The sequence below is a fragment of the Cetorhinus maximus genome, chromosome 35, assembly GCF_964194155.1.
Source record: "Cetorhinus maximus chromosome 35, sCetMax3.hap1.1, whole genome shotgun sequence".
Lineage (NCBI taxonomy): Eukaryota > Metazoa > Chordata > Chondrichthyes > Lamniformes > Cetorhinidae > Cetorhinus > Cetorhinus maximus.
Genome location: NC_135913.1, coordinates 6,602,505 through 6,674,593, shown reverse-complemented (window position 1 = coordinate 6,674,593; position 72,089 = coordinate 6,602,505). Strand labels below are relative to the sequence as shown.

At 43.4% G+C, this 72,089-nt stretch overlaps 1 protein-coding gene across 1 annotated transcript; it reads left to right on the top strand.

The window, feature by feature from the left end:
• Positions 1 to 17,741: 17,741 nt before the first annotated feature.
• LOC144672042 (leupaxin-like) lies at positions 17,742 to 60,764 on the top strand. The gene is made up of 9 exons (XM_078533985.1): positions 17,742 to 17,971; positions 24,434 to 24,633; positions 35,307 to 35,395; positions 41,977 to 42,076; positions 42,643 to 42,825; positions 45,016 to 45,189; positions 46,337 to 46,418; positions 51,406 to 51,554; positions 59,722 to 60,764. The coding sequence occupies exons 1-9, from the start codon at positions 17,959 to 17,961 to the stop codon at positions 59,992 to 59,994; spliced, it is 1,263 nt and encodes a 420-aa protein (XP_078390111.1). The 5' UTR covers positions 17,742 to 17,958; the 3' UTR covers positions 59,995 to 60,764.
• The last annotated feature ends 11,325 nt before the right edge of the window (positions 60,765 to 72,089 follow it).

The following is a 72,089-nucleotide window of genomic DNA, read 5'->3' as shown; positions in this document are numbered from 1 at the left end:
TCTCCCCCTTTTCTCCCCAACAATTTGTATAGATTTTTTATTTTCCCACCTATTTCCATTATTTTTAAATGTATTTCCATCCATTGTTTTATCTCTACCTTTTAGCCTTTTTTGATTCCTTCACCCCACCCCACCCCCACTAGGGCTATCTGTACTTTGCTTGTCCTGCGTTCTACCCTTAATTAGCACATTCATTAGATAATATCACCACCTTCAACACCTCCTTGTCCTTCTTTCTGTGACATCTTTTGGTTATCTCCACCTATCACTGGCCCTCTATCCAGCTCTACATGTCCCACCCCCCCTTAAACCATCTTATATTTAATCTCTCTTCTATTTTTACTTAGTTCTGTTGAAGGGTCATTCAGACTCGAAACGTTAACTGTGTTCCTCTCTGCAGATGCTGCCAGACCTGCTGAGTTTTTTCAGGTATTTTTGTTTTTGTTTTGGATTTCCAGCATCCGCAGTTTTTTGCTTTTATAAAAACAGATTGTCTGGTTGTTATCATTCTGTTTTTCCCTTTGGGAGTTTGTTGACCGCAAATTAACTGCTGCGTTTCTTGCACTAGAGCAGTGACAACTCTTCAAAAATACTTCATTGACTGTAAAACGCTTTGGGACGTCCTCTGGTCAGAAAAACAAGCTATATAAATGTAAACCTTTCTTATGAGGATAATTTTGCTTATCTGGCGATACGCTGCCTGAGAGAATGGTATTCAATCACAACTTTAAAATGGGATTGTTATATACTTGAAAATAAAATAAAATGCTGTGGGGTATGGGGAAAGAGGAGTGGCGAAGGACTAATTTCAGAGCTCGGTCAAAAATTCATCATGGGCAGGGTGGACTAAATAGCAATATGCTGTGAGGACATTTGATTTTATGACTTTTTTTAAACACAAGATGGTACTGGTCATCATGTGGTAACCGAGATCAATGAATGGAAGCCATATTCCTGATGTGTCCTTTATTATTCTACTTCATTTGGTTGGTAGCACCCTCACTTCAGAGTCGCAAGGTTCTGGGCTTGAGGCATATTTTCGGCTGTTATTCAGCGAGTCCCCGTTCTAGAGGAAGAGTGTAGATTTAGATGAGATGTCCAATCCAGCTGTGTTAGTAATATATCCCTTTAAACATGAAAGATCTAAGGGTTTTTTCAAAGCTGAGGAGGAAGTTATCCTAGGTGCGAACATTTCACCGTCAGCCAAAGCTACAGAACATCTGTTCATTTATTGGGGGAGAACTTCCTAACCTTGGTTTTCCCAGGTTTGACAGGAATTAAACATAATTGATTAGATCTGAAATGCTTTGAAATGTTTCTGAGGACTCTGCTGAGTAGCTGAATGAAATCAGGTCTTTAGTGGTTGAAGAATTGCATTTGATGTTTATTGGATGCAACAGTCTGGACAGCACAAAAATATAATCTTTCTCGTACATAGCTAACAACCCAGAGGCGGTGATTTCAGCTGCACCACAGTAAAGTGAGTGTTAAGTAGATCTGGATTTTTGTTGGGTGTGATCAGAAAAAAAAACCACGGAATTTATTGGAATGTGGCAATGCCGCGGAAAAAAAAAATCTGCGCCTGTCTGCTGCACTGGACTGCAGTTTCACACTGACAAGGGTGTAAATGAACATACGTGGCCTCAAAACAGATGCAATCAATATTGCGCTAATTATATGAATTTCTCCACATTCCGTTCTATTAGATTTAATGGAAATCGGGCGGGGTGTATAACAAGTGAACAATGTGACGCTGCCTGTTTTTGCGACAACGCCCGTCTCCGATTTTTCCCTCCAGTGATGAATGGTCAACCGGTTTGAAGCAAGGGAGAACACTGGTCAATTGCGAAATGTGGCTGAGCGGAATTTCAAAAAGCAAGTCCGTTGCCTTCTAGGGACAACCTGTGAAGAGAGGACAATATTGTGGACATCCCACGGAGGAAATGAAATATCTTAAATTAATAAACATTGTAATAGAACAACGATAGCTTGAGTCACACAGAGTGGTCGGGAAAAAAATGATAGAACGCTAAAGTCACGAATTTAATACAAATGGAGAATTCTTGTAAATAATTCTCAAGCTGGAAGTTAGTTCTAACCAAGATATAAGTAACAAATAATTTAGAATAAGCTACGAAATAGCAGGATGGGTGTCTGGATTGCACATTGCGGAAATTTGTGGACAGCAACACATTCCCGAGCACAGCCAATTGCACTAGATGTCTCCACCTCGAATCTCTCTGGCTTAAAGTCATTAGGCTGAAGTGGTAGTTGGAGATGCTCCGCCGCAGAGCAATACCTGGAAAATTTTCTGCAGATCACCGCCCTGACTTGGAAACACATCACCATTCCTTCACTGTCGCTGGGTCAAAAGCCGGGAACTCGAGAAGGTGGTGATGAATTGCCTTCTTCCATGTGGTATTGGGGGGGGCGGGGGAGGGGGGTGGTAGCGGAGTACCAGGATTTTGACCCAGCGACAGTGAAGGAACGACGATATATTTCCAAGTCAGGATGGTGAGTGACTTGGAGGGGGCTTCCAGGTGGTGGTGTTCCCATCTATCTGCTGGCCTTGTCCTTCTAGGTGATATAGGTCACGGATTTGGAAGGAGCTATCGAAAAAACCTTGATGAGTTTCTGCAGTGCCACTTGTAGACGATACACGCTGCTGCCACTGTTTGCCCGTGGTGGAGGAGCGAATGTTTGTGGACAGGGTGCCAATCAAGCGGGGTGCTTTGTCCTGGACAGTGGCAAGCTTCTTGAGTGTTGTTGGAGCTACATACATCTAGGCAAGGGGGGAGTATTCCATCACACTCCTTACTTGTGCCTTGTAGGTGGTGGACAGGCTTTGGGGAGTCAGAAGGTGAGCTACTCGCCACAGGATTCCTAGCCTCTGACCTGTTCTTGTAGCCACAGTATTTTTATGGCTAGTCCAGTTCAGTTTCTGGTCCATGACAATGCCCAGGGTGTTCTTTCTGGGGAGTTCAGCGATGGTAATGTCTTTAGAGATGGTCATTGCCTGGCACTTGTGTGGTGCAAATGGTAATTGCCACTTATCAACCCAAGCCTGGATATTGCCCAGGTCTTGCTGCATTTGGACATAGACTGCTCCAGTATCTGAGGAGTCGCGAATGGTGCTGAAGATTGTGCAATCATCAGCAAATATACCCACCTCTGACCTTATTACGAAGGGAAGGTCATTGATGAAGTAGCTGAAGATGGTTGGGCCCAGTACACTACCCTGAGGAACTCCTGCAATGATGTCATCTTGACTGACCTCTAACAACCACAACCATCTTCCTTTGTGCTAGGTATGACTCCAACCAGTGGAGAATCTTTCCCCTAATTCTCATTGATTCTAGTTTTGCTAGGGCTCCTTGATGCCACTCTCAGTCAAATGCTGTCTCAATGTCAAGGGCAGTCACTGTCTCCTCACTACTGGGGTTCAGCTCTTTTGTCCATGTTTGGAGGAAGGCTGTAATGTGGTCAGGAGCTGAGTGGCCATGGCACAACGGAAACTGTGCATCAGTGACAGTGTGTGTCTGAGTAAATGTTGCTTGATAGCACTGTCGAAGGCCCCATCACTTTATTGACGATTGAGGGTAGAGAGATGGGGCGGTCATTGGATGGGCTGGATTTGTCCTGTTTTTTGTTTCCAGGATGTACCTGGGCAATTTTTATCATTACTAGGAAGATGCCAGTGTTGTAGCTCGACAATCTTGTCTAGGGACATGGCTAGTTTGGAGCATAGCTTTCAGTACTATTGCCAGCTTTTGGTCAGGGCCCATCGCCTTTGAAATATTCAGTGCCTTCAGCCATTCCTTGATATCACATGGAGTGAATGGAATTGGCTCAAGACTAGCATCTGTGATGATGGGGACCTCAAGAGGAGGCCATGACAGAACCATAGGCAAGTTACGGCACAGAGAAAGCCATTCAGCCTATCGTACCTGCTTTCCTTTATTGGACGAGGTATTGAATACAAAAGCAGGGATGTAATGATGGAACTGAAAAACATGCTGGTTAGGCCACAGCTGGAATTTTGTGCACAGTTCTGGTCGCCACATTGCAGGAAGGATATAAGTGCTCTGGAGTGAGTACAGAGAAGATTTAAAAGAATGCTGCCAGGGCTTGAAAATTGCAGCTATGAAGAGAGATCGGATAGGCTAGGGTTATTTTCCTTGGAACTGAGGAGGCTAAGGGGTGACCTGATTAAGGTGCACAAATTATGAGGGGCCGAGATGGGGGAGACAGGGAAGACTCGTTTCTCCTCGCTGAGGTGTCAATTACCAGGGGACATAGATTTAAAGTGATTGGTAGAAGGATTAGAGGGGACATGAGGAAAAACATTTTCATCCAGAGGATGGCGAATGTTTGGAATTCACTGTCTGGTTTGGTGGTGGAGACAGAAACCCTGAACTCATTTAAAAGGCACCTGGATCTGCACCTAAAGTGCTGTTGTTACCGGCAGGGCTATGGACCGGGTGCTCGAAGGTAGCATTAGAATAGACAGTTAGTTTTTTTAATTTTTTGGCTAGTGCAGACACGATGGGCTGAATGACCTCTTTCTGCCTCGTAACTTTTCTATGGTTCTATGGTTCATTCGTCATTGAAACAATCATTCATGAGTTTGTTACGTCCAGATTTGATGATTCTAATGCACTCCAAACTGGCCTCCCATCTTCCACTATTAGCTTAAGCACACCCAAAGCTCTGCTGCTCATTTCCTAACACCTACAAAGTGCCCTTACCCTGTCACCCCATGTGCTCATTGTCTTCCATCAGTTCCCAGTTAAGCAACACCTCAATTTCAAAATCCTCTTCCCTGTTTCCAAATCCCTCCATGACCTTCTCTAGCCCTACAGCCGTCCGAGATCTATCGATCTTCTGACATTACCCTTTTGAGCATGGTCAATTTTAATTGCTTCACCGTTGGTGACCGTGGCTTCAGTTCCCTAGGCACTATGCTATGGAGTTCAAAACCTCTCCCCACCCAAAGACTCTCCTCTTCTCTACCGCTCTTTCCTGTTTTCAGAAGTTCATTAAAAACTGCCTCTATGACTAAGTTTTTGGCCACCTGCTGAAATGTTTCTGGATGTAGCTCGGTACCAAATTATTCTCCAAGCATTGCTCACCGTCATTACTACAAGAAAAAAGACTCCCATAGGTATAATACAAAGTCTCTCAGAGTTGTTACTCACCGACCATGCTACAGGAACAAAGATTGCCTTGAGGCGATGGTGCAGGAATTCAGAGAATATCTGTAGTTTGGAACAGTTTTTCTGGTCATAAATTGATATTTCGAGCTTAGGGTAATTTTTCATTGGAGGGACGGGAAGTTAATTGTGCAACATCTGCAGATATGTTCCTCTCCTTAGATTTGTCTAATGGCATGTGTAACACCAGTAAAAGCCGGGAATGTTTCAATACTTTTGTGTGCCGAATATGAGTAACGTTAGAATATAATGACTTCATGCAATGGCACAGCATGAAAACAGGCCATTTACCTCTTTAAAGGGGTATTCAACTAGCTGTATGCCCCAGCTCCTTCTCAATAGCGCAGCAATTCTTTGCTCTTCAAGTATTTATCTAAATTACTTATTAAAGGTATTATTCAGTGAACTGGGAACAGATATGTCCAAGGAAAATTTGAAGCTAAGATTGGCAGGAAAAGCTGTAAAAGAACATCCAACGGAGGGCGCTGGTGAAAAGTGACTGAAGCATTCTGGGAGAAGTCAGCGCAGTCACCACGACTCAGGAGGGAATTGAGGAGAAGGACTCTTGCACTCAACATTTGAAAAAGAGCGCGGATCTTGAAGGCAGGTCAGTTGAAAAAGAGCGCGGAGATTGAAAATAAAAGGAGGGGATGCTGAAGAGGAGCGGCCAGCCTGTGAGCGGCCAGTGGGTGAGTGGCCCAGTGAAGGACTGGAGCTTTGAGGCTTTGGCTCGAGAGGCTTAGGCGAGCAGAGGCTGAGTACGAGCTTGCTCCCAGTGGGGTAGGGCGAGGTAAAGTCCTTTAAGTAAATTAGGAGTAGGTAATGGAGGCAGCAGTTGGGGCAGTCGAGTGCTCTGAATGCTGAATGTGGGAAGACATGGACAGCACAATTGTCCCTGATGACTACACCTGCAAAAGGTGCATCCAGCTGCAGCTCCTGAGAAGCCAAGTTAGGGAGCTGGAGCTGGATGAACTTCGGATCATTCGGGAGGCAGAGGCAGTAATAGACAGGAGTTTCAGGGAGACAGTCACCCCTAAAAGTCAGAAGCCAGGCAGCTGGATGTCAGGAGAGGGAAGGGGAATAGACAGAAAGAGCAGAGCACCCCTGTGGCCGTTCCCATCAACAATAGGTATACTGCTTTGGATACTGTTGGTGGGGACGACCTACCAGGAACAAGTTGTAGTGGTCGCGTCTCTGGCACCAAGGCTGGACCCTCAGCTCAGAAAGGAGGGAGGGAAAAGAGGAGAGCAGTAGTGATAGGGGATTCGATAGTTAGGGGGACAGATAAGAGGTTCTGTGGGAGAGTTCAAGAAGCCTGGAAGGTCTGTTGCCTCCCTGGTGCCAGGGTCCGCGATATCTCGGATCGAGTTCTCAGTATTCTCAGGAGGGAGGGTGAGCAGCCAGATGTCGTGGTCCATGTAGGGACCAATGACGTGGATAGGAAGGAGGATGAGGTCCTGCAAAGAGAGTTTAGGGAGTTAGGTGCTAGGTTGAAGGACAGGACCTCCAGTGTTACGATCTCAGGAGTGCTACCCGTGCCACGTGCTAGTGAGGCTAGAAATAGGAGGATAATGCAGCTAAATAAGTGGCTAAGGAGATGGTGCAGGAGGGAGGGTTTCATGTTTCTTGACAATTGGGCTCTGTTCCAGGGAAGGTGGGACCTGTTCCGACGGGATGGTTTGCACCTGAACTGGAGGGGGACTAACATCCTTGCGGGTAGGTTTGCTAGTGCTGCTCCGGGGCGTATAAACTAGATTTGCAGGGGGAGGGGAACCAGAGTGTTAGAGCAGATAGTGAGGTGGAGAAGTATAAATGTCAAGCGAGGAATGCATGTATAGACAGAAATCAAGGGTCTGTATGTGATAGAAATGTTCTCAGGTGCATCTATTTCAATGCAAGGAGTATTGTCGGAAAGGCAGATGAGCTTAGGGCGTGGATGGCACGTGGGATTACGACATTATTGCTATTAGTGAGACTTGGTTGCAGGTGGGGCAGGACTAGCACCTCAATGATCCGGGGTTCCGTTGTTTCAGACATGAAGAGGGGGAAGGATGAAAGGGGGAGGAGTGGCATTACTAGTCAGGGAAAATATCACAGCTGTGCGTAAGCACGACAGCCTGGAGGGCTCGTCTACAGAGGCCACATGGGTGGAGCTGAGGAATGGGAAAGGTGTGACCACACTAATAGGGTTGTATTATAGATCGCCCAATAGTCACAGAGAATTGGATGAGCAAATCTGTAGAGAGATAGCAGTCCAATGTAAGAAACAGAAAGTTGTGATAGTATGAGATTTTAACTTTCCACATATTGACTGGGACTCCCATACTGTAACAGGGCTGGATGGCTTGGAGTTTGTCAAATGTGTTCAGGAAAGTTTTCTAAATCAACATATAGAGGTACCAACGAGGGAGGATGCAATACTTGATCTCCTATTAGGGAACCAGACAGGTCAGGTGACAGAAGTATGTGTAGGCGAACATTTTGGGTCCAGTGACCACAATGTCATTAGTTTTAAGCTAATTATGGATAAGGATAGGTCTGGTCCTCGAGTTGAGATTCTAAATTGGAGAAAGGCCAATTTTGTGGAAATGAGAAAGGATCCAGGAAGAGTGGATTGGCATAAGTTGTTTTTCTGGCAAGGATGTGTTCAGTAAGTGGAAGGCATTCAAAGGCGAAATTTTGAGAGTGCAGAGTTTGCATGTTCCTGTCAGGATTAAAGGCAGAGTTAACAGGCATAGGGAACCTTGGTTTTCAAGGGATATTGGCAATCTGGTTAAGACGAAGAGAGAGGTGTATAGCAGGTATAGGCAACAAGAAGCAAATGAGGTACTTGTAAAGTATAGAAAATGTAAGAAAATACTAAAAAAGGAAATCAGAAAGGCAAAAAGAAGACATGAGGTTTGGCAGATAATGTGAAGGTAAATCCGAAGGGTTTCTACAAGTATATTAAGAGTAAAAGGATAGTAAGGGACACAATTGGTCCCCTTGAAGATCAGAGTGGCCGTCTATGTGTGGAGCCTCACGAGATGGGGGAGATCTTAAACAGTTTTTTTGCATCAGTATTTACTCAGGCATAGTGTATAAGGAAGGAAGGGAAACAAGCAGTAGTTTCATGGAACATATAGAGATTAAAGAGGAGGAGGTGCTTGCTGCCTTACAGCGAATAAAGGTAGATAAATCCCCTGGGCCTGACATGATATTCCCTCGGACCTTGAGGGAGACTAGTGTAGAAATTGTAGGGGCCCTGGCAGAAATATTTAAAATGTCCTTAGTCACGGGTGAGGTGCCGGAGGATTGGAGGCTAGCTCATGTTGTTCCGTTATTTAAAAAAGGCTCCAAAAGTAAACCAGGTAATTACAGGCCAGTGAACCTGACGTCAGTAGTAGGTAAATTATTGAAAGGTGTTCTGAGAGATCGGATATATAATTATTTGGACAGCCAAGGGCTGATTAAGGATAGTCAGCATGGCTTTGTGCGTGGTAGGTCGTGTTTAACGAACCTTGTAGAGTTTTTCGAGGAGGTTACCAAGAAAGTAGATGAAGGAAAGGCTGTGGATGTTGTCTACATGGGCTTTAGTAAGGCCTTTGACAAGGTCCCACATGGGAGGTTAGTTCAGAAGGTTCAGACACTTGGTATCCATGGAGAGGTTGTAAACTGGATTCGAAATTGGCTGTGTGGGAGAAGACAGAGAGTGGTAGTGGATGATTGCTTCTCATACTGGAGGTCTGTGACTAGTGGTGTGCCTCAGGGATCTGTGCTGGGACCATTGTTGTTTGTTGTCTATATTAATGATTTAGATGATAATGTGCTGAATTGGATCAGCAAGTTTGCTGATGACACTAAGATTGGAGACGTTATGGACAGCGAGGAAGGCTTTCAAAGCTTGCAGAGAGATCTGCACCAACTGGAAAAATGGGCCAGAAAATGGCAGATGGAATTTAATGCGGAAAAATATGAGGTGTTACATTTTGGAAGGTCAAACCAAGGTAGGATATACACAGTAAATGGTAGGGCACTGAGGAGTGCGGAGGAACAAAGGGATCTGGGAGTTCAGATACATAATTCCCTGAAAGTGGCGTCACAAGTAGACAAGGTTGTAAAGAAAGCTTTTGGCATACTGGCCTTCATAAATCAAAGTATTGAGTATAGGAGTTGGCATGTTATGGTAAGGTTGCATAAGACATTGGTGAGGCCAACTTTGGAGTATTGTGTGCAGTTCTGGTCGCCTAACTACAGGAGGGATATCAGTAAGATTGAGAGAGTGCAGAGAAGATTTACTAGGATGTTGCCGGGTCTTAAGGAGTTGAGTTACAGGGAAAGATTAAAGAGGTTAGGACTTTATTCCTTGCAGTGTAGAAGAATGAGGTGAGATATGATAGAAGTTTACAAAATTATGAGGGGTATAGACAGAATAAATGCGAGTAGGCTCTTTCCACTTAGATTAGGAGAAATAAACACGAGAGGACATGGCTTTAGGGTGAAAGGGGAAAGGTTTAGGGGGAACATTAGGGGGAACTTCTTCACTCAGAGAGTGGTGAGAGTGTGGAACGAGCTACCATCTGACGTGGTAAATGCGGGCTCACTCTTAAGTTTTAAGAATAAATTAGATAGATACATGGATGGGAGAGGTCTGGAGTGTTATGGACTAGGTGCAGGTCATTGGGACTAGCGGAATAATATTTTGGCACAGACTAGAAGGGCCGAATGGCCTGTTTTCTGTGCTGTAGTGTTCTATGGTTCTATGGTCTTTAAAGAGGAGATGATGTTGGTACAGTCAAGGTACATTCCAAAGAGGCAGAAAAGTAGCACAGCCAAAACAGCAGCTCCCAGGATGAGTAAGATGAAGCAGAAAAAAGGTGTGTATGGTCGACAGCAGGTTGAAAATACAGGTAATAAACAGGCTGAATATATAAAGTTCAGAGAAGGAGTGAAAAAAGTGAAATAGGAGAGGCAAAGAGAGAGAGAGAGAGCATGAGAAGAAACTGGAAGGTAACATTAAAGGAAATCACAATGTCTTCTATGGGTATACAAATAGTACAATGGTAGTAAGAGATGTAAGTGGGATCCATTAGAGGAGCTATGCATTGAGGCAGAGGCTGTGTGCTAAATGAATAATTTGCATCTGATTTTACCAAGGGGAAAGATGCTATCAAAGTTATAATAAAAGAGGATGCAGTTGAAATACTGGATGGGCTAGAAACTGATAAAATGGGGGATAAAATTAGAAAGGATTGGGTTTTAGAAGGGATTGGATATTAGAAAGGATTGGGTATTAGAAAGTTTCAGAGGATTGGAGGCTTCCAAACGCCACATGCTTAGACTGTCAGTCAAGTGGCTGGTCAGCAAAGTTAAAGTCCATGCAATAAAAGGGACAATGGATAGACACGAAGTTGACCAGTTACAGGAAATATAAAGTAGTAATAAATGGTTATTTTTTGGACTGGAGAAATGGTGTTCCTCAGGTTCTGGGACTAAAGCCATTGATTCCCTTGATATATATTAATGGTTTAGATGTGGGTACAACTTCAAAATTTTCAGATGAATACGAAACGTGAAAGTATAGCAAACTTTGAGGAGGGTGGGCTTCAAGAGGACAGAACCAGACTGGTGGAATAGGCGGTTACGTGACAGACAAAATTTAATTCCGAGAAGTGCAAAGTGATCATTTTGGAGGGAAGAACGAAGAGAGGCAATAGAAACTATAAGGGGCAATTCTAATGGGAGTTCAGGGACAAAGGGCCTTGGGGGTATATGTGTACAAATCTCTGAATTTTGCAGGCCAGCTGGAGAGTGGCAAGCGGATACAGACTTGTTAAGAGGATAAAAAAGCAAGCCTGAGAGGGACCAGTGTGATTTCTTTACCTGTTCACCATTGTTCATCTACTGACATGACTTTGAATCTACTTTCCCAATATACCTTCGACAACTTCCACCCCCCCACCCCTCCCACCCTGTATTGCAGTGAGACCTGCACTATGTATCAGCTAGGCAAGGTCACTGGAGAAATTCTGCCAGAAACGCCTTCACTGCATCCTCCAGATTCAATGGGAGGGCGATAAAATAAATGCTAGTGTCCTTCTTGAAGCCAGCTCCACAAGAATTCAAGCAAAATTCTGACAGCATCAATGAGGATGGACTGGAGACTGGATGGATGAAAAGAGCCTCTCCAGCCAGGTCCTGTTTTCTCAACTATCAAATGGCCAGGAAAGGACAAAGAAAATGCTTCAAAGACACTCTAAAGCTCTCCTTGAAGCACGACAAAATAGTGACAACTATATTCTTCATCAACCTCCAACAGCTTTTGTACCAAATGCCTTAATGGTGAGGCCGAGTAGCTGCAGAGTAGGAGGAAAAAAAAACAAATCATGCACTCCTCGTGGGACGTCCTACCAAATATGCCCAAATATCTCTGGGTCGAGAATCAGCCTGTTCAGTCACCTGAAGACTCATGGCAGAAACTCGCAACCCTGGGTAAATATAATCTTCGAATGGAGGGACAGACTATAATGATAATGATATGATGAACTCACTATGCAATCAGATCTCTATAATGTCTATTAAATCAAGCCTATTTATCTCATTTTGTACCATTAGTTCGCCTATCTCGTCGTGAATGCTTTGTGGATTCAGAATAAAACACCTTTACTGTTGACTGTTACTCTATTTCCCCCGATTTCAACTTACTCAATTATATTGTTAAAATTTTTTTGACCCGTCCTGTCACTCTCTGATTGTCTTAGTCCAAATTAGAAATAATAACAAACAAGCAATAGGTAAAATGGCAACAAAAAAGGACATGCAATTTAAGTTCCGATGAAGATGCATATTAGACTCGAAAGAGTAACTTGTTTCCCTCACTACAGATGCTGACAGACCTGCTGAGTTTTTGCAGCATTTTCTGTTTATGTCTACAATTTGCCTTCCAAATTGCATTATGTTCCTGTAGGTTAATTTTATGTGATTCGTGTCAAAGGACACCTATATCTCTCTGAATGCCAACAATTCCCAATCTCTCACCATTTATACATACCTTGGTTTATATTTCCCTACCATGTGAGTAACCGCATATTTTTCCACGATAGATTCCATATTCCTACTCACTTAATCCGCCTTACCCCTTTGCAACCACTTCCGTTCTCTTCTCCTCGTACCTTCCCAGCTAAGGAAGTTATTTCACCTGTTGTGTACATGTCAGCAGATGTGCCAGAGCAAGCCACCTAGCTCCACTCCCACGCCTTTTCTTCGTAGCTTTGTATTTTTTACTCTTCGGTAATTGTATCTTTTGAAGGGCTCGATTGGATCTGGCCCCACCATACTCCAAGGTGCTGCCTTCTAAATCCTGATCACTCGATGCATAAAAAAGCTTTTCTTCATGTGACCATTGCTTCTTTTGCCAATTCTCCAGGTAATGGGAACAGTTTCTCTCTTTCTGCTCTATGCAGAACCATCATGATTTTGAATACCTCTAACAAATCTCCTATTATTCCTTTCTTCTCCAAGCAGAACATCCAGCATCTCCAATCTATCCACTCAACCGAAGTTCCTTGTCCATAGGAGCATTCTGGTGAATCTTCTCCGCACCCTCTACAATGATTTCTCATTCCTTCTGAAGTGCGGTGCTCAGAACTGCACAGAACACCCCAGTCGAGGTCGAGCCAATGTTTTCAACCAGGGCTTATCTTAACTTCCTTGCTTTTCTACAAAATGTCCCGATTGAAAAAGGGAGAAGTCGTGACTCTTTGAGCCACCAATGAGGAGATGAGCTTCCTCTGCCACCCTAGTTTGCAGGTTACGGTTAGGAAAGGCATTGTACCTGTTAAGGTCACCCCTCTGCACCCCCGCCCCCGCCACACAGGTTACAGGCAGGTCAACCACTGCACCTGTCAGATGATACTGCCAAAAAACATTGGTAAGGCAGCAGATGAACCAGCCTCAAAGGCTGATCTTCCATCTTTAAGAGAGAAGATGATTCGGTAAATAACCCGGGTATATGATGAAGGCCCTAAACTTGTACTATCCTATCATGGCAAAGTCATCAAACACAATACCAGATAACAGTGCAAAAGATACTAACTACAATGTAGAAGGTGTTTTGCTTTGTAGGGGGTGGTATGTGCAGCAGAAATCATCAACTGGTTACTGTCTGCAACAAAAAAAACAAACAAATTAAAAATAGCTCCATGGAATGTAACAAGCCTTTTTAAGAAAGGAAAACTTGAAAATGTAAAACAAGAGTTGGAAAGACTGAATATAGACATACTTAATCTCTGTGAAGTAAGATGGTCAGGAACAGGAAGACTAATATCAGAAGAATACACAATTATACTTTCAGGTGGAGAAGAACACAAACATGGAGGAAGGATCATGTCCACTCAACAGACAGAAAAATGCATGGTAGGGTTCAGGGCTATAACATAGAGAGTTGTGGTTGTTAAGATAAAGGGGAAATTTCTTGACTTGGAGATCATTAAATTTATGCACCAATAGCAGACAAAAGTGTACAGGAGGTTGACATTTTCTACAAACAACTAGATAAAGTCAGAAGATATGTAAATCTCAATAAATTTTAATCATAATGGGAGATTTGAATGGTAAGGTGTGAGTAGAAGGTTATAGAAAATAATGAAGAAGAATGAATCTATGGGGCCTGATAAAATATGGATGGAAATGAAATGGGCATTGGAAGAATTTGGATATGCGGCAACAACATTGTTCTGCAACAAAGTGGAAGACTCTGGCTTAATTCCAGGTGATCTTTGGAAGTCAGTATTTATAGCACTACCTGGAGGACCAGGTGCAGCAGAATGTGAACTTTAGAGAACGATTAGCTTCAAGATCGAAATCCTTCCAAGAATCAGCATGATGAGAGCAACGAAGCAGAATTAGACGAGATATCAGAAGGAGTAGCATGTTTCATGGAAGGAAAGAGAACAAGGAATGCAGCTTTTGTGTCAATAACTATAAAGGAAAGAGAGAAATAGAAGTCTGAAACAGGTGTAGACTGAGGTGTTGTCGATTACACAAAAGCATATAGCAGAGTGAGACACGAATAGATGTTTGAGATCTTAGATAACTTGGAAATAAAATGGAAAGATTTAAGATTGTTTCAGAATTTATACTGGGACCAAACAGCAGCACTTAGAATAGAACATTAATATAGTGAAAGTATTGCTACAAAAAGAGGAGTGTGACAAGGTTGTCTTCTGTCTACAGATCGTTTCAATCCGTACAGTGAAATGCTATAAGGCATCTATCAGAGTTACCAGAAATGTCAGTAGGTAGATAGAATGAAAATTTCACAGTAGAATTAATAAAAATATATCAGAAATAATGAGGAGTCAACGGTCTAATGAGAGTGACAGCCTAAAGTAATTATTATTAGTAAATGGAAATTACTGAAGAAATTAATGAAACCAAAAGCAAACAAGAGTCATGGATCTGATGGCCCACATGCTACGGATCTAAAAGTGGCAACTGTAGAGATAACGGATGCACTGGTAATGATCATTCCAATTTTCCTAGAATTTGGAACGGTCCCAGTGCATGGAGCCATAGCAAATGTAACGTCGCGAGTCAAGAATAGAGAGAAGAAATATTTAGCGGGAAACCAGTCGTCGGGAAATCCCGCAACCCATTATTAAACCCGTGGTAGCAAGCACTTAGAAAATCATACGACGATTTCCTGATTACTGTTTTAGTAGTATGTTTGTTATGCTACTGAAATAGTAATCCAGGGAACTGTAGCAATGATCTGCAGGCATAAATGAAGAGAAACCACTTCCAATATCATATGGTTCGGTAGCCAGGTTTATGGTGATTGGCAAAATAACTAGGACTGGTGGCGAAATGAGGATTTTTTCTTTACTTAACGCAGCGAAATTTGGTTATCTAGATTTAAAAAAAATATGGCGGGGTAACTTACATCTTCCTGAGAGGAAGCATGGGCCTGGTTTAACATCTCAGGAAGAAGCCAACACCAGCGTTTGTGCAGTGCTCTCTCAGGTTGAGCACTTGTACCGTCAAAGTTACGGGACCGGATTGAATCGGATCGTAGGAATCAAACTCACGAGCTTCAAACCAAAGACAATAAACCCTCTGAAGCATAGCTTGAAGCATAAAGTGGTGCCACAATAGTAACGTTTAGATCTGCATTCAAGACAGTTTTCTTGAACAATATGTTGTGCACGCGAGGGAGTATCTACTTTAGATTTAATATTGCATAATTCAGCTGCGTTATCTAGTAACCTTACAGTAAAATATCCTTTAGGTAAGAGTGTTGACGATACGGTAGAATTTCTTGTTAAGTTTGGGAGTGATGTGAATGACGTGCGATTTCTGAAGCACGTTCTTCAGTTTTAACAATGTGAATCTCAGAGATATAAGGTAGAATTGGCTTGGTAGATTGGGAAATTAAATATTGAAATGTGATGGTAGGCAAGCAATAGCAAACATTTAAATAAATAATTCTCAAAGAGGATAAAATCTATTGAGGAATAAAAGCTCCCCGAGAAAAATGGTGCAACCATGGATAACTAGGGAAATTAAAGATAGTATTTATAATGTGACGATAAAAGTAGGAAGCCCCAGGATTGAGAGGGTTTAAAAAAACCGGTAAAATACTCTACACTACACTAGAAAATGGTAAAGAGGTAATGGCATTGCAAAAAAGAAAATTATCCAGCAAGAATTATAAACACAGACCCTAAGAGTTTTTACAAATAATGTCTAGATTTAGGGGTCATATGCAGATCAGGTGATGTTGGTATTGGATGGGAAAATGGAGTTGATGTAGCTGGTTCGATGGACCATATGAATTACTTTCTGCACCTACTTCTTATGTCCTTATCAATTCACAACCCATCATTGAAAGACATAGAGAATAAATCGGAATAAAAAATGTGGAGACAAGCTTGAAGGGGAAACAAAGGAGCAAAGAAAAGTAAATGAGGAAGGATTCGTGGGAACGGAAATATCTGAAATAAACATATGAATATTAGCACGATCCTAAAACGAAGAGAGTGCACAATTAAGGATCAACAACTAAACACCTTATATAAGGGCATGGTTGAGTACTTAGTTAGTACTTACAACCATCTTCACTGAAGAGGAGGTCGTTGTCAATGTCACACTAAATACCCTACCCGGATGATTCTGGTTATTTAGTTGTTGAATATATTCGAGACTGAGATTGAAAGACTTTTGGATTCCAAAGAAATCAAAGGATCTGGGGCGGGTGGAAAAGTGGAATTGAGGTGGAGGCCCAAGCAGATCTTATTGAATATTGGAGCAGGTTTGGTGACCTCTAGGCATCATGCTGCTCCTTTCCTTATGTTCATATATGTAAAGTTGGAGGGGGAGGGGGGTGGGGGTGGGGGCTTATGTTCATATATGTAAAGGTGGAGGAGGGGGAAGGAGGGGAGGGATGGGGGTGGCGGTGTGTGGGGGGTGAGATATTGGATAGATGTGTCCCGTGTGTACATCACGTATTGTCAACAGCAATAAACATTGTGGCGCCATTTTCAAGCAGTTCCGGTGCCCTGTTAGTTGTCAATTGGTGGATTAAATCCTATTGGCTGTTGACAGGTTTCTAGCTCGAGCTGAACGAGCGTCATCTCCCATTGTGACGTCAGAGGCCCAGCACCAGTGTCACGAGAGTTAGCCGCCCGTTCCCACAATCGCTGCTTCTGTAGGATATCCGGGGCTGAATGTTCCCCGATGGGGCACTGGGGAAATGTACAGACAGGAAGGGCCCCGTGTGGAGATCAGACTGGGCTGCAGTGGGACACTGACAATTGCACTCAGTATTCCTGTTTTTGGGAGTGACATTCCACACAGTGCACATTCAGTGTCAGTGCCTAGTGAATCCCTGCGAAGTGTGTGTATACAATGGGGACACTGTCTGCTCTGCTGGGATGAATTCCACAGGCCAATAAGGACCAAAGCTCAGGGTCACCCAGGGAGAGTATCCCATGGTGTGGGGAGAGGGTGATAAGATTACTGCAGCAAATTGGGCTCCACCCTTATTATGTACTGTTTCCCAGATCTTAGTTAGATGGATTGATTTTAACAGCGTTTCACATACGCACACCTTTGAAAGTGACATGGCAAACTGATAAGGCTGTAGAAAAAGTATTTGACTTTATAATTATGCAAATAAAAATAACAACAATCGAATAGTGCTAAATCTTTATGAAAAACTTGTTGTCCTCAATTCTCGGCACCGTGCTTTAGAGCGGCCTCTATAGGAGATTAACCAAAATGACAGCAGGGGGTGTTGGGGGTGGTGGGGGGGGGGAGGGGCAGGAGCGGGGAAATAATTGGTGGCGAGTGAGTTTAATTAGATAGTTGCTTCCAAATTCAGGGCGCAAATACATTGGGTCGAATGCTTCTATGCTGCATGATTTATATCATGAGAGGTCAGGGGGGAAAAGTATGAAACTTAAATTTAAATTATTTGTGAATTTAGCACAAAACTTAAGTCGCATCAACGGCATGAAGCAGAAACTAGGATGTGGAAAGGGAGCCCTCGGTCTCTGAGTATGCTCCACCCTTACTTCAAATCAGCAACAATTGAGTTAAACCAGTGAGAGCAAGACGCACATGCGTGCGAATACTTCCTGGCGGATTCCAGCAGATTGTCTTCAGCAGAAAACAGCGGGCAGCCATCCGCCCAATCGCCGAGCACCAGGGCCTCGACTGGAGACGGAAGCCAACTGAAAGTGATCGGTGTTTCTTCACTTTCCTCATGGACGAATTGGGTGAGTTACTGATAAGGTCAGATTGTGGAAGTAAAAACTGTCGAGGGAGAGATGAAAGTGATGGCTTGGAGTAAGACATATAGGGGTCATAGGAGCTCCTCTGTTCTTTGTATTCGGGGCCCTGTTCATAAACATCTGTCTTCAGGACATAACCGTTCACGACAATTATCATAGAATCTTAGCGCCCTCATGCCTGCGCTAGCACTTGGATAGATGTCACCAAATTAACCCACTGCCCTGGTCTTTCCCCATAGTTCAGCGATATCTTTTTCATTCTCATCTATTTTTCCAATGCCCTTTTGAAAATTACGACTGACCCTGCTTCCAATATCCTTTCAGGCAATGCACTCCAGATCACACCAACGCACTTCCCGTGTTAACTTAATCTTATATTGCCTCGAATCTGTATGTTGTGATAAACTGTGCACCTTGATGTTCAAAAGTTTCTTTCTTAAGAGCCTGTTTATCGATTAATGCATACATTTAATATCACTTAACAGGTGTAACTACGAGACTATGTTTTAATATATGCTTTCACAAGTCCAGTGAGTGGCAGAATCTGTAATTTGAAAGTGCAACCTGCCAAGATGCTTTCATATTGCAAAGCGATCTCTTCAATGGATACAATTTTGTGTTATATGAGGAAAGGTTGAACAGGCTGGGCCTGTATCGCCATTGAAGTTCAGGACAGTGAAAGGTGATCGTATTGAAACATTTAAGATCCTGAACGGACTTCACAGGCTGGATGTTGAAAGAACGTTTCCCCTTGTGGAAAGACTAGAACTAGAAAACGTAGTTTAAAAGTAATGGGCCTTTCATTTAAAACGGAGATGAGGAGATTTTTTTTCCTCGATAGAGATTGGATATTTTTAAGGTAGAGGTGGATAGATTCTGGACTGACAAGGGAATCAAATGGTAGAGGGCGGGAAAGTGGAGTTGATGCCGCAATGGTCTTATTGAATGGCGGAGCAAGCTCGACGGGCCGAATTTACAACTGTTCACAAATCACACGCTCATATTAAAAATGGCGGGGTTATTTAAGGATCCTTTGAACTATTTTAAAAAATGCATAATCTATTTTGTGAAGCATCTTTTTTCCACATACGGTAGTTCGAATTTGACTTCAAAACTTTGGGAACGGAAACTTTAACTGTTACATTATAAGTTCTGTTAACTGCGGTTTGCAACATGGTGAACAATGTGCAGGTCGCATTTGTTTTTTACTCACGGACACGCATCTCCGTGGTAACAGAGAGCGAGCAAGATTAAACATGAAATCTGACGCGGAGAGTGAATCGAAGCTAAATTTTCAAAAATGCTAGGCCAAGTAGATGCCTGAATGGATTGGTATTGAGTGTTAGATTAATCAAAACGCATTAGGTTTGAATGAACGTCCTTGTAACATAAAGCTGAAGGTGCCTCCGCATCTTGTATGCATTAGGCACAAAGTAGGAGCAAAATGTTTTAACTTGCAGAAGCAGAAGCAAAGGTTTTCCGTTTGTGGGCAACTCACTTCCTCCAGCTTTGGATCGATATGAGTAACATGTTCTTGCACTCCGTGCGTAGGCAATATTTGCTGTATCCGACGCAAGCTTTGACATGGTCACGAGCCTTCAGCAAGTTAACTTGTTAAATACCAGTTTGTATAGGATTAAAGAAAGTGTTAAGGTTAAATATTAGATTTAACATTTTAACGCTCCCCGCTTACCCCACAAAAATAAAGGCACAACTCAATCAGTGCGTCAAACTGATATACAGACGCAGCCCTCGCCTTTCTTTATGCCTCCGTCTTTTTCGCAATTATAAACATGCTCAGTCACCTGATATGCATACGCATTCGCTTTAACTATGTCTCCACGCAGAGACAAAACACAGGCACTGTCATTCATTGATGTGGACACATCCTCCACGTCTGTCTCTCACACTTAAACCTCATCACTTATTGACATATACATGCACTTTTTCTCTGTGCGTGTGTGTGTGTTGGGGGCGGGGGGGGGGGGGGGGGGAAGAGTGGTGGGGTTAGGGGGAGGGTGTGCAGGGGAGGGAGGGCATGTCTTTTCCCTCTCGTACAAATATATATATATATTGACGTCACTTCATCCTTTACCTCTCATTGACTGGAATTCAAAACAAATTCCTTCACCTGGTGTGGGAGTCTCTGGCTAGGCCAAAATTTGTTGTCCATCCACAGTTACCCTTGAGAAGGTGGTGATGAGTTGCTTTCTTGAACCGCTGCAGTCTATGTGTGTAGGTACACCCACAGTGCTGTTAGGCTGAGTGCCCAGTTGTCCATCCGGTTTGATTCCTTTCCGACTCTCTAGCGGTTTGATACAAACGATTGGCTTGTTAGGTCATTTCTGAGGGCATTTAAGATTAGACTATTTTGCTGAGTGTCTGGAGTGACAAGAACAACAAATTTCCTTCCCTAAAGGACATTACTGAACGATATGGGTTTTTACGACAATGGTTTCGTGGCCACCATTATATTCCAGATGCATAAATTGAATTTAAATTCCATCAACTGCCGTGATGGGGTTTAAGCCTTTCTTCCCAGAGTTTTAGCCGAGGCCTCTGGATTACTGTTCCAGTGACATTACAACTGCCTTCCCTAAGTCAACGATTGGACTCAAAGGCAGCAAACGTAACAAGAGATGCAAGGAAGAATAGGCCAGTTAGCCTGACATCAGTAGACGAGAAATGATCGAATCTATTATTAGTGCATAGTAACAGCTCACTTAGGAAATCATAACACGTCTTAGCTCAAAACGATTTATGGTAGGGGAACCGTGTTTGCCAAATCAATTAACCATTTTGCAACTACTATTACACAGAAGATGGGATCAGTGGATGTTGTGCATTTGGATTTTCAAAGCTAAATTTCCCCTACCAATGCGAACAAGTGGCTCATCATACATACGCATTCGCTTTCACCAGCTCTCCACTCAGAGATAGAAACACAGGCACTATCACTCATTGAGATGGACACACGTCCTCCATCTCTGTCTCTCACGCATAAACCTAAACCTGGTTAGAGACCAAGGGGTTATTCTCAAAAAAAAATTTAACAATCAATTCACAGAATAAGGATCACAGAATCACAGTGCAGAAAAGGCTATTCGGCCCATCGAGTCGGCACCGAAACGTGAGAAACACCTCAACCTACCTACCTAATCCCATGTATCAGCACTTGGCCCACAGCCTTAAATGTTAAGTCGTGCCAAGTGCTCATCCAGATACTTTTTAAAGGATGTGAGGCAACCCGCATCCGACAACCTCCCAGGCAGTGCATTCCAGACCGTCACCACCGTCTGGGTAAAAAAGTTTTTCCTGACATTCCCCCTAAACTTCTTGCCCCTCACCTTGAACTTTTGCCTCCTTGTGGCTGACCCTTCAACTAAGAGGAACAGCTTCTCCCTATCCACCCTGTCCATGCCCCTCATAATCTTGCACACCTCGATCAGGTCGCCCCTCATTCTTCTCTGCTCCAACGAAAACAACCCAAGTCTATCCAACCTCTCTTCATAGCTTAAATGTTTCATCCCAGGCAACATCCTGGTGAACCTTCTCTGCACCCCTTCCAGTGCCATCACATCCTTCCTATAATGTGGCGAGCAAAACTGCACACAGCACTCCAGTTGTGGCCTCACCAAGGTTCTATTCAACTCCAGCATGACCTCCCTACTTTTGTAATCCATGCCTCCACTGATAAAGGCAAGTGTCCCATATGCCTTTTTCACAACCCCACTAACATGCCCCTCTGCCTTCAGAAATCTATGGACACACACGCCAAGGTCCCTTTGTTCCTCAGAACTTCCTAGTGTCATATCGTTCATTGAATACTTCCTTGTCAAATTACTTCTTCCAAAGTGTATCACCTCACATTTTTCAGGGTTAAATTCCATCTGACACATATCTGTCCATTTGACCATCTATATCTTCCTGTAGCCATATACACTCAACCTCATTGTTAACCACCCGGCCAATCTTTGTGTCATCCGCAAACTTACAAATCCTACCCCCCACATAGTCATCTATGTTGTTTATATAAATGACAAATAATAGGGGACCAAGCACAGATCCCCGTGGTATGCCACTGGACATTGTCTTCCAGTCACAAAAGCAGCCTTCTGTCATCACCCTCTGCCTCCTACAACTAAGCCAATTTTGAATCCAACTTATCAAATTACCCTGTATTCCGTGTGCCTTTGCCTTCTTTATAAGTCTCCCATGTAGGGACCTTGTCAAAGGCTTTGCTGCAATTAATATAAACTACATCAGCTGCACTACTCTCATCTACACACCTGGTCACCTCCTCAAAAAATTCAATCAAATTTGTTAGGCACGACCTCCTTCTGCCAAAGCCATGCTGACTATCCCGAATCAAACCTTGCCTCTCCAAGTGGAGATAGATACTCTCCTTCAGAAATTTCTCCAATAGTTTCTCTACCACTGACGTGAGATTCACTGGCCTGTACTTCCCTGGCTTATCTCTACAAGCCTTCTTATAGAGTGGAATCACATTAGCTTTTTTCCAGTCCTCTGGCACCTCCCCCGTGGCCAGAGAGGAATTAAAAAATTGGGTCAGAGCCCCTGCGATATCCTCCCTTGCCTCCCTCAGCAGTCTGGGACACAAATCATCCGGGGCTGGAGCTTTGTCCACTTTTAAGCCTGCCAACACATCCAATACCTTGTCACTCCCGATATCAATTTGCTTAAGAACCTCGCAGGCTCTCTCCCCGAGTTCGATACCTTCATCCTCATTCTCTTGGGTTCATTCAACACTCTAGCAATGTCCTCTGGCCCCACCCATAGACTGCTCCCTTGGTCCCCTATGGCCCTACTCTTTCCCTGGTTATCCTCTTCCCATTGATATACTTATAGAATATCTTGGGATTTTCGCTACTTTTACCAGCCAGAGCTTTCTCATATCCCCTCTTTGCTCTCCTAATTGCTTTCTTAAGCTCCACCCTGCACTTTCTGTACTCCACTAATGCCTCTGCTGATTTGCTTCCCTTGTACCTGCTAAAAGCCTCTCTTTTCATTCTGATCATAACCTGAATATCTCTGGTCATCCATGGTTCTCTGGGCTTGTTACTCCTTCCTATCACTCTAGAGGGAACATGTTGAGCCTGCACCCTCCCCATTTCCTTTTTGAACACCCCACACTGTTCCTCTGTAGATTTCCCCACAAGCAACTGTTCCCAGTCTACCTTGGCCAGATCCTGCCTTATTTTATTAAAATCCACTCTTCCCCAATCCAAAACATTTTTTTGCAACTTGTGGATTTCTTTGTCCATAACAAACTTCAATTGTACCATGTCATTGTCGCCATCACTAAAATGCTCCCCCACCACCACCTCAGCCACCTGTCCGGCTTTATTCCCCAGAATTAGGTCCAGCAATGCACTGTCCCTTGTTGGACCCTCTACATATTGACCTAAAAAGTTTTCCTGTACACATTTCAAGAAATCCACTCCATTCAAGCCCTTAACACAATGTCTATCCCAATTAACGTTGGGAAAGTTGAAATCACCTAATATAATTACCCTGTTGTTATTGTTTTTACGCACCTCCACAAATTGTGCACATATTTGCTCCTCAATTTCCCGCTGACTATCTGGGGGTCTATAATAGACAACTAACAATGTGGCTGCCCCTTTTTTATTCCTAAGCTCTACCCACAAAGCTTCATTTGATGCCCCCTCCAAGACATCATGTCTCGTTACTGCAGTAACTGACTCCATAACTAATAATGCAATGCCTCCTCGTCTTTTACCCCTCCCCTGTCTCTTCTGAAGATTCTATATCCTGGAATGTTGAGCTGCCAATCCTACCCTTCCCTCAACCACGTCTCAGTGATGGCTACTATATCACAATTCCACATGTCAATCCTCATCCTTAAATCATCCGTTTTACCTGTAATACTCCTGGCATTAAAGTAGAGGCCATCCAGCCTTGCCTTACTCCCTTGAAGCTTATTGCAGCTGTACTCCCTCTGACTTGATTGTTTTAGAACTGCGGATACTTTACCCATCATTCATATACCAATGCAGGCTGACCCTAACCAGATCCTATTCAGCAGGTAGCAGCTGAACAGTGAACCAGGAACAATACTTGGTGCAGTTTTGCCTTCCCCAGAGTCACTATAGTTAGAATTAATGAACCAATACACTTGGGCTGTATACAAGATGCATTACGCTATGAATTTCAACATAACATGCCTTGCGGGAAACTTAGCGTTTGAAAAGGAATACTTTTCAACGAATGTTAAATTCTTCGCTATCTGTGGTCACGTTTTCCCTTATCAAAATACAGATCGTGATAAGGATAAGAAGCGCTCATTTGCTGAGAAATATAAATTATAAACCATTTAAGTAATATTTCTTCAGAGAAAATTCAAGTTAGTTCGTCATACTTTAGTGTGTGATTAATGGTCAACGTGAATCAACGCTCTTTCAGATATATTGCTGGCTGAACTTGAGAAAACATCAGTGAGTGACCTTGGAGGTAACCCGGATCACCTAGCTCTACCTGAGCATGACCTCTTGACAGCAATCGCAACAAAGGACAGTCCTTCACAGTCTTCCGTAAATGCTAAAGAGTTGACTCCGCAGGCCTCTGGTGGTATGCATGAAGCATCCACCCCGCAACCTGTACAAGTAAGAAACATCTCTATTTTACTGAGTGAAATCAATGCATGAAATAGCAAGAGCAAGGATTAATGGTCCCACATTAGCCTGCGTTGTACTTCTTAGGCTTGTTTGGATAAAAATTAGACTTGGTGGATGCTTCTCCCCTGCATTATCATGTGGATATTAATGCTATATTTTTGCTTAGCAGGAACGATAATGAGTTCTATTAACTCAACGCAGTTAAAATTTTAACCCTCTTCAGAAACGTGTGAAGAGCCATAAAAGCCGAAGAGCTACTGCTGATCAGTAACTTATTGCTTTCACAACTGCCTGTAAATACCAGTCTAAAAAATATCATGGGAACCACGATCGCAGCCAAATCTGCCTCCAGGTGATACAGGAGGAAGGTGCGAGAGGAGCACCCTGGGGCAGGCAGTCAGCAGCACCCAAAGGAGAGCACGAGAGGAGGACCCTGGAGCAGGCAGTCAGCAGCACCCAGAGGAGAGTGCGAGAGGAGGACTCTGGGACAGGCAGTCAGCAGCACTTAGAGGAGAGTTTTAGAGGAGGACCCTCGGACAGCCAGTCGGCAGCACCTAGAGGAGGGTGTGAGAGAAGGAACCTGGGACAGGCAGTCAGCAGCACCTGGAGGATCCACTTTATCTGGAGGGTCAAGCATCTAGTCTATACTCAAGTAGGAGTAAGAGTAAAATAAAAGAAAGGGTCCATATTCTACTTAGTGAAGATATGCCTGGGAAGCTCAATCCCGTGATTTGCACATCTTGCGCCATGTGGGAAATCGTAGATGCTCCTGGTGGTCTGGATGTGTGCAGGAGGTGCCTCCGATTGGAGCGATTAGAGCTCCGGGCTTTGGAGCTTTAGCGCCAGCTGAGGGCACTACGGCACATTCAAAAGGCTGAGAGATTTGTGAATAGCACGTTTCGGAATGTGATCACCCTGCAGCTTAAAGAATTGCAAGCAGAGAGGGAATGGGTGACCACCAGACAGAAGAAGGGGATCAGCAGGCAGTGAGGGAACCCCCCGAGTGCAGCTTGCTCACAAGCCGTAAATGGTGAGAATGACAGTTCCTCTGTGGCGGCCAACCAGAGCCAAGGCCATGGTATTGTGGGTGGTCCAGCTGCTCAGGAGTGAAGGAAGAAGTGTGGAAAAGCAACAGTGGTAGGGGATTCGTTAGTGAGAGGAGTAGACAGGCGCTTCTTCGGCTGAAGGCGTGCCTCCAGAATGGCATGCTGCCTCCTTTGTGCCAGGGGCAAGGGTGTCACGGAATGGCTGCATGGCATTCTGAAGGGGGAGGATAAACAGCCAGAAGTCGCTCTCCATATTGGGACCAATGATATAGGAAGAAAGAGAAATGAGGCCCTGCAAGCAGACTTTAGGGAGGTTAGGCAGGATATTGAAAAACAGGAATTCAAAAGGTAGTAATCTCTGGATTACCCCTGGTGACACATAGTAGTAAGTATAGGAACAGAAGGATAGAGCTAGTAAGTAGTCCTGAAAAGTCATTCAGAGGGGAGAGAAGCTGAAATGGAATTAGATGCTAAAACGCTAGTAAGTGAGTCTGGAAGGCAGAGGAAACATAGGCTAGATACGACAGGGGAGAGTTTAGCAAGGCTAAATGGAATATATTTTAATGTAAGGAGCCTGAGGAATAAGACAGATGGGCTAAGGGCACAGATAGGTACGTGGGAGTATGATATCACAGCTATAACCGATGCTTGGCTAAAAGGAGGGCAGGATTGGCAGCTCAACATTCCTGGTTATAGGATATTACGACGAGATAGATAAATTAATTATAGCAGTGAGGAGGGATGATATCTTGAAAGGATCATCAAATGAGGCCATATGGGTAGAAGTAAAAAACACAAAAGGGGCAAACACGCTGTTGGGTGTGTACTATACACCCCCAAGCAGTCAGGGACAGATAGAGGATCAAATATGTAATCACATTTCAGAGAAGCATAAGAATAACAAGGCAGCAATAGTAGGGGATTTTTATTACCCAAATATTAACTGGGATAGTTTTAGTGCGCAAGGTAAGGAGGGAGCAAAATTCTTAAGTTGCATCCAGAAGGACATTTTTAGCCAGTGCGTAGAAAGCCCAACAATGGAGGGGCAGTTCTGAACCTAACATTCGGAATTGAGCCCGGGCAGGTGGAAGGCGTATCAGCTGGGGAGCATTTTGGAGATAGTGACCATAACTTAGTTAAATTTAGGATAGTTATGGAAAAGGTTGGGCTGGGAATAAAAGTTCTAAACTGAGGAAGGGCTAATTTTACTAAGATGAGATAAAACTGTCAGAACAATGGGAGCCATTAAAGGAGGAAATAGTGAGAGTACGGGGAAAATATGTTCCTGAAAAGACAAAGTGGGCAGACCAAGTCTGGAGAACCCAAGATGTCAAGGGATATAAAGGTTAAGATTAAGAAGAAAAAAAAGAGAAGTTTATGGCAGATACCGAGGGCTCAATATAGCCTAGTCCCTCGAGGAGCATAAAAAATGCAGGGGGGAACTTAAAAAGGAAATTAGGAAAGATAACAGACGGTTTTAAAATATATATATATAAGAGCAAGAGAATAACTAGGGAAAGAGTAGGGGCAATTAGGGACCATAGAGGCAATCTGTGTGTGGACCCAGAAGACGTGGGTACTCAATGAATACTTTGTGTCTGTCTTCAAAATGGAAAAGGACAACGCAGCTATAGATTTCAGGATTGTGAAATATTAGAGGAAACTAACATATAGAGAGAGGAGGTACTAGCTGGTTTAGTGGCTTTAAAAGTGGATAAATCCACAAGCCCGGGCTGCTGAGGGAGGCAAGGCAAGAGATATCAAGGGCCCTGGCAGTAATTGTCAACCCTCTCTGGCTACAGGTGAGGTGCAAGAGGACTTGGATGACTGCTAACGTTCTCCTATTATTAAAAAAGGGGGGAAGGGATAGACCAGGAAATTACAGGTCAGTCAGTCTAACCTCAGTGGTGCGGAGGTTTCTGGAAAGAATTCGGAGGGACAGAATATATCTGCACTTGGAAAGACATGCCTTAATCCCGGATAGTTAGCATGGAATTGTTAAGGGAAGTTCATGTTTGACAAATCTGATCGAATCTTTTGAGGAGGTAACCAGGAGTGTTGATGAGGGTAATACATTTGTTGTGCTGTACATGGACTTTAGAAATACTTTTGATAAGGTCCCTCCTAGCAGACTGGTCAAGAAAGTAAGAGTCCATGGGATCCAAGGCAAAGTGGCAAGTTGGATACAAAATTGGCTGAGAGGCAGGAAGCAGAGGCAGAGGGATGTTTTTGTGACTGGAAGTCTGTTTCAAGTGGGGTTCCATAAGGCTCGGTTCTTGGGCCCTTGCTGTTTGTGGGGTACATAAACCATTTGAACTTAAATGTATGGGTACTATCAAGAAATTCGTGGAAGACACGAAAATTGGTAGGGTGGTAAATTGTGAGGAGGATAGCTGTAAACTGCAGAATGATATCAATAGACTGGTCTGGTAGGCAGAGCAGTGGAAAACGGAATTCAACCCTGAAAAGAATGAGGTAATGCACTTGGGGAGGGCTGACAAGGCAGGGAATTACACTGAATGGTAGGATCCTGGGAAGTACTGAAGATCAGAGGGACTTTGGTATGCTTATCCACAGACCCCTGAAGGGAGCAGGGCAGATAGATATGGTGGTTGAGAACGCATATGAGATACTTGCCGAGGTGTGGTATACAAGAGCAGGGAGGTTATGCTGGAACTGTGTCAAATGCTGGTTAGGCCACAACTGGAGTACTGTAGGCAGTTCTGGGCACCTCATTATAGGAAGGATGTGATTGCACTGGAGAGGGTGCAGGAGAGATTTACCAGGCTGCTGTCTGGGCTGTTGGGTCTGAGCAATGAAGAAAGATTGGATAGGCTGGGGTTGTTTTCCATGGAGCAGCGAAGGTTGAGAGGGGACCTGATACAGGTGTTTAAGGTTATGAGGGATATAGATAGGATGGATAGGAAGGCACTTGTTCCATTAGTAGAGGGGTCAATAACCAGGGGGCATAGATTTAATGAAAGGTGTAGAAGTCTAAGAGGGGAGTCGAGGAGAAATTTCTTCATCCAGAGGGTGGTGGGATTTTGAAATTCACTGCCTGAAAGGTGGTTGAGTCATAAACTCTCCTAACATTTAAGAAGAATTTAGATATTCACTTGCATTGCCATAGCCTCCAGGGCCATGAGCCAAGAGCTGGAAAATGGGATGAGTGCAGGCAGGCTTTTGTTGAACAGCGCGGACACGATGGGCCTAATGGATTCCTTCTGTGGTGTAAATGTGGATGAGTCTATCAGCCTGACTTGCATCAACTACACGATTTATTAAGTGACCATCATCCTCCCGAGAGAAAAAAATCGTGGGAACACAGTCCGCACAATCAATGTAGCAGTTCCAATTAGTAGAATCAATCCTGAGAGATAGGGCTAACTGTCATGTGGAAAGGCATGGACTAGTCAGGGATGGTCAGCATGGGCTTGTTAAAGGAAGGCCTTGCCTCACAAATTTAAATGAATTATTTGAGGAAGTGACAAGAAGTGTTGATGGTGGTAATGCAGTGGTTGTTGTGTACATGGATTTTAGCAAGGCATTTGACAAGGCCCCACATGGCAGATTGGTCAGGAAAGTAAAAGCCCATGGGATTCAGGGTAATGTGGCAAACTGGATAAAAGGTCGGCTTTGTAACAGGAAACAAAGGCTAATTGTCAATGGATGCCTTTGCGAATGGGGAAAGTTGTCTCAAGTGGTGTTCCACAGGCATCGGTGTTGGGACCCTTGCTCTTTGTGTTTATATATTAATGATTTGGATGTGAACGTGGGGAGCACGATTGGGAAATTTGCAGATGACATAAAGATTGGCCGAGTAGTGGATAGTGTAGAGGATAGCCATAATCTCCAAAACGATACAGATGGGTTGGTGGAGTGGGTGGTAAAGTGGCAGATGGATTTTAACATAGAGAAGTGTGAGGTCATACATTTATGGAGGTCAAACAGTTACGGGGGTTACACAATAAATTGGATCATACTAAGAGGGGTAGATGAAGTGAAAGATCTTGGCATACAAGTACACAGGTCCCTGAAGGCAGCAGTTCAAGTAGACAAGGCTTTAAAGAAGGCATATGGAATGCTCTTCTTCATTGGCAGAGGTATAGAATATAAAAGTAAGGATATAATGTTGGAATTGTATAAAACACTGATGAGGCCACAACTGGAGTATTGTGTGCAGTTCTGGTCACCACATTACAGGAAGGATGTCATAGCTCTGGAGAGAGTACAGAGGAGGTTTACGAGAATGTTGCCAGGGTTAGAAAGGTGTAGCTACAAGGAGAGATTGGATAGGCTAGGGTTATTTTCCTTAGGACAAAAAAGGCTGAGAGGTGACTTGATTGAGGTGTACAAAATTATGAGAGGAATATATAGAGTGGACAGGATAAAATTGTTTCCCTTGATGGAGAATTCTAGAACCAGGGGACATAGGTTCAAGATAAATGGCAGAAGGTGTAGAGGATCATGAGGAATAACTTGTTTACGCAGAGGGCAGTGGGTGTCTGGAATTCGCTGCCAAAGTTGGTGGTAGAGGCAGAAACTCTAAACTTTTAAAAAGTACCTGGATCTGCACCTTAAGTGCTGTAAGCTGCAGGGCTATAGGCTGGGTGCAGGAAGGTGGGTTTAGAAAGGGCAAATGGGTGTCCTCGGGCTGGAATAGACAAGATGAGCCGAATGGCCTCCTTCTGTGCTGTAACTTTTCAATGGTTATATGGTTCTATGGTTCCAGGATCGTGGCCATTTTATGAGGGAAATTGGGGTTGCAAAAGAGCATTTCTGCAAATTCCAACCCTCATCCAAAAAAACACAGGAAGTTACTAAACGGTTACAAAAAGGCCTACAATGAAGAGAAAGTGCAAATGTAATCAACACATTGCGTTTCCCCCCCTCCCCCCTCCCCAGTTAGAATACTGTGTTCCGTTTTGGCCTCCACAGGAAATAAATGGTGCAAATTTAGAAGTGTGATGTTCGGGCTGCGAATTTATGTCTGTTGTGGAGGGATTTGAAATGCATGTCGAATTCCACTGGAGCTTAATGCGACAACCAGATACTTAACTGAAATGTTTTAACACAAGCATAAATAATTTAGAAGTTTTGTAGGGCTATCTAGCTGAAACATTGACACTGCTTCCCTCTCCACAAATGTGGTCTGCTTTTCTGAATGGTTCCATGATGTTCCGTTTCTCTTTAGGCTTTTGACCATGTAGGATGGTAAAGTAAATGTATTGATTGTAATCGGGGTAGCATTGGGACAGTCAGGACAGAGATGAGGAGAATTAAGGAGAATACAATGGATTACTGGCTGATGGAAAATGGATAATTGAAACCTCAGTACAGCTTCGTACATTAATACAGCCCTTACTTCTAACTCAAAACGTGTTGGAGTCAACCCAGAATTGAGCACATCATGTCCAAGGGTTTTTTTTAAACAAACCTTTCATGGAATGGGGGTATTACTGGCTAGACCAGCATTTGTTGCCCAACCCTAATTGTTCTGAGAAGGTAGTGGTGAGCTGCCTTCTTGAACCCCTGCGGCCCTTATGGTGTAGGCGTACTCACAGTGCTGTTCGGAAAGGTGTTTGAGGATTTTGACCCAAGACAGTGAAGGAATAGCAATATGGTTTCAAGTCAGAATGATATGTGGCTTGGAGGAGAATTTTCAGGCGGTAGTGTCTCCATGCATCTGCTGCCCTTGTTCTGCTTGGTGGTAGAGGTCACAGGTTTGGAGGTGCTGTCGGAGTAGCCTTGGTGAGCGACTGTACTGCATCTTGTATGTGGTAGACACTGCTGCCACTGTGCATCAGTGGTGGAGGAAGTGAATGTCGAAGGTGGTGGATGGAGTGCCAATCAGACAGGTTACTTTATCCTGGATGGTGTCGAGATTCTTGACTGTTATGTTGAAGCTGCAGCCGTCCAAACAACTGGAGAGTATTTAATCATACGTGGAAAGGCTTTGGGGATTCAGGAGGCGAGTTCCTCACTGCTGAATTGCTAGCCTCTTAACTGGTCTTGTAGCCAGAGTATTTATGTGGTTGGTCCAGTTAAGTTTCTGGTTAAAGATAACTCCCAAGATGTTGACAGGCAGTTCAGCGATGATAATGCCACTGAAAGGCAAGGGGAGATATATTCTTTCTTGTTGGATAGCGTGTTAAACAGTGATGTTGATTATCTATTCTATTGACTGTAAATTACCCGTTGGTCTTTTTGAAAAACAGGAAGTTCTCCTAGTTTCCTCTGCAACCTAAGTTACCCAACTGAAATCACCAAAACCGATAATCTGCTCAACTATCTCTTTGAATTTTGTCAGCCATTGCCATGCTAACATTAGCTGCTGCTTTTCCCTAAAGAAAATCACCAAATCAAAATTTTCAAGGTTAATTCTTGGCATGGAATATGCTTAGGGCATTCTAGTGACCTGACAGACGTCTTTTAAAAACACATGTTTCTTCAGTAAGGATTGGTCAATTTAAAGGGAAGTTGGATATATATTTCAAATAGATAATAATATCGGATTATGGGAAGAATTCAGGCAGTGATATTAGTTTGCAAGTAAACATCCAGCATAGATAGAATGAGTTGAATGAACTACCACTCTGTGGTTGTTTCTGTTATTTGGTGGGAGCGCTGAAGATAGGAATCTGCTTTCTTTCTTTCACTTTGTCTGTTCTTCTCTTTTGCTGCCTTTCTTTCACCTCATCTTGCTTTTTGTCTCCAAGATACCATCAGAAAAAGCAGCACCGAATCCATGAGCAAGCTTTGTGATGTAAAATATAGATCCAAATTAGATCTGTAAGTTCTTATTTATTCCATGCTTCGCTGTCTGGATATAATGTACATGTTTAACCCAGTGTTGACGTTCTCCTTTATGAGTCAGAAATTTGTGTGTTCAAGTACCATTCCAGAGGTATGAGCCCATAACTTTAAACGATGTGTCAGTGCTTTGCTGAGGGAATGCTGCTCTAGGGTTATTTTATGATGCGCCATTAAACAAAGGTACAAGTGTCCTCTGATGTTTTTAAAATCCATTCATGGGATGTTGGCATCGCAGGACAGGCCAGCATTTATTGCCCATCCCTAATTGCCTTGAGAAGGCGGTGGTGAGCTGGCTTCTTGAACTGCTGCAGTCCATGTGGCGCAGGTTCACCCATAGTGCTGTAAGGAAGGGAATTCCAGGATATTGACCCGACGACAGTGAAGGAACTGTGATACATTCCCAAGTCAGGATGGTGAGTGACTTGGAGGGGAGCTTCCATGTGGTGGTATTTCCATCTATCTGTTGCCCTTGTCCTACTAGATGGCAGTGGTTGTGGGTTTGGAAGGTGCTGTTGAAAGAGCCTTGGTGAATTCCTGCAGTGCATCCTGTAGATGCTGCACACTGCTGCTACTATGCCTCAGTGGTGAAGGGAGTGAATGTTTGTGGATGTGGTGCCAATCAAGCGGACCGCTTTGTCCTGGACTGTATCAAGCTTCTTGAGTGCTGTAGGGGTTGCACTCATCCAGGCAAGTGGGCAGTATTCCATCAAGCTCCTGACTTGTGCCTTGTAGATAGTGGACAGGTTTCTGGGAGTCAGGAGGTGGGTTACTCGTCACACGATTCCTTCCCTCTGACCTGCTTTTGTAGCCATAGTATTTATCTCGCTAGTTCAGTTCAATTTCGGGTCAATGGTAACCCTCATGGTGTTTATAGTGGGGGATTCAGTGATAGTAATGCCATTGAACATCAGAGGGCGATGGTTGGATTCTCTCGTGTTGGAGATTGTCATTGTCTGACACTTGTATGGCGTGAATGTTACTTGCCACTTGTTAGCCCAAGCCTGGAGATTGTCCAGATCTTGCTGCATTTGGACATGAGCTGCTTCAGTATCTGAGGAGCCATGAATATCATGCAATCACCAGTGAACATCCCACTTCTGACCATATATTGGGAGGAAGATCATTGATAATGCACCTTAAGATGGTTGAGCCTAGGACTTGATGAACTCCTGTGGTGATGTCCCGGAACTGAGATGAATGACCTCGAACAAACACAACAATCTTCCTTTGTGCTAGGTATGACTTCAGCCAGCGGAGAGTTTTCTCCCTAAATCCCATTGACTGCAGTTTTGATAGTGCTCCTTAATGCCACACTCAGTTAAATGTGGCCTTGATATCAAGGATAGTCACTCTCACCTCACCTAGGGAATTCAGCTCTATTGCCCATGTTTGAACCAAGGCTGTAATGACGTCAGGAGCTGACTGACCCTGGCGGATCCCAAACTGGGCGTCAGTGAGCAGGTTATTGCTAAGCAAGTGTCACCTGATAGCACTTTTGATGACCCCTTCTATTACTTTTCTGATGATGGAGAGTAGATTGGTGGGGTGGTAATTGGCCGGGTTGGATTTGTCCTGCTTTTTGTGGACAGGGCATACCTGGGCAATTTTCCACATTGCAGGTCAGATGCCAGTGTTGTGGATGCACTGGAACAGCTTGGCTAGGGGTGTGGCAAGTTCTGAGGACCAAATATCTAGCACTGTTGCTGAATATTGTTAGGGCATATAGCCTTTACAGTATCCAATACCATCAGCCATATCTTTATATCTCGTGGAATGAATCGAGTTGGCTGAAGATTGGCATCTGTGATGGGGGCCTCTGGGGGAGGCCACAATGGATCGTCATTTCAGCACTTCTGGCTGAAGATTGGTGCAAAATGCCTTATCGTTTGCACTGCTGTGCTGGGCTCCTCCATCATTGAGGATGGGGATATTTGTGGAACCACCTCCTCCATTGATTTGTTTATTTCTCCACCACCATTCACGACTGGATGTGGCAGGACTCCAGAGCTTAAATCTGATCCTTTGGTTATGAGATCGCTTAGCTGTGTCTATCGCTTGCTGTTTATGCTGTTTGGCACAAATAGCCCTGTTTTATAGCTTCACCAGGTTGACACCTCATTTGTAGGTATAACTTGTGCTGCTCCTGGCATGCCCTCCTGATTGAGCCAGGGTTGATACCCTGGCTTGATGGTTGAGTGGGGGAATATACAGGGCAGTCTTGAGTTGTAGATCCATGTGAAATCTACGGTGTTAATGCTTCGATTCATGATGGAGGGTGATACTGTCATGGACACATGGATCTACGGCAGGCAGGTGCGCATTGTTGGCTTCCTGATCACCTGCTGCAGGCCCAGTCTAGAAGCTTTGGCATTCAGGACTGGGCCAGTATTGGTGCTACCAAACGCCTCTTAGTCATTGACGTTGAATTCCACTACACAGCAAATTCTGCGTCCTTCACACCCTCTCCATACCCAGGGATGATGAGTGTGGTGTCTGGGACATTATCTGTAATGTACGATGACAGATGGCCCATGCAATTCGTTCCTTTTGGTCTTTGATACAACTGAATGTCTAGCTCGGCATTTAAGAGTCAACCACATTGTGGACCTGCAATCACATGATAATTGAACTCCAGGTTTTTATTGAATCCAAATTTCCTCACCTGTCGCAGTGGAATTCAAACCTAGAGAATTACCCTGGCTCTCTTGATTAATAGTCTAGTGACAATACCGCTTCGCCACCGCCTACCTTATATGATTCTGTTATATGCAGACCTTTCCCATTAATTTTGTTTTCCAGCTTCAGCCAGTCTACCAGACCCGTATCGATGAAGCTACATCTAAAGGTATTACAGGCAATGAATTTAATGGAAATGATCATGCTTTCAGGTGAGCAAGACCCATTTAGGATGACTACATGAAGGTTAGGAAAGTTAGCCTGTAGATTGTCTATGAGTGTCTGCTGTTCGCGAGTCACTCCTATTTTGCAGTAAATCTTTGTCATTCTGCCACAAGTAAATATAGTAATGACCAAAATTATAAACTGCAGATAATAAAATTGGACATTGGAAGATAAGCACAACAAACATCATTGCATTGGCCACTTCTTATAAGCTCCACATGGCATCCACTGATTCCACTTGAACTGAATATTGGAGTGCCATATAACTGCCACCCAATAGACTTCCACCAGATTTGATTTGCTACCAATCTCCAATTTTAGTCACAACAGTTCATTTGCTCCGTAACCATAAGTCGGAAGTTATACACTTACCGCTTTTACCTTCATGGTCAATTCAAATCTTCATTGCGGAAAGTGTATCATATGTGTCATTTCAAAACTATTTGTTTTTCTTTTTTATTTAAGAAGTAGAGTAAAATCATAAAATAGGAACATATAGAACAGAAACGTATTGGCATATAAATTTCATAAAGGTAATCACATAAAAAATCGATTAAACATGTTCTTGTAAATTAAGTGAGCATTCGTTCCACCATTCAAGTTCTATCTGAAATAATATTCGCCTATTAATGTTTATGGAATCATAGAATAGCACTGCATAGAAGGTGGCCAATCAGCCCATCTAGCCTGGGCCAGCTCTTTTGACAAAGAACCGAATTACTCCTTCCAAAGTGTAACACCTCACACTTTTGAGGGTTAAATTCCACCTGCCACTTATCTGCCCATTTGGCCATCCTGTGTTTATTTTCAACTATTTACAGAACTCTTTTTCGATGGCAAAAATTTAATCTTCATCCACTGCCACATCAGGCAGTACTTTTCAAATTCTAACTACAAAAATGCATGCCCTTATAATAAGGCATATTTCTTAACTGATGCAGTAATGAAAATGGGAGATATGTTCCTATTTTTATCTGAGGTTTTCTGATTTAATTCACGTCGTTCAATACATCAAAAACAATGCAAAGGCAGAAGCTCTTTACATCATGATTCTATAATCCTCTCTTTGGAGAATAATCCCCTTAGATAAGGTTCCCCATGCAGAATGTTCCCACACAGGCCACCCATGTGTCAGAAGGGTCGATACCCAGAAGACATAGGTTTAAGAGGTTTGAAAAATAACTCTAAGAGACATGAGGAAGGTTATTTTTATTTACATGGTAAGTTGTGAGCTGGAATTCACTGCCTGAACGAAGCATGGAAGTAGCTTCAAGAGAAAACCTGAAGGGGCCCTCTCTGTGTTACATCATTCTATGAATTCAGGAATGTGTGAATCTGGAATATAGGGAGTGACAAGGTATTGGAGGTGTTGGCAGGTTTAAAAGTGGCTTAAAAGTGGACAAATCTCCAAGTCCGGATGATTTGTGTCCCAGGCTGCTGAGGGAGAAAAGCGAGGAGATCGCAGGGGCTCTGACCCAAATTTGTAATTCTTCTCTGGCCACGGGGGAGGTTCCAGAGGACTGGAGAACAGCTAATGTGGTTCCGCTATTTAAGAAGGGTTGTAGAGATAAGTCAGGGAACTACAGGCCAGTGAGTCTCACGTCAGTAGTACGGAAACTATTGGAGAAAATTCTTAAGGAGAGAATCTATCTCCACTTGGAGAGGCAAGGTTTGATCAGGGATAGCCAGCATGACTTTGTCAGAGGGAGGCCATGCCTAACAAATTTGATTTAATTTTTTGAAGAGGTGACCAGGTGTGTAGATGAGGGTAGTGCAGTTCATGTAGTTTTTATGGATTTCAGGAAAGCCTTTGACAAGGTCCCACATGGGAGACTTATAAAGAAGGCAAATGCACATGGGATACAGGGTAATTTGATAAGGTGGATTCAAAATTGGCTTAGTTGTAGGAGACAGGGGGTGATAACAGACGGCTGCTTTAGTGACTGGAAGCCATTGTCCAGTGGCGTACCACAGGGATCTGTGCTTGGTCTCCCATTATTCGTCATTTATATAAATGACATAGATGACATACGTGGGGGGTAGGATTAGTAAATTTGTGGATGACATAAAGATTGGTTGGGTGGTTAATAGTGAGGTTGAGTGTCTTGGGCTACAGGAAGATATAAATGGGATGGTCAAATGGACAGATAAATGGCAGATGGAATTTAACACTGAAAAGTGTGAGGTGATACACTTTGAAAGGAGTAATTTGACAAGGAAGTATTCAGTGAATGGCATGACACTAGGAAGTTCTGAGGAACAAAGGGACCTTGGCGTGTGTGCCCATAGGTCTCTGAAGGCGGAGGGGCATGTTAATGGAATGGTGAAAAAGGCATGTGGGATACTTGCCTTTATCAATCGAGGCATAGATTACAAAAGTACGGAGGTCATCTTGGAGTTGCATAGAACCTTAGTGTGGCCACGGCTGGGGTACTGTGAGCAGTTCTGGTCACCACATTATAGGAAGGGTGTGATTGCACTGGAGTGGGTGCAGAGGAGAATCACCGGGATGTTGCCTGGGATGAAACATTTAAGTTATGAAGAGAGGTTGGATAGACCTGGGTTGTTTTCGTTGGAGCAGAGAAGACTGAGGGGCGACCTGATCGAGGTGTACAAGATTATGAGGGGCATGGACAGGGTGGATAGGGAGCAGCTCTTTCCCTTAGTTGACGGGTCAGTCACAAGGGAACACAAGCTCAAGGTGAGGGGCAGGATGTTTAGGGGGGATGTGAGGAAAAACCTTTTTACCCAGAGGTTGGTAATGGACTGGAATACGCTACCTGGTAGGGTGGTGAATGCAGCTTGCCTCACATCCTTTAAAAAGTAATTGGATTTGCACTTGGTACTTCAAAACATACAAGGCTATGGGCCAAGTGCTGGTAAATGGGATTAGGTAGGTAGGTCAGGTGTTTCTCACGTGTCGGTGCAGACTCAATGGGCCGAAGGGCCTCTTGTGCACCGTGTTATTTTGTGATTCTGTGACTAGTGGAAAGATCTCAAGGCTGGTTTGTAACTTGCAGGTCATAATGCCATAAAGGCGGGCGAGTTATTGTGATGTTGGATATCAACTAATGGTCATTGGGAGTGGTTAAGGTCGACTTCGAACTTTGCTCGTTTTGTAGGCCTAAATTTTACATTCAACCAATGACTCACTTTTCTTGGATGATGTGAAGCAGATATCCAATCTAAGCCTCTGTAGAAAAAGAAACAGAGAACAACTCATGATTCAGTTGAATCTAACAAAAAAAATATTTTCAGAGAAGGCTTCAAATTATTATATTCTGGGAAAATGTTTTCAATAGGATTAACAGGTTATAATATCTGGCAATTAAAAAAAAAGTTATCAAAAGAGTATGACAAATCTGTAGTTCCTTGGACAACTAGATATATTAAAAGCAAAAGGAGAATAACATAAAGTATTTGGCAAAATTGGTGCTACTGATACAGAAGAATTTCAAGCAATGCAATAAAATATAGCTGAAACAAGATGAAGGCCCATCTTTGGAAATGCAGGAAGACTGCTGGATAATTCAGGCCAAAGGAAATGGTACAAGTAGTGGAACAAATATATAGAATTATTATCAATAACGAGATAGAACTAAGAACAATGCAGTCTGTCAAATGGAAAATTGCTTCGGGTCCCCTTGCCAGACCTACCCGAGAGATGAGATGATAAACATCCAGGCATCATCTTATAGTGGAAAGTACCAATGTATCCCACCCAACTGTCATGCAATGACCACCTACAGATTACACTTTTTCCTTTTAAATACCTGAAGAAACTCTTGCTATCAGTTTTTACATTTCTAGCTAGCTTCCTCATTCTCCAATTTCTTTCTCCTGATTTAACTTTTAGTCATTCCCTGCCGTTATTTACATTCTGACCAATTGCCTGACCTGCCACTCATAATTGCATAGTTAGAAGCTTTTCCCTTAAGTTTGATGCCACAATTTGGATTAATGAGTTGGACTGGGAAATCAAAAACCTAATTTCAAAATCTGCAGACGAGACCAAATTGAGGGGTATAATCAATAAAGAAGAACAAGGTGAATAAAATAAACATATTAGTAAAACTGTAGAATTGGCATGTACTTTGAGAATGATTGGAAATACAGGTAGGTGCTGTATTTTTGTAGGAGGCTTAAAAAGTCCAAGGGTGATTGAAGAACAAATTTGTAGGTACATTTCCATAACATGCAGAAGTAAGATGACGATATTGCGGGACTTCAACTACCATAATATTAACTGTGATATAGTGTAAAATATACAAAGGGCACAAATTGTTAATTGCATTCGAGAAAAATTGTTTTTAGCCAGCATGTGGCAAACCCAGCAAATGTATAGGGGGCAATTCTACATTTAGTTTTAGGGAATGAAATTGGACAAGTGGATGGATTATCAGTAGGAGAGTCATTTTGCATTAGTGATCAAGAAGACAGAATCTAACCATCGCCCTTGACATTCAATGGTTTTACCATCGTTGAATCCCAACAATCGAGATCCCAGGGTTACCATTGACCAGAAATTGAACTGGACTAGCCATATATAAGTCAGAGGCTAGGAATCCTGCGGCGAGTAACTCACCTCCTGACTCCCCAAAGCCTGTACACCATCTGCAAGGCACAAGTCAGGAGTGTAATGGTCTCCTCTTCACTTGCCTGAGTGAGTGGATCTCCAACAACACTCAAGAAGTTGTACACCATCTAAGAAAAAGCAGCCCATCTGCTTGGGACACCATCCACAACCTTAATTCCCTCCACCACCGATGTATGTGGCAGCAGCGTGTACCATCTAAAAGATGCACTGCAGCAACTCAATCCTTGAATAGCACCTTCCAAACCCATGACTGCTACCACCTAGCAAGACAAGGGAAGCAGATAGATAGGAACACCACCACCTGGAAGTTCTCCTCCAATCCACACGTCATCCTGACTTGGAACTGCATCGCGGTTCCTTCACTGTCACTGGGTCAAAATCATGGAACTTCCTCCCAACAGCACTGTGGGTGCATCTACACCACATGGACTGCAGCGGTTCAAGAAGGCAGCTCACCACCACCTTATCAATGGAAATTAGAGATGGGTAATAAATGCTGGCCTCGCCAGTGATGCCCATATCCCATGAATGAGTAACAAAAAATCTTATGGGAAAGGAAAAATATAAATAACAGTAAATGTTCCAAATTCAGGGAAGGCCAAATTTATTCGGTTTAGGTGGTTTGGAAGAAGGGGACTCGAGAGGTTCAGGGTAAATATGTTTCAAAATAGATAAAAGCATGACAAATCCAAATGTTTTATAAATATTTAAAGAGCAAAAGAATAGCTAAGGAATAAGTGGAGCTTAATTGAGACAAAAAAGATAAATCATGTATGGAGGAAAAAGATGTGGGGAAGGTTCTTAATAAACATTTCCTGGCTGTCTTCACAAAAGATGGAGCCCTTGCTGATACTGTAGTTAAGGCGCAAGAGTAGGAAACATTGATTGGGATAAACATTGCATAGGAGGAAATAAATCACGAGTTTGACTTCTTTGAATGTAGTTAAATCGCTAAGCCTGGATGAAATATATCCCAGGTTGTTAACAGAAGTACGGGAGCCACGACCTGTAGGGTCACGGACCTAGAGCAGGAACATGGGATAAGTTTGGGTAGCTCTTTGTCAACTGGCATGACAAAATTGTCCAATTTACTTCTTTCTGTGTCGTAGATATTCTTTAATTCATTAATTTTTAAGATTCTTGCATAATAAGGATATGCATATGTTGGAAGAGCAAAATGATTTAGGCACACAGATATTGACATCTCAAAAAGTAGAGATGAAGGGTAATGATGCTGTAAAACGTATACTGGGATTTATTTCTAGAGGGACACAATTACACAGCAGGGGTAGACCAAAAATAGAGGCGATAATTATAATGTAATAACCAATAGGGATTTCACGAAAAATGAGGTTTTTACCCAGAGTGTCAGAAGTATGTGGAAGACAAGATGTAGTTGAGACAAATCTCAAATATGTCTTTAAGGGGAAGCTACACAAACATATGAGGGGCAAAAGAATAGACGAATATGCTGATATGTTTGATGAAGAACAGTGGAAAGAGGCTTGTGCAGACCATAAATATCGACAACCCCAGTTGAGCCAAATGGCCTGTAGATTTGATGAAACTTCATGATGTGACATATGCCAAACTCATTAACTGCACCACATAGAAGCACAAGAACAACAGATACATTGGAAAGCTACCACCTCTACGTTCTGTGCAAAAGCATTTGGAAACCAAACTTGAGCACATATAACCGTTCCTTCACACCACTAGATCAAAATCATGGAACTTAATCTTTAACAGCACTATAGGTGTAACTTCACCATAAGGACCAAACTGATTTAAGAAGAAGGTGCCAATATATATTGGTCTTGCTAGTGACGCCCACACCCTCAGCTTGAGCAAAGCTGTGAGCATATTGCTATATTCCTTTCACTGAGCATCAAAATGTACAATGAGAGATGTATTTACCAGTCCAGCTTGACACCTGTGAGCTTTTAACTCATTTCATTTCTTTTATTTCAGTAAGATTCAGGAGGATCCTCACTTCACCATGGAAACCACGTTGTTGAGTCCAACATCAGCGGCTCAACAGCTGGAGGATATTATGACCAACCTGTCTGAGGTAAGTGTCCTCACAGGCAAGAGATGTTAAACGGAAATTAATAATATTTGAGGAGATTGTGGGACCAATTTTATATTTGGGGATAGTTGGGATACATCTAATTAGATTCTCATTATATTTCAATACTTCAACCAAATGGGAAATCAGATAGCACACCGTGAAGTTGTCACAGGATGAACGTTCATGCTTTACTTTCTTATACTCCTGGACAATGTGTACTTTCTGTGATAACCCTTCCACAGGCAAATGTGTCCAAACTCAAATTCCACAAAGAAGGTGCTCAAAATGGGCGACATCAGATTGACGCCCATTATATGCAGCAGCAGGCCATTAATTCAAATGCAATTAATTGAACTGGTCAAATACCGTCCACTTTGCATCACTGCTCGGGACGAATTCCCAGCTTAATCTGCCTTTAATTTCATTATTTCATGAATTGCCAGATTTGTGTAAAACAAGAATGGCACTCCTGGTAATCTTCATAGGTATGATTCAATCCGCGGGTTCATATGTATCTGGTACTTTGACAGACGCAGAAAATGTAACTTCGCTGTTTTCTCCTGCAGATCCTCAGTCCCACTGAGTGTGCAAAGACCTCGCTAGATCCGACCCCAGACACTGCTTCACAGGGAGCAGGGAGCTCGCTGGATACCATGTTGGGAACCTTGGAATCTGACCTTCATCGACTAGGAGTCAGCACCGATACTAAGGGAGTCTGCAGTTCCTGCAAGAAACGCATCGTTGGGACAGTAAGTCCTCCTGCTGAGTGTAGTTACATCAGCATCTGGAAAAACTTAAGATGGAATTGTTGCTGTTGCATTAACGTCATTTTTTTTACAGAGAATTACATATTATTTATATTATGCCCATTAATTTCTGGGAACATGTAGAGCAATACTTCTGAATTGTAAATAGTAAACTGTTAACATAGCCTACAAACTTAAAAGCGCAAGAAATGGTAAAATATGAGAGCATTGAAAAAGAAAATTCCTCTTCAGCACTGAAAAGTCCTCCAAAGTGCTTCAGGAGCATAATCGAACGAAAATTGACATCACAGCAGGGTAGAACACTGTAGAAAGGGCAATTAGAAGCATGGAGAAGAAAAAAACCCAAATAGTTTTATGTGAGCCAATTGCACATAGCAACAATGCCCAGGATGTGAGAGCATGAGTCATAGATTACTGAAGCTGCCACGGTTGGACTGAAGGTTGCGCCAGAGGTCAGGGTTGGGAGAACAAATAATTCTGGAGGAGGTTGCAGAGAGAGGATAGGACGCAGCCAGTGCAGGATTTGAAGAGAGGATTTATAATTCTGGAGCGTTTTTGGGTTGGCCAATGAGTGATGGATTAATGGGATTTGCTAAGAGTTAGGGTCCTGCCAAAAATAACAACAACAAGTTGCATTTATACGGGTCCTGTGTGCAATGAAAGGTTGAACGTTGCTTCACAGGTGCACTATCAAAATGAATTTGACACTGAGTCAAAGGGGTACCTTTTAAGAAGCATCTTAAAGGAGGAAAGCGAGGTAGTGAGGCAGAGAGGAGCAGAGAGGCAATTGCAGAACTGAGCGCCCAGGCACCATTGGCAAGCAATTGAATTCAGAGATGCTCAAAAGGCCAGAATTATAAAAGTGTAAATATCTCAGACAATTTTGGGGCCGGAAGTTATTGCAGACGTTGGGGGATTTCGGATTTTGAAACAAGGATGAGTATTTTCAATTCAAAGTGATACTTAACCGCCAGCCAATGTAGAACAATTGGCCAGTGGTGATGGTTGAATAAGACATGATGCTGATTGGAAAACAAAAAACAGATATTTGACCACCTCCATTTTACAGAATTATGGAATAGCTGAATCTAATGCAAGGTTCAGTGTGGTAGCCTAGCAGAACGACATTAAAATAGTCGAGGCTGGATATGACAAAGGCACGGATAAGAATATCAGTAGCAGTTAGGATGAGACAGTGGAGAAAGATGCATGCTGTTTCAGGTTGGAAATCGGTGATGTTTCGATGGAGAGGGAGATTTACTTGGGTCAAAATAACACATCCAGGTAACAAAACATTGGTATCAAACTGTGATATTGACATAGGAGGTTGATTTAATGGGTGGCAAGGATACCGAACAATCTCCGGGATTGAAAGATCATAGCTTTTCTCTTTTAAAATACTTAATTTTCGGAAATTGGGCCGCATCGAGGACTGGATGTTGAACAAGCAGGCTAAAAACACAGGAGGGCTTGAAGGAAGTAGTAGAAAAGTACTATGGATGCCATTTGTATACAAGTCAGACTATGTTTATTTTGACCTTGTGTTATTGAGCAAAATGATTGACAGCCATAGGGTGAAATTGTTTCTCGCAATAGCGTAAAATGAATGATTGCAATGTTGCAAAATAATTGACAGCGACAGAGTAATAACAAAGCGGATACTGATAATGAAAAATGGCTGATGTTGATAGTGTAAAATGTTTGGCACTGACTGTCTAAAATAGGTGACATCGAATCAGAAACCTGTTTTGCATCTTTAAGGATATTTATTTATATTGAAGACGCAGCTCTTGTTTATTTGCAAGCAGTCAGGGTGACTTTATTTCAATGAGCAACTGGATATTTCTAAGTCATTCTATTATTAATCAGGGCCGTTTGCATATCCACCTTGAAACATCAATTTTAAAGATAACTGCATCCTACTTTTTTGGCACTTGAGAGCCCTCTACTGGAGCACTGGTCTGATGGATTCTTTCAAATCATCTATCTCAGGGGAAGTTCAGACAACCAATACAGAAAGGGTGATATTTGCTGTTACCTTCATTTAATTAGAAGTGCGGCCAGGAATGCATTCTAGATTTTCTTTTAAGAAACCTATCCGAGTACTTTATAGTGAATCAATGATTGTTAATAGACCTTGTCTACTGATTTAATGTATTTACTGAATCATAGATTGTTACGGCGATGGGTTTGACCTGGCATCCAGAACACTTTGTCTGTGCCCACTGTAATGAAGAAATCGGATTGAAAGGATTTTGTGAACGTGATGGCCGAGCATATTGCCATAAGGATTACCACCATCTCTTCTCCCCACGCTGTGCCTACTGTAGAGGTCCTATTCTCGATGTAAGCCTATTGAAAAATAGATGAAATTTCCATCTAAATGTATACTAACCATTACAAACTTTGTTATGGCTGGTGTCTGGTGCAATTAACACCGTATTTTGCTCCCAGTTCAATAGCAGAACATTTAAATAGTGAGTGAAATTGGGAATGAATGGGAGTGCGTGGCAGGTTTTATCAGCTTCTTTGTTCATTAAATGCACCTTCCAATATTTGGTTCCATTGCTTTCAATATCCAATGAATATCAGGCATATTGTATAATAATGAGAATTATGCATGCTCCTGTTTTCATCGAACCCATTGCATTTATATAGTGCAGTGCCCGTCATATTTTTAGATTGTTCCCAAGACAATGAGACATTCACGATGTGCAGTTATTGTTTAGTACGTTGCCTTTTTGCATCCCCTACCACCTGAAAACCTCATGTCGTTCTGTTGATATTCTGCTACTACTCTCCATGTTCTTCTGATGTTCCATGTGTATTGATTCATATGCATATATATGCAATATGATTCAGCATATGAGTCAATACTCGGAACGGACATCAGCATTTTGTGAAATTTAGATTTACCTAACTGTCTCACACCTTCAATAACTATTTGACTGCATCTCATATTGGTCGAATTTCGTGCTTTTTGCCATTTTCTCGGATCTAAACTGAAGAATTAATTAATTAATCACATTTATATTCATTCATTTAAATTGAAATTTCCTGCTTCAAATTATTTCGCTTCAATAGCTTAGCATTACGAGTTTAGCTTATGTTATTCAGAGTTGCTGTGGCTTGAAGCACTATGAATAGATAACCTATTAATAAATTCGTAGTAACAGTGAGTGAAAACCTGTTTCCGTAGAACCACCTAACAGATAGATGCAGATATGGGGTGGCAGGCAAAAGAAACAGAGTCAAATTTACTGACTATAATGACACACGTCTGATTGTCTTTTTCACTTAAGCCAATGTGAACTGAATATGGTGGCCAATGTGACATTACCCGTTTTGTGTTATAGACTAAGATAATGTTCTATCCCATTATTTGTGAAATAGTTGCAGATAAGCAGTAGATGGCAGTTGCCTAATATTTCTTTATATGCCAAAGGATGAAAGATTGCTTTTTTTCACTTTGCTTTATTGTAAACATTTACAGAAAGTCCTCACAGCCCTGGATAAAACCTGGCACCCGGAACATTTTTTCTGTGCGCACTGCGGTGATATCTTTGGAAACGAGGGTAGGTTTTCCAGAACTCCTCGGGAGGTACTATTCAAATTGCTGGGAGTGCTCTGTTCAATTGTGGACTCGTTCAGTGAGGTATTTTCTTTTTATTCATTCATGGGATGTGGGTGACGCTTTCTGGTCCAACATTTATTGCACATCTCCAGTTGCCATTGAGAAGACGATGGTGAGCTGCCTTCTTCAGCCATTGCAGTCCACGTGGTGTAGGTACACCCACAGTGCTGTTAGGAAGGGTGTTGCAGGATTTTGACCCAGCGACAGTGAAGGAACGGTGATAGATTTCCAAGTCAGGATGATGAATGACTTAGAGGAGAACTTCCAGGTGGCGGTATTCCCATCTATCTGGTGCCCTTGTCCTTCTAGATGATAGTGGTCGTGGGTTTGGAAGGTGCTCTCTGAGGAGCCTTGGTGAATTCCTGCAGTGCTACTTTTAAATGGTAGACACTGCTGCTAATCTGCGTCAGTGGTGGAGGGAGTGAATGTTTGTGGGTGTGGTGCCAATCAAGTGGACTGATTTGTCCTGGACTGTGTCCAGTTTCTTCTGTGTTTTAGGAGCATCTTTCATCCAGGCAAGTGGGGACCATTCCATCACACTCCTGACTTGTGCTTTGTAGATTGTGGACAGGCTTTGGCGAGTCAGGAGGTGAATTATTCGTCGCACAATTCCTAGTCTCTGACCTGCTCTTGTAGCCACAGTATTTATATCGCGAGTCCAGTTCAGTTTCTGGTCAATGGTAACCCCCAGGATGTGGATAGTGGGGGATTCAATGATGGTAATGCTTTTGAACATCAAGGGGTGATGGTTGAATTCCCTCTTGTTGGAGGTGGTCATTGCCTGACACATGTGTGGCAAGAATGTTACTTGCCACTTGTCAGCCCAAGCCTGTCCAGGTCTTGCTGCATTTGGGCATAGACTGCTTCAGCATCTGAGGAGTCGCAAATGCTGCTGAACATTGTGCAATCATCAGCGAACATCCCCACTTCTGACCTTATGATGGAAGGAAGGTCATTGATGAAGCAGCTGAAGATGGTTGGGCCTACCCTAAGGAATCCCTGCAGCGATGTCCTGGAGCTGAGATGACTGACCTCAAACAACCACGACATCTTCCTTTGTGCTAGGTATGACTCCAACCAGCGGAGAGTTTTCCCCCTGATTCCCATTGACTCGAGTTTTGCTAGGGATCCTTGATGCCACACTCGGTCAAATGCTGCCTTGATGTCAAGGGCAGTCACTCTCACCTCACCTCTGGAGTTCAGCTCTTTTGTCCATGTTTGAACCCAGGCTATGATGAGGTCAGGAGCTGAGTGGCCCCGGTGGAACCTAAACTGGGCATCAATGAGAAAGTTATTGCTAAGCAAGTGCCATTTGATAGCACCATTGATGACCCCTTTCAGTGCTTTACTTATGATCGAGAGTAGACTAATGTGGCGGTAATTGGCCGGGTAGGATTTGTCTTGGTTTTTGTGTACAGGACTTACCTGGACAGTTTTCCACATAGCCGGGCAGATGCCAGTGTTGTAGCTGTACTGGAACAGCTTGGCCTGGGGTGCAGCAAGTTCTGGAACACAAGTCTTCAGTACTATTGCTGGAATATTGTCAGGGCCCACAGTATCCAGCGCCTTCAGTGTAATATCATATGAGTTAATTGAATTGGTTGAAGACTGGCATCTGTGATGCTGGGGACCTCTGGAGGAGGCCGAGATGGATCATTCACTCGGCACCTCTGGCTGAAGATTGTTGCGAATGCTTCAGCCTCATCTTTTGCACTGCTATGGTCGGCTCCTCCATCATTGAGGATGGGGGTATTTGTGGAACCACCTCCTCAATGAGTTGTTTAATTGTCTACCTTCATTCATGACTGGATGTGGCAGGACTGCAGAGCTTAGATCTGATCCGTTGGTTATGGGATCGCTTAGCTCTGTCTATTACTTGCTGCTTATGCTGTTTGGCACGCAAGTAGCCCTGCTTTTTTTTAGGCCAGATTAACGCCTCATTTTTAGGTATTCCTGGTGCTGCTCCTGGCATGCCCTCCTGCACTCTTCATTGAACCAGCGTTGATCCACTGGCTTGATGGTTTAGTGGGGGATATGCCGGGCCATGAGCTTTAAGATTGTGTTTGAGCACAATCCTGCTGCTGCTGATGGCCCACAGCGGCCCATTGATGCCCAGTCTTGAGTTACCAGATCCATGTGAAATCTATCCCACTAAGCACAGTGGTAGTGCCACACAATACGATGAAGGGTATCCTCAATGTGAAGGCGGGACTTCATCTCCACAATAACTGCGGTGGTCACTCCTACCGATATTGTCATGGACAGATGCATCTGCAGCAGGCAGATTGGTGAGGATGAGGTCAAGTATGAAACATATAAAACTCCAACCTTTCACAGTGCCCAAGCGTGAACGCCTGTGAAACTGTAAGGGGGTTGTAATTGCTTAAGCGTGAGAGAAATGCAATTGTAGCCATTTTATCTTTTGGGTGATGGCGCGAAAAGAGTTGAAACGAATCAGCTTTGAATTATGCGCTGTACAACATTCCGACCCAATGGAAGATAAAGTCAAGGACGATATTTCTTGACTAACTAACATATTACCACCTGTTTTACTCCATAGCTCAAAGTTAAAATGAACACCAACTGAGTGTGGAACCTTTCTGCGAAATAAGTCCAGTTACAAATGTAACTTAAATAACATTAAGTTCACATAATTTGTTATTTTATTGTTTAATATGGAACTGGTTGAGGCAAAGAAAACAAAAATAATACAGCCAAGAGTTAATGTTAAAATAATGGACAACTTCAGCTATTTTTCACCATTACTTCAAGTTCTGGATAGATCCAGAGTAAAATGACTCTGATAACGCAGCGTTATCTGCTAGCGGTTTTGAACTATGAGCTCTGGGGGACAGTTATTCATCAACTGTCAGCGGATACTAACGCAATTTGGCCCAATGTTGGTTTTCCACCTGTCTGTTTTATTTCGCCGTTTAAATCTACACACTTTGTCAAAGCAAACTTCCATCCCATTCCATACGCTTTCCAAAAAACAGGTTCAGTTAAAATCGCCCCAAAGTCTCTGAAAGTGCATCTTGCCATAAATCTTGTATGTCAACGTAATTATTTGCATTCGATTGATTTTTCACTAATTCTCATTATGCTTTGCAGCTCCACTCAACCCTGCCCTTCTTCTCCCCAAATTGTCTTAAATATTTGCTGGTTAATTCTAAGAAATACGATCTTGAAGTATTATTAAAAGTACATTGGAGGCTTAGGGTGGTTTAATTGATGTGGCCTGTCTGGATGGCATGAAGCTTTTCAGTTCTCTGGCCCCAGCGCTATGGCCAGGAGCAGGGATGCCTTTCTGCACTTAATCAGGGCCTTGATGAGACCACACCTGGAATATTGTGTACAGTTTTGGTCTCATTATCTGAGGAAGGGTGTTCTTGATACAAAGGGAGCGCAGTGAAGGTTTACCACACTGATTCCTGGGATGGCAGGACTGACACATGAGGAGAGATTGAGTTGGTTAGGATTATATTCGCTGGAGTTCAGAAGAATGAAGGGGCATCTCATAGAAACCTATAAAATTCTAACAGGACTAGACAGGATAGATGCAGGAAGGGTGTTCCCGATGATGGGGGAATCCAGAACCAGGGTTCACAGTCTGAGGATACGGGGTAGACCATTTAGGACTGAGATGAGGAGAAATTTCTTCACCCAGAGAGTGGTGAGCCTGTGGAATTCGCTACCACAGAAAGTAGTTGAGGCCAAAAAATTGTATGTTTTCAAGAAGGAGTTAGATATAGGTCTTGGGGCGAAAAGGATCAAAGGGCATGGGGAGAAAGCGGGAGCGGGTTATTGAGTTGGATGATCAGCCATGGTCATAATGAATGGCTGAGCAGGCTCGAATGGCCTATTCCTGCTCCTATTTTTCTATATTTCTATGTTTCTATGACCTCCACCATGGGAGGGCAAGGAGGCAGGTCCTAAATACATCCCAGCCAGAACAGGAATTTGACTGCCGTGCACCAACCTGATCCACACTGGCCTTCCAGCCAACTGAAGCAACCGGCCCATCAAGCAGTGCGAGTTGCTGTGGCAACATTCACTTTTGCATGAACGTTGTAGTTCACAGCCATGAACTGTGATGGTAGAGGCTCCAACTTTCTTTCAAGAACATGGCTGAGGTATCTCTCCCGCTCTTCTTGCCTACTGCATGCAGTGGAAGGATTTGAAGCTTGACACTCTATCTGTTTGGCTGCGTTATGATCGCACCTTTCACGGCCATCAACTTCTTTAGTGGGACTGGAACCCGGAGCTTTATCTGAAAGGCAGGGAGCCCACCCACTGCACCACAAGTCCTCCTATGGTGTGGATGAGGAAGACTTATTTCCCTTAGCAGCGACACCAATAATGTACAGATTTGAAGTATCTGCTGGAAGGATTAGAGGTGAATTGAGGAACAAAAATGGTTGGGTATTCTCTGTAAGTTCCCTGTCCTACAGGGTTACGGAACAGGAGTTGCGATTTTATAGTTGTCTGCAGAACTTTTCAAGTTTGGCTAAATGATTTCGAGTTATGGAAAGTATAGTTGATATAAAACAGGCTAATTCAACACACTCCCTCTTTTATTGTGCTTTTCACTTTGTAGGTGTTGTGGGTAATCACAAATGCTGATGTAACCTTTTGCAGCTAACATTCCTGGGGTGAAATTGAAACCGGGACAACCACACCACAAAGGCGGGTTCGCACTGGACGACCCTTGAGACAGAGCTGATATTCAGCTTTCTTAACGTTAATGGAACTGAATGTTGGGCAGAACTCATAACCGATCATCAAGATGCTAACGTGTGTTTTGAGCCCCGCCCGTGTCCAGGTTCACGCCCACTATCTTACTTGTTCCCTGTGCTATTCCGAAAACGACTGGTTTATTGCCCCGCATGTGCAACACGTCTTTCATCCTTCTTCTTCTCTATTCTTAGGTTACCATGAGAAAGACGGAAAGGCGTATTGCCGCAAAGACTATTTCAACATGTTTGCTCCCAAGTGTGGCAGCTGTGATCGTCCAGTCCTGGACAACTACCTATCCGCACTCAACAATGTCTGGCACCCGGAATGCTTTGTATGCAGAGTAAGTGTCAGTGATCAGAACGAACACTTTACATTTAGGACATTGTTCTGCATTTATAAACGGGATGGGGGTGGGGTGCAATTATATCGCCTGCACAATCTTATCACGTCCCAATGCACTTTACGGAGAACATTTCTGCTGTAATGATCACTGATGAAATGGGTTGTGGAGATGGGGGATGGGGGTAGCGGGTGGCTATGGTGTTAGTCAATGAAAGCCAGTTATCTCAAGCACAGAATTCCCCACAAACAGCAATCTGATAATGACTGGATCGCTTACTTTACTGACATTGGTAGAGCGATAAAGGTCTGATCCCCTGATCTCCTTTGTGCAATACCGCCAGAGGATCGTTCGCGTCCCCTTGAGAGAGTAGAATGGGCATCAGATTAATATATGATCCTGACAATGGCACTTCCGCCAGGACAGCACTCTTTCTGTAAAACGGCATCATCAGCACTATATTTCATAGTTGAAATATGGAGAATGCATGACAGCTCTAAATATACTTGCAATTATGGTTTCAAGTGAAACTGTGCTTGGGAAAGAACTCAAAATAGATGGAATTGTCTTGCTGACTGTTATGTAACATGGCCAATCAGAAGTGCTTAAGTCGATGGAACTCAATGCCGTTCAACAGGTTACCGAGGTGAAATTGCTGAGTCCCCAACAATGTTTACGTTTATACCCCTATATAATACTCTATCCCACCGTGGAAGAAGCGATTAGGAACCTATGTTGTGATATCTGTCACTGTCCTTTGACAGTGATATTAATGTTACTGACATTAGCAGACAAATTTGGGATACTCCAGGGACAGGTGTTCCTCTTCTGCGCCATATTGTACGAATTTCCTTGGCGCCAAATGGTGGTGCAAACTGCTCACAATTCAATTAATAGATTACAAAGAGCTGCATAGAAATTATAGTCCAGAAACTGCCATTTAACCTATGCTGATGTTTACATTGAACACAAGCCTCCTTCACTCCTCTTCTTCTAAACTATCAGAAATCTATCTATTATATTCTCTCCGTGAAAGTATCGAGATTCGCTTCAAATGAACCTATTTCCCTTTTTCATTCCTTCATGGGAAGGGTTGAGGGTGGGGGAGGGGAGGTTGCATTTATTGATAATCCCTAATTGTCATTGGGAAGCTGCTGGTGATCCATCTTCTTGAAACGCAGTGGGGAGGATTTTCATCCCGGAGGGGGTGGGGGGTGTGCGGCGGGTGAGCTGGAGCGGGCGAGCAAACCGATCGCCGCCCGCGATAGGCTTTGCGCCGCCACTTTACACGGACAGACCCGCCCAGTGTGATGCGCACCCGGAAGCGCACAGCACTCCCTGTGCGGGCGGGGGGAATAGGCTGAGTCGGGGCTTGCACTCTTTCGCGTACAGCTGCCTCAGAGAGATTAGTTTCATTATCAATAATTTAAAGAAAGAAAAAGACATGTCCCCTCATGTGTCACATGAGCTGGGACAGGACAATGAACATTAATAAAAACTTTTATTCAATTCCCGTCCGAGAATGAGTTTTTATGAAAAATGCGAAGGCAGCCTGGGCTCTTTGCCTGCCCGTCAACCTTAAGGTTGGACGGACAGCTAGCTCCGTTAACTTATTAAATTGATAATTAAATGGTCTTAATCTGTCACTGACAGTTCATGACGTTGGGACACATGCCCGACGGCACCGTGTGTCATTTTACGCATCAACAAGCGGGACCCACCCCCGCATGCTGACCCGAAGGCTCTTGCCATGAGCTATGCCAATTGGATTTTACAGTCCCGCCTCTCAATGGTCGTTTGAATGGCTTGCCGCATTTTCGGCCTCGCTTCCGCCATGCCGGGGCCGCAAAATTCTGCCCCTCCATTGGGTTAGGGAGGGGTTTCCAAGAGTCTCGTTCAGCGACAGTGAAGGAACAACAATGCAGGTTCAAATCAGGGTAGACTGCGCCTTAGAGGCGAACTTTCATATGACCGAGTTCGCGCAGCCTGTTACCCTTGTTCTTCTTGGTGTTAAAATCGCTGGTTTGGGAGGTTTTGTTGAAGAAGTCTTGTCGAGTTGCTGTAATGCATCTTGTATATGATACATACTGTAGCCACTGTACGCTGCTGGTGGAGGCAGTGAATGTTTGAGTGGTGGGTGGTATTCCAATCAAGCAGGCTGCTGTTTCCTGGCAAATGCGGAGCACCTTGAGTGTTGATGGAGCCACAGTCATCCAGACAACAGGTAGTATTCCAGCACACTCTTGACTCGTAACTTGTAGATTGTGGACACCCTTTGTGTAGCATCATCATTTATATGGCTGGCCCATCCTGGTCAATCACAACTCCGAAGAGTCTGATGGTGTGCGATTCAGTGATGGCAATGCCGTTGCATGTCATGGGGAGCTGGTTAGATTTTCTCTGTTTTGATGTCAAGGGCAGTTACTTTCATTTCACCTTTGGAATTCAGCTCCCCTTGTTTTTTTTTCATTCGAAAGGCTGTAATGAGGCCTGAGGCCGATTACCGTTCGTGAAACACAAACAGAGCATCAGTTCCGCAGGTGGGTAGGTGCTGATTGATAACGCTGTCAATTACACCTTTGCATCAAATTTTTGATCGCTGAGATTGGATTTGTCTTACTGGTTTAGAAACAGGACGTACATTGGCGATTTTGCACATGTTTTCTATACTGGAACAACTTGCCAGGGCCCACAACCTTTCATGCATTCAGCGCCTTGAGTCATTTCATGATATTAAGTGGGGCGAATCAAATCGGTTGAGGACTGGCAACTGTGATATTGAGAACCACAGGAGGAGGCCACGATGGGTTATCCATTTTGTAGTGTCAGCTGAAGATTTTTGCAAATGTTTCAGCCCTGTATTTTGCACTGGCGTGCTGGGCTCCCCCTTTCTTGAAGATCACTGAATCAGAATCACAGAATCAAAGTGCAGAAGAGGCCCTTCGGCCCATTGAGTCTGCACCGACATGTGAGAAACACCTGACGTACCTACCTAATCCCATTTTCCAGCACATGGCCCATAGCCTTGAATGTTATGACATGCCAAGTGCTCATCCAGGTACTTTTTGAAGGATGTGAGGCAACCTGCCTCCACCACCCTCCCAGGCAGCGCATTCCAGACCGTCACCACCCTCTGGGGAAAAAAGTTTTTCTTCACATCCCCCCTAAACCTCCTCTCCCTCAACTTGAACATAAGTTCCCTTGTGACTGACCCTTCAACTAAGGAGAACAGCTGCTCCCTATCTACCCTCTCCATGCCCCTCATAATCTTGTACAACTCGAGCAGGCCGCACCTCAGCCTTCTCTGCTCCAATGAAAACAACCCAAGTCTATCAAACACCTCTTCATAACTTAAATGTTTCATCCCAGGCAACATCCTGTTGAATCTCCTCTGCACCCCCTCCAGTACAATTAAATCCTTCCTATAATGTGGCGACCAGAATTGCACACAATACTCCAGATGTGGCCTCACCAAGGTTCTATGTAACTCCAACATGATCTCCCTACTATTGTAATATATGCCACGATTGATAAAGGCAACTGTCCCATATACCTTTTTCACCACCCCACTAACATGCCTTCAGAGATCTAAAGACACACACACCAAGGTCACTTTGTTCCTTAGAACTTCCTAGTGTCATGCCGTTCATTGAATACTTCCTTGTCAAATTATTCCTTTTAAAGTGTATCCCCTCACACGTTTCAGGGTTAAATTCCATCTGCCACTTATCTACCCATTTGGCCATCCCATCTATATCTTCCTGTAGCCCAAGACACTCAACCTCACTGTTAACCACCCGGCCAATCATTGTGTCATCCGCCAACTTATGAATCCTAACCCCCACATAGTCATCTATGTCGTTTAGATAAATGGCGAATAATAGGAGACCAGCACAGATCCCTGTGGTACACTGCTAGAAACTGGCTTCCAGTCACTAAAGCAGCCTTCTGTCACCACCCTCTGCCTCCTACAACTAAGCCAATTTTGAATCCACTTTATCAAATTACCCTGTATCCCATGTGCATTTGCCTTCTTTATAAGTCTTCCATGTGGGACCTTGTCAAAGGCTTTGCTGAAATCCATATAAACTACATGAACTGCAGTACCATCATCTACACAAATGGTCAGCTTCTCATAAAATTAAATCAAATTTGTTAGGCATGACCTCCCTCTGACAAAACCATGCTGACTATCCCTGATCAAACCTTGCCTCTCCAAGTGGAGGTAGATACTCTCCTTCAAAATCTTCTCCAATAGTTTCCCTTCCACTGACGTGAGACTCACTGGCCTATAGTTCCCTGGCTTATCTCTACAACCCTTCATAAGTAGCGGAACCACATTATCTGTTCTCCAGTCCTCTGGCATCTCCCCCATAGCCAAAGAGGAATTAAAAATTTGGGTCAGAGTCCCTGAGATCTCCTCTCTTGCCTGCCTTAGCAGTCTGGGACACAAATCACCCGGAACTGGAGATTTGTCCACTTTTAAGCCTGCCAACACCTCCAATATCTTGTCACTCCCTGTATCAATTTGCTCAAGAACTTTGCAGTCTCTCTCCCCGAGTTCCATACCTTCATCCTCATTCTCTTGGCTGAAGACGGATGTGCAGTATTCATTCAACACTCTAGCGATGTCCTCTGGCTCCACCCATAGATTGCCCCATTGATCCCTAATGGCCCTACTCTTTCGCTGGTTATCCTATTCCCATTGATATACTTATAGAATATCTTGGGCTTTTCCCTACTTTTACCAGCCAGAGCATTCTCATATCCCCTCTTTGCTCTCCTAATTGCTTTCTTAAGCTCCACTCTGCCATTTATGTACTCCTCTGATGCCTCCACTGATTTGCTTCCCTTGTTCCTGCTAAAAGCCTCTCCTTTCCTTCTCATCACATCCTGAATATCCCTGGACATCCATGGTCCTCTGGGCTTGTTACTTCTTCCTATCACCCTAGAGGGAACATGTTGAGCCTGTACCCTTCCCATTCCCTTTATGAATGCCCCCAATGCCCCTCTGTTGATTTCCCCACAAGTAACTTTTCCCAGTACACCTTGGCCAGATCCTGCCTTATTTTACTGAAATCCGCTCTCCCCCAATCCAAATTTTTTTTTCCAAACTTGTCTATTTCTTTGTCCATATCAAGCTTAAATTGTACCATGTCATTGTCGCTATCACTAAAATGCTCCCCCACCACCACCTCCGCCACGTGTCCAGCTTTATTCCCTAGAATTAGGCCCAACACTGCGCTGTCCGTTGTTGGACCCTCCGCATATTGACCTAAAAAGTTCTCCTGTACACATTTTAAGAAATTCACTCCATCCAAGCCCTTAACACTATGTCCATCTGAATTAATGTTGGGAAAGTTGAAATCACCTAATATAATTACCCTATTGCTATTGTTTTTACACACCTCCGCAAATTGTGTACATATTTGCTCCCCAATTTCCCGCTGACTATCTGGTGGTCTATAATAAACACCTAACAATGTGGCTGCCCCTTTTTTATTCCTAAGCTCTACCAACAAAACTTCATTCGATGCCTCCTCTAAGATATCATCTCTCCTTACTGACTCCTCTTTTACCCCCTCTCCTGTCTCGCCTGAAGATTCTATATCCCAGAATCTTGAGCTGCCAATCCTGCCCCTCCCTCAACCATGTCTCAGTGATGGCTGCTATATCACAATTCCACGTGTCAACCCTTACCCTTAACTCATCCGTTTTACCTGTAATGCTCCTGGTATTAAAGTAGAGGCCATGCGGCCTTGCCTTACTCCCTTGAAACTTTATGCAGCTCTACTCCCTCTGACTTGATTGTTTTACTGTATTATGATGTATCTCTAATCTGCTAACATTCTGTGTCCCCTCCCCCTGCCGAATTAGTTTAAACGCCTCCCAACAGCAGTAGCAAACCCACCCGCAAGGATGTTAGTCCCACTCTGCTTCAGATAGGGTTATTTATGGAGCTTCCTCCCCCGCTTGGTTGTCGAATTGTTCACCATCATTCACAAGTGGATGCAACAGGTTGACAGAGCTTTGATCTGACCTATTTATTGATAGATCTATTTACAACAGGCTGCTCCTGTTGTTTAACATGCTTGTAGCCCGATGTTGTAGCGTCACTGGGTTAGAATCATATGTTGATGCCTGCTGACGATCCTTGCATGCTCCCCTGCACTCATTGAACCGTGCTTGGTTTTCAGGTTTGATGGTAATGACAGATTGTATGGCCGTGAGATTATAGATTGTAGTTGAATGCAATTCTGCTGTTGTTGAAAGCTCATCATGTCTGATGGGTGCCCAGTATTGAGTTTTCCCCTCTTTCTGGTTCTCTTATCATCTGCTGCAGGTCCAGACTGTCGGAAATGTTTTTCAGGACTCGTGCAGGAGTGGTGCTCAGTGATGAGCATCGAATTTCCCGCCAAGAGTTCATTCTGTGCCGTTGCTTAGTGTACCTTCCACGCGGTGTTCAACATGTAGGGGTACTGATTCTTCAGTTGGTTGAAGTCAGTAGGTGATAATCAGCGGCAGGTTTCCATTCCCATGTTTGACCTGATGCCATGAGACTTCATTTTATCTGGAGTCAATGATGAAGATTCCCTCCGCCATTTCTTCCCAACTGTATACCACATTGCTGCCACCTGCGGAGAGAACTAGCGATGGTTTTTGGTTAACATTGGCTGTAAGGTATGATTGGATAGTATGACCTTTCGGGCCGTTGCTTGACTAGTCTGTGGGACAGTTTTCTCAATTTCGTATACTTTTCCCATGTTCTGATGAGGACCTTGTATTTGTTGTTTCTGGTGTCTAGGCCAATATCAGCTGGCCCATTCAGTTTTATTCCAATTCAACTTTTCAGCAGCTCTTTAAAACAACCAATTGGCTTGCTAGATCATTTAGGAGTGTAGTTTATGGTCACCTGCATTAGTCTTGTTCTAAAGTGACATGTAGGCCAGACAGGGTAACTTTGGCAAATTTTGCACCCTGCAGGATATTAATTAAGCAAATTTTTTTATTGATAATCCAGTAGTATCGTGACCATCATTTCTGTTAATAACTTTTTATTACTGATTTTTATCCAGTAATTGAATTTGAATTCCTCCAACTTCGAGGAAGAAATTTGACCTCTATACCATGTGCATTATTCTAGGCATACAAACAGCTCAGTAACATTATCTCTATGCTGCCATTTCTATCTTACTCCTTTTGGTGCCAAGTTCCACATTCTCTCCACTCTCTGGGAGAAGAAGTTTCTCATGAACATGATGGAACATTTTATATTGCTAAATCATAATCCCTCTATATTTTCTTCCCAAAGTGGAAAGATCTCTCCACCCACATATTCAGTCTTCTTCAGAATCTTAAAGCCCTTCTTGCTTTCAAGTGTCTCCAGCCCATTTACTCACAGCGACTTTACATAGGCAGGCCCTTTGTTCCAAATTACCAGCAATTTGGGTGTGGTAAATTTTACATTGTTTAAGAGGCTAGCACTTGTACCGAAATGCTGGGCATCAATATTGAATATGAATTTCGTTATCTCAATTTTCTGTTCAAACATCAATTTTCCAATATGTTAATTTGTGCACTTAGCCATCGGAATTTAGAGATATCAAATAATGTGTAGAAAATGATACAGGAAATGTATAGATTAGATAAAGTGAAGCCATTAAAACTAATGTGGGAATCTAAACAAGTAGATTTATCATGAAATTTGACATGGACTGAAATGCAAAATGATCGGAATGCTGTGGACACTGATGATCAATTTAGGTATTCACAGTAAAGATTGATAATTTATTGTTGGTTTGCAGCATTAAATGACCTGAAAAGCAGACCAGTAAATTCTGTTGAAATTATTGAATTGAATGGGGGCACAGAGTTTAGGCGCTGAGTGGCATGCATCTATGTAATAGGCTGTGCAATCAGCTGTAAGGACTAAGTAGCCAACTTGTATTATTATGTAGCAGGTGTGATGAGCTAAGTGTCCTACTCCTGTTCCCATGGAATAAGCTCTATGGGCTGAATGGCCTACGCTTGTTCCTGTGCAATAGGCTCAATGGGATGAATGGTTTCCTTCTGTTACCATGTAACCATTCGATGAGTTGAATGCCCTTCCACTGCTGCTATGGAACACAATAGATGGTAATGGCTTCCATTTTTGTCTCTAACCTAGGATTGTCTCACCTCGTTTGCGGGTGCCTCTTTCTTTGAGGTTGATGGAATGCCCTACTGTGAGCTGCACTACCACCAACGCCAGGGGTCATTGTGCAGTGGATGCCAGAAGCCCATCAGCGGGCGCTGCATTGCCGCCATGGGCAGGAGATTCCATCCAGAGCACTTTGTCTGTGCTTTCTGCCTTAAACAACTCAGCCAAGGCGTCTTCAAGGAAAACAAGGACAAGCCTTACTGCAACTCGTGCTTTAACAAGCTCTTCCTTTTACACTAGGCGCGAGCTTATGAAGTTTCTTTAACTTGTTATTCTTCCTGCCAACAGGGGTTCGCCCTCCAGCCTGCCCAAAGTTTGAAAACCGATTATCAAGGATTATGTGTCCAAAATAAACCATTAATCATGCTTAGCTACAATTGCCTCTGCTTAACTGGCAGCTTGTTCCCTGCTACAAGACTTTTTTCTTCCCCCTTTGCACCGTCAGGTCCCACAGGTTTTGGAAATTAATTCTGCTTGTTTGTGAGGAGTGGTGGATGGGTGGATAGCATCTGTTTAAATCTCACATTTCCCTCTGGAAACTAATGATATTGAGTTCTGGAAATGGTTTTACACCCCGCCTAATTTTATTCTCCATTATAATGAAATTAGATAGAAATAAGGTGTAATATGAGACTGGCATCACATCCAATCCTGTGGGTTTCTTGCCTTGCAAATTGGGTTGATATTTGTCACAAAGCCTCAAACGAAGAAAGCGAATCAAGGGATCATTTGAGGCCTGTTAACTATTTCTGCAGAAAGTCTTATGGCAATTAATCTTCAGCAGTCAGGTTTAATGATCATTTTTGACAAAGTGGGCTGAATAATCTATCCATCACAAGTCAGCAAATAGTGTACTTGGGTTTATGATGGCATGGATGCCTACGAGGTAGTGAGTGCAGAATTCAAATCCTACTCTGGACATCACTGAGTTCAGGATCACTATCTAGTGGAGCGCCCACGTCCAATGCAAGTGGGCAGTGACACCATTCCTCTGAGTTCATGGCACGGCTAATCACAATTACAATGAATTACAAACAGAAATTACCCCAGAATACCATATCATGGAATTCTTGCAGAACAGAAGGGGTCTATTAGGCCCATCATATCCGTATTGGCTTTCTGCAACTGCAACTGCAACTCAGCTAGTCTCACGCTGCGCCCTTTCCTCATATCCCCTCAAATCTTTTCTCTTCAAATGCAAACTCAGTTTCATTTAAAAAATTTCAATTGAGTCTTCCTCCACCACACTTCCAGGTGGTGTATTTCAGATCCTAGTTATGCACTGTATAAAATGACTGTTCTTCATGTCGACTTTGGTTCTTTTGCCATTCAGCTTAAACCTATAGCCTTTGTTTCTCGACTCGCCTGCCATCGGGAATAGATTCCCTCTATCTACCTCGTATTAACCCCACATGAACGTGAACACGTCTATAAAATCTCTGAACTTTCCGTTGTGCACAGAAAACAGCTACAGTTCCTGCTAACTATCCACACAACTGAAGTCCTTCATCCCTGAAATCATTCTCATACACATTTTTTGCATTCCCTCTGGAACATTCACGTCCTTCATAAAGTGCTGTGGAAAGAATTGGGGGATAATGAATCAGTTGAGGAGAAATTATAGTTTCATAAGGATTCATCATAAATTCCTCGTTCTATACCTCCATTTATAAAGGCCAGGGTTTCATATATCTTTTTCATTACTTTCTCAAGCAATCATTCAACGATTTACACTTATATACCCGGTGGTCTTTCTGCTGCTGAATTCCCTTTATGATTCTAACCTTTAATTTACATTGCACGCCCCCCAGCTTGTTCTTCGTATCCAAATGTGCCACTTCACACTTCTCTACATTAAGTGTAATCTGCCACGTGCCCTCCACCCTGCCGATGCTCTATCTCTCAGTATCTTCCTCACATGTCAAAATACATCCAAGCTTCATGTTACTTGGTAACGTTGAAGTACGAAAAAAAGGTTCAGACCAGGGATCATGCTGTGAACGAACCTCCCCTCAATCTATAGGATCTCCCACTTTAAGCAGATCTTTGGTTAACACCTTCTTGACGTCCTTATCTAGCTTTTACGTGAACCCATCTATGATAGGCACCCCATGGAGACAATTTGCCACGAAGTTGAGATTTTAACTTTAGTTGGTTAAAACAGTTTCTCCTGAATCACTTATTGGATTTAAGAGTGACGATCTTATATTCAAGAAATTTTGCACTTTCTCACAAGTGGAATCATTTTTTCTCTCTAAGTCTACTCTATCAAAGCTTATATGATGATAAAGAACTCTCGTAGTTCACCAATTTGTCTTCTATTTGCTGGGCAAAAGAACCAGACTATTTATTGTATTCTGACAAATATAACATCTCATTTCTGATGACATCCTAGTAAAAATTCTTTACAAAATGCCTTCAACTGGCTAAATATCCTTATTGCAAAAGGGACTGAGAGTATGTGTCTAAATGCATTCTTGAGAGAGAGAGAGAGAGAGACAAAGAAGGCGGGGTGGGGGTCGGGGGGCGGGGCGGTGTGTAGAGAGAGAGAGAGAGAGAAGAAAGAGACGAGAAAAGGGGCATGACATCTGGCCACAGTCCCTAAGCAGAGAGATAGAATTCGAATTGGAATAGGGATGAAGCCTTAGGTTTCAGATTTGACATATTGAGGGAGACCAGGGAAAATACACTGGCTATTCCTAATCATTAGATAGAATTGAATAAGGACAGGTCTCTGGTCACAGTCATAGCTTAATGAGAACACTGCACACAGATTCTGGTCACAGTCACTACTCAGAGAGAGAGAAATCAAAACAGAGATGTAACCTCTGGTAATCTTCCCTGCCAGGAACACAAAATCTTGTCACAGTCCCAGTCAGAGTGAAGCCACGTGCCACAGTCCTTACGCAGAACGACCAGAGCATGGACACAGCATTTCGTCATAGTCCCTACTCAGTGAGCAATCAGAACAGGGGCACAACCCCTCGTTGCTGCTCAGAGAGAGAGAGAGAGTTATACAGAGACAGCAAGAAAATCATAACAGAGGGACGGCCTCTTGTCATAGGCCTAATGCAGAGCGCGAGTTCAAAAGAGGAACACAAAACCTAGTCGGGAGGAGGCATAACCGGGATATAAACAGCGCTACAGTCACTGCAGAAACACATTGGAACAGGGCACAGGTTCTGGTCACAGTTCTCATTCTGGGAGAATTCTGGCGTTCAGAACGGAATCTATTGTCAACAAACAAACAGAGAGAAAGAGAGAGGGAGAGTGAGAGAGAGGGTGTGGGGGGGCGGGTGGGGTGGGTGTGGGGGGGCGGGTGGGGTGGGTGTCGGGGTTGGTGGATGTAGAGAGAGAGGAAAGGAGAGAAAAAGAGAGAGAGATCAGAGAAGTCAGAGAGATCAGAACAGGAATAGTCTCTGGTCACAGTTCCTACTCATAGGGAAATATATCAGAACAGGGACACAGGATATAGGCACAGTTCGCACAGGGAGAGAGATCAGAACAGGCTCTGACGGAGTTTGTTGTCCCACTCAGTGAGAGATCGCAATAGGGGCACAGAGTTTTTGACAGTTCACACTCAGAAAGCGGAATAACCTGAAGTAGAACATATAAATTGGATGAACCTTAATTTCAATGAGATGATTAAATAGCTAGGAAAAAAAATGGAGCCAAACACTGAGATGGAATTTTTAAAAAAGTAATGGAACAATGGGTGATCTTTACCGAAGAGATGCTTAGGTACTAGTTAGACACTTCCCAACAATGCGAAATGTAGGTGAATCAAAACGAGAGTTCCTTGGGTAATGAAACAGATAGAGGACATGCTGAAGCAAGAAAAAAGGGTGCATGATACATGTCAGGAGGATTCTTCAAGCGAGAACCAAATCAAATACAATAGGTTAATTGGAAGAGTGAAGAGGTTAATAAGACTAGTGAAGAGAGAATATAAGAATAAAATATCAGTCAACATTAAAGCGAGCACGAAAAGGTTCTACTGGCATGTAAATAGTAAGCACAAATTAAAAGATTGAGTTGTTCCAACTAGACTTAGAAATGCAGGGAAATGCTAGAATACTTAATGAATACTTTGCATTCCTGTTTTCTTAGGGAGAGGAATGTTGCAAAATATTGCTAGAAGCAGATGTGGTAGAGGTGATGAATGATTTAAAACATGAGAACAAGAGGTACTGGAGAGGCTGGCTTAGAGTGGATAATTCTTCTGGCCTAGGAAGCTAGCATCCCAGGTTACTGCAGGATGTGGGGTTGGAGAGAGAAGAAGGGCTTGCCATAAGCTTTCAGTCTTCCCTAGAAGCGATGGAAGTGCCATCGGATTGGAAGGTGACGCCTTTGACACCCTTATTTTAGGGACCATATCAGAGGAGTTTTCAGAGCTACGGGCCAGGTGATGGGTGATGTTTCAATTAATTAAGGAGAGCCAGCAGGAACTTGTTAAAAGGCAAATCATACTTGGCTAATCTAATTGACTTGATCGATGATGTAACAGAGATGCTTGATGATGTGAATCCAATATATGCTGTCAATATGGATTTTAAGAAAGCATTTGGTAAAGTACCACATACAAGCCTGGTTAACCTAATTGCGGCTCATAGAATAGGATGGTCACAGTATAAAATTGGATAATGAGTTGGATTAAGGTCATAAAACATCGAATAGTGGTAAATGGTTATTTTTCATACTGAAGGAGAGTGGTGTTTCCCAAGAGTCAGTGCAAGGGCCACTAAACTGTGCAGATTATACAAATCAACTGGAACTGAACGTAGTTAGGGTAACAGAATAGACAGACAAGTAGTAGATGGAATTTAATACAGAAAAGTGTAAAGTGATGCATTTTAGCAGAAGGGATAAGGAATAGCAATATAAATTAATGGCACAGTTCTAAAGGTTGTTCAGGGACAGAAACACCTGGGACTACTTTTGCATAGATCTTTGAGGGCTGCAGGATATATAGAGTGTTTAGAGAAGCACATGTGACCTGTATAAATAGAGGGATTGAGGAAAAAAATAGGGAAATTAAGCTGAACCTTCATAAAGGCCTGGTTTGCACACAACAAGCATATTGTGCCACTTCTGGCCAGCAAATTTTATAAGGGATGTAAGGGTCCTTGAGAGTGTATGAGAGTGCCACGAATTGTTCCAGAGATGGGGGGGTTTTAGCTAGAAGGTTATATTAGAGAAGCTGGGGTTGTTTCTCCTTAGAACAAAGAAGACTGAGGGGAGATTTGATAGAGATGGACAAGATTATGACAGGTTTGGATCAGGTAGATATGGAAAGACTGCGCCCATTGGCTTGTACAAGGACCAGAAGACACATATTTAAAGTTTTGTGTAAGAGATGCAGGGGGAATATGGGAGAGAATACAATGAGTTTCAATCACCCGGAAGATGCTGGTAGAAGCAGAGGTGACCAATAATTTCAAAAGGAAAGTGAATAGGCATTTGGAGGGGAGAGGCTTTCAGGGCTAAAAGGATAAAGCGGGAAAATGTTAATCACTGGATTGCTCCACGGAGAGCTGGCATACGCTCAATATGCCGAAATAACTTCTTCTGTGCCACACTGTACAGCTCCATGAGATTGGAAGATTTAGAACAATTTCGGCTACAAAGCTGAGTCAGAGAGGTTAGACCATTGGGCACTTTTGGTCACCCACAGAGGGATAGGACCAGAGCATTGAATAATAAAAGTGATAGAGAAATCAAGGGCAAGAATCAAACAGGGCCTCAGTGAAAAATAGTGGGAACAGGACAAGTAATGTTAAAAAGACAAGCCTTAAGGCTATGTGCCTTAATGCGAGGAGCATTCACAATAAAGTGGATGAACAAACTGCGCAAATAGATGTAAACAGGTAAGATATAGGCGGGATTATGGAGACATGGCTGCAGGGTGACCAGGGATTGGAACTGAACATCCAGGGGTATTCCGTATTTAGGAAGGACAGAGAAAAAGGAAAAGATAGTGGAGTTGCATTGCAGGTTAAAGCGGAAATGAACGCAATAGTGAGGAAAGATATTAGCTCCGATGAAATGGAATTTGTATGGGTAGAGCTGAGAAACACTAAGAGGCAAAAAACGTTAGTGGGGGTTGTATATAGACCCACAAACTGTAGTGGTGATGTTGGGAATGGCATTAAACAGGAAATTAGAGATTCATGCAATAAAGGGACATCTGTAATTATGGGTGACCTTAATATGCATATAGATTGGGCAAATTAAATTAGTAATAATACCATAGAGGAGGAATTCCTGGGCACTCCATATATGCACTCTACGGGATATTTTTCTGGACCAATATGTTGAGGAACCAATGAAAGAAAAGGCCATCCTTGACTGGGTATTGTATAATGAGAAAGGAATAATTGGAAGGATAAAAGAGCGCAAGGAGAGCAGCGGAGACGCAGGATAAAAGAGCACGAGGAGAGCGGCGGAGACGCAGGCTAAAAGAGCACGAGGAGAGTTCTAGGGAGCAGAGTCGGAGGGCGGAGTTCCAGAGAGTTGAGTATAAAAGCCTGACCTCGGGGATTCACGGACCTCGGGTCTTAAAAAAAATTTAAAAGTGGCATCATGGTAAATCTGTGACCTGATTGGCTGGTAGAGAATCTACATTGAATTTGAAACTAAAACATTGTTAAACTAATTAAACCAAATAAATTAATCACTTAATTAATAAATAGGGGGTATCTAGACCAGAATCAGGGGATTACTGTTCTTAGAATTTAGCATTTATAGTAGAAATCTAGCCCTAGGGAACGTATAGTTAATAAGGAGTCAATAAGCAGTTATTAGATTTAAATTAATTGATTAAATAGTTCTAGAAATGGCAGCTGCTGGGGTGAAGTGCTTCACCTGTGGGATGTGGGAAATCTGTGATGCTTCAAGTGTCCCGGACAACTACATCTGCAGGAAGTGTACCCAATTGCAGCTCCTCACAGACTGCATGAATCTGTTGGAGCAGCAGTTGGATGCACTTAGGAGCATTCAGGTGGCGGAAAGCATCATTGACAGGAGTTTTGGAGACGTGGTCACACGCAAGGTACGGACAGATAGATGGGTGACAGCTAGAAGGGGCAGGCAGTCAGTGAAGAAATCCCCTGTGGCTGTCCCCTTCTCTAACAGGTATACCATTTTGGATACTGTTGGGGGGGATGGCCTATCAGGGGAAAACAACAGCAGTAGCCAGAGCAGTGGCACCACGGCTATCTCTGTTGTTCAGCAGGGGGGGGGTCAAAGCACAGAAGAGCAATTGTCATAGGGGACTCTATGGTCAGGGGCTCAGATAGGCGGTTCTGTGGTCGTGAAAGAGACATCAGGATGGTATGTTGCCTCCCTGGTGCCAGAGACCAGGATGTCTCTGATCGGGTATGGGACATTCTGAAGGGGGAGAGAGAACAGACAGATGTCGTGGTACACATTGGTACTAACGACATAGGCAGGAAGAGTGACGAGGTCCTGCAGCGGGAGTTCAGGGAGTTAGGCAGAAAGTTAAAAAACAGGACCTCTAGGGTTGTAATCTCAGGAGTACTCCGTGTGCCACGTGCCAGTGAGGCTAGAAATAGGAAGGTAGTGCAGCTGAACACGTGGCTGAATGGATGGTGTAGGAGGGAGGCTTTCCATTATCTGGATCAGTAGGATCTCTTCTGGGGCAGGTGGGACCTGTACAAGGAGGACGGGTTGCATCTAAACTGGAGGGGCACCAATATCCTGGCTGTGAGGTTTGTTACTGTCACTCAGGAGGGTTCAAAGTATATGGCAGGGGGGTGGGAACCAGAGCAATAGGTCAGCAGGTGAAATAAATGAATGGGAACCAGTGAATATGGCCAGTAGGGCTAAGAGGATGGGCAGGCAGGGGGAAATTACTGAACACAGTGGGACTGGGGATCTGAAATGCATTTGTTTCAATGTGAGAAGTATAACAGGCAAGCCAGATGAGCTTAGAGCTTGGATTAGTACTTGGGACTATGATGTGATTACTATTACAGAGACTTGGTTGAAGGATGGACAGGATTTAGATGTTTCAGGCAGGATAGAGAGGGATGTAGAAGAGGTGGGGAAGTTGCACTGCTGGTTAAGGGGAATATCACAGCTGTATGACAGGAGGACACCTCGGTGAGTTCATGCAGCGAGTCAATATGGGTAGAGCTCTGGAATAGGAAGGATGCAGTCACAATGTTGGGGGTTAACTATAGGCCTCCCAATTGCCGGTGGGAGATTGAGGAACAGTTATGAAGGCAGATTTTGGAAAGATGTAAAAACAATAGGGGTGTTGTGGTGGGTGATTTTAAATTTCCCTATGTTGAATGGGAATCACTTAGTGCTAGGGGTTTGGATGGTGCAGAATTTGTAAGGCGCATCCAGGAGGGCGTCCTGAGGCAATATGTAGATAGTCCAACTAGGGAAGGGGCAATACTGGACCTGGTATTAGGGAATGAACCCGGCCAGGTGGTCGATGTTCCAGTAGGGTAGCATTTCGGGAAAAGTGACCATAATTCAGTAAGTTTCAAGGTACTGGTGGATAAAGATAACAGGAGTCCTCGCGTTAAGGTGCTTAATTGGGGGAAGGCTAATTATAACAATATTAGGCAGGAACTGAGGAATCTAGACTGGAGGCGGATGTTTGAGGGCAAATCAACAACTGACATTTGGGGGGCTTTCAAACATCAGTTGATAAGAATTCAGGACCGGCATGTTCCTGCTAGGATGAAAGATAAGCATGGCAAATTTCAGGAACGTTGGATAACGAAGGATAATCTGAGATTAGTCAGAAAGAAAAGGGAAGCATTCTTAAGTGCTAGAAGGCTGGGAACAGATGAAGCCCGTGGAGAATATAAAGAAAGTAGGAAGAAACTTAAGCAAGGAGTGAGGAGGGCTAAAAGGGGTCATGAAAAGTCACTGGCAACCAGGATTAAGGAAAATCCCAAGGCCTTTTATACATATGGAAAAAGCAAGAGGTTAGTCAGAGAAAGGGTAGGGCCACTCAGGGACAGAGGTGGGAATCTGTGTGTGGAGACAGACGAAATGGGAGAGATACTAAATTAATACTTCTCATCAGTATTCACCAAAGAGAAGGACTTAGTGGTCGATTTGTCTAGGGAAGAGTGTGTAGATAGCCTGGATCATGTTGAGATCAAAAAAGAGGAGGTGTTAGGCGTCTTGAAGAATATTAAGGTGGATAAGTCCCCAGGGCCAGATGTGATCTACCCCAGAGTGCTGAAGGAGGCAAGGGATGAGATAGCTGGAGCCTTGACAGAAATGTTTGTATTCTCACTGGCTACGGGTGAGGTACCAGAGGACTGGAGAATGCTCAATGTTGTTCCATTGTTTAAGAAGGGTAGCAGGGATAATCCAGGAAATTACAGGCCGGTGAGCCTTACGTCAGTGGTAGGGAAATTATTGGAGAAGATTCTTCGTGACAGGATTTACTACCATTTGGAAGCAAATGGGCCTAGTAGTGATAGGCAGCATCATGTTGCGAATGGGAGTTCGTGTCTCACTAACTTGATCGAGTTTTTCGAGGCAGTGACAAAGATGATCGACGATGGATGGGCAGTGGATGTTATGTACATGGATTTCAGTAAGGCCTTTGACAAGGTCCCTCATGGCAGACTGGTACAGAAGGTAAAGTCGCACAGGATCAAAGGTGAGCTGGCAAGATGGATACAGAATTGGCTTGGTCATAGAAGACAGAGGGTAGGAGTGGAAGGGTGCTTTTCTGAATGGATCGCTGTGATTAGCAGAGTTCCGCAGGGATCAGTCGTGGGACCTTTGCTGTTTGTAGTATACCTAAATGATTTGGAGGAAAATGTAATTGGGCTAATTAGTAAGTTTGCAGACGACACTTAGGTTGGAGGAGTTGCAGATAGTGAAGAGGATTGTCAAAGGATACAACGTGACATAGATCGGTTGGAGACTTGGGCGGAGAAATGGCAGATGGATTTTAATCCCGACAAATGCGAGGTAATGCATTTTGGAAGGTCTAATACAGGCAGGAATTATACAGTAAATGGCAGAACCGTTAAGTGCATTGACGGGGAGAGGGATCTGGGTGTACAGGTCCACAGGTCACTGAAAGTGGCAACGCAGGTGGATAAGGTAGTCAGGAAGGCATATGGCATGCTTGCCTTCATTGGCAGGGGTATTGAGTATAAAAGCTGTGAAGTCATGCTGCAGCTGTATAGAACCTTGGTTAGGCCACACTTGGAATAGTGCATGCAATTCTGGTCGCCACATTACCAGAAGGATATGGAGGCGTTGGAGAGGGTACAGAGGATGTTTACCAGGATGCTGCCTGGTCTGGAGGTTATTAGCTATTAGGAGAGGTTGGAGAAACTCGGATTGTTCTCACTAGAGTGACGGAGATTGAGGGGCGACTTAATAGAAGTTTACAAAATTATAAGTGGCATGGACAGAGTAGATAGTCAGAAGCTTTTTCCCATGGTGGAAGAGTCAATTACTAGGGGACATAGATTGCAGGTGAGAGGACAAAACTACAGAGGAGACGTGCGGGGCAAGTATTTTATGCAGAGGGTAGTGAGTGTCTGGAATTCGGTACCAGAGGAGGTGGTGGAAGCAGGTACGATAGTGGTGTTTAAGAGGCAGCTTGACAAATACATGAATAGGATTGCAATAGAGGGATACGGACCCCGGAAGTGCAAAATGTTTTAGTTGATGGGCAATATGAACGGCACAGGCTTGGAGGGCCGAACGGCCTGTTCCTGTGCTGTACTTTTCTTTGTTCTTTGTTCAATCTTGTTGTGCGAGTTCCCTTGGGGTTGAGCGACCATAATATGTTAGAATTCTTCATCAAGGTGGAGAATGACATACTTGATTCTGAGGCTTGGGTCCTGAATCTTAATAAAGGAAACTACGATGGTATGAGGCGCGAGTTGGCTATGATGGATTGGGAAACTTTACTAGAAGGGATGACGGCGGATAGGCAATGGCAAACATTCAAAGGGCGCATGAGTGAATTGCGACAATTGTTTATTCCTGTCTGGCGCAAATGTAAAACAGGAAAAGGTGGCCAAACCATGGCTTACAAGGGAAATTAGGGATAGTGTTAATTGCAAGGAAGAGACATACAAGCTGGCCAGAAAAAACAACAGGCCTGAGGATTGGGAGCAGTTTAGAATTCAGCAAAGGAGAACCAAGTGATTTATTAAGAAGTGGAAAATAGAGTACGAGAGTAAGCTTGCAGGGAACATACAAATTGACTGTAAAAGTTTCTATAGGTATGTGAAGAGAAAAAGATTGATGAAGACAAATGTACAAAGAACAAAGAAAAGTAAAGCACAGGAACATGGAGGTCCTTTACAATCAGAAACATGGGAATTTATAATGGGGGACAAAGAAATGGCTGACCAACTAAATACATAGTTTAGTTCTATCTTCACAAAGGAGGACACAAATAACATACCAGAAATGTTGGGGAACACAGGGTTTAGTGAGCGGGAGGAACTGAAAGAAATCGGTATTAGTACGGAAATAGTGTTGGGGACATTGATGGGATTGAAGGCCGATAAATCCCCAGAGCCTGATAATCTACATCCCAGAGTACCTAAGGAAGTGGCCCTACAAATAGTGGATGCATTGGTGGTCACCTTCCAAGATTCTATAGACTCTAGAACAGTTCCTACAGATTGGAGGGTAGCTAATGTAACCCCACTATTTAAAAAGGGAGGCAGGGAGAAAACAGGGAATTCCCTGTTCCCAGTCAGCCTGACGTCGGTAGTGGGGAAAATTCTAGAGTCCATTATAAAAGATTTAATAGCTGAACACGTGGAAAGCAGTGGAAGAATCGGACAGAGTCAGCATGGATTTATGAAAGGGAAATCATGCTTGACAAATCTACTGGAATTTTTCGAGGATGTAACTAGTAGAGATGATGAGGGGGAGCCAGTGGATGTGGTTTATTTGGACTTTCAGAAGGCTTTCGACAAAGTCCCACATAAGAGATTGGCATGCAAAATTAAAGCCAATGGGATTGGGGGTAGTGCATTGAGATGGATAGAAAACTGGTTGGCAGACAGGAAACAAAGAATAGGAATAACCGGGACTTTTTCCGAATGGCAGGTAGTGACTAGTGGGGTACCACAGGGATCAGTGCTGGGACCTCAGTTATTCACAATATATATTAATGATTTAGATGAGGGAATTAAATGTAATATCTCCAGATTTGCAGATGACACAAAGCTGGATGGGAGTGTGACCTGTGAGGAGGATGTAGACATGCTTCAGTGTGATTTTGACAAGCTGAGTGAGTAGGCAAATGCAGTATAATGCGGATAAATGTGAGGCTATACATTTTGGTAGCAAGAACA

What these genes read in the sequence shown, in the direction of transcription:
- LOC144672042 (XM_078533985.1), top strand. An exon ending in CCACCCCGCAACCTGTACAA is followed by an intron (nt 24,634 to 35,306) that starts GTAAGAAACATC and finishes TTTGTTTTCCAG; the next exon opens with CTTCAGCCAGTCTACCAGAC. An exon ending in AGAAACGCATCGTTGGGACA is followed by an intron (nt 42,826 to 45,015) that starts GTAAGTCCTCCT and finishes ACTGAATCATAG; the next exon opens with ATTGTTACGGCGATGGGTTT.